General features: G+C 37.2%; 3 non-coding genes across 3 annotated transcripts; 2 read left to right on the forward strand and 1 right to left on the reverse strand.

Moving 5' to 3' along the window:
• Positions 1-10,780: 10,780 nt before the first annotated feature.
• Positions 10,781-10,887, forward strand: LOC128292473 (small nucleolar RNA R71). The gene has a single exon (XR_008282458.1). It is a non-coding gene; the product is annotated as a small nucleolar RNA R71 (small nucleolar RNA).
• A 21,515-nt stretch (positions 10,888-32,402) lies between these two features.
• Positions 32,403-32,508, reverse strand: LOC128292567 (small nucleolar RNA R71). The gene has a single exon (XR_008282552.1). It is a non-coding gene; the product is annotated as a small nucleolar RNA R71 (small nucleolar RNA).
• A 17,501-nt stretch (positions 32,509-50,009) lies between these two features.
• LOC128292341 (small nucleolar RNA R71) lies at positions 50,010-50,115 on the forward strand. Its single transcript, XR_008282325.1, has one exon. It is a non-coding gene; the product is annotated as a small nucleolar RNA R71 (small nucleolar RNA).
• The last annotated feature ends 21,974 nt before the right edge of the window (positions 50,116-72,089 follow it).

A 72,089-nucleotide genomic window follows, 5' to 3' on the forward strand; every position in this document is an offset into this window, starting at 1 on the left:
TGATGGTTATCTTCGGTCAAGAACGGATGAAAAGGTTTCAATCGTTTCCGCAGCACTAGGGAACTACTTCACTCTTCGCGAATTACAATCGATATTCAGCTAACAGAAACTATTGAGTGAAAGAGAAGAGTGGTTAGAATCGAGAGAGAAAAGAGATGGTAATCTACCACGGCTTGAGAGAGTTGGAGAATAGAAGAGAGAATCGACAATGAAGGACAATCAATATTCGGCTAACAAGAGAGGTAAATTTCGGCTACCCAAAACCAAAAATAAGTAAAGGCAAAGCACTAATTACTTTAAGTAGAAAAGTAAGGGAGAGAAAAGAGGTTGGTCAAGCAAAACACGATATTAGAGAGCAAAAACCCAATTACCCGAATGGACACTAATGGTATTCGGCTACCAACCACACAATAGGAAAACAAGTGATAAACGTTTCTAAAATGGAGAGCAAAATTTAAACCCTATTTCAGCACAAGAGTGAAGGTCCTATGACCAAATTTACACAACGGGGAAATCCCACTTTTGGCCAACTACTACTATCCCCACGTTCTACTCTCAAAATCTCTCCTACAATCTCTCAACCTACCAATTTGAATCTCTTTCAAACTCCTCCACAAATTCGGCTAGCCACAAACTTATTAAAACTTATTCAAACTCTTGGTGTTTCAGTCAAACACAAATTCCTCCCAAAGCCACTAGCAAAAATAAATCACTCCCTTGCACACTGTAGGATTCAAACTTCAGACCTCCTAGAACCACTCCACACGCCATTTCCCCTAGACAGTAGGCATTTTATGACATGTTTTACCCACATTTAATTAAAGCCCTACTGTCTAGAGACAATGCTTATTGCTTTAAAAACAAAACTTTTTGCACTTGCTTAGGCTTGAACCCAAGACTCCCAAACACTCCTAGAACACTTAACCATTGAAGCAGACATGCAGTTCGGTCACTTCCTTGCACAACTAAATATTTATGTGTAGTCTCCTAACTGCACCCACTCAAGACTTAAAACTTCTAGGCCCAAAATTCGGGGCGTTACAGAGTTGGTCTGAGTTTATTATGGGTGTATACATATTATGAGGTAGCTTTGGCTACGTACGTATATGTGGCACTTAGGTGCAAGTTTCCGCGTATCCAATAGTATTCCGAGTGTTTAACGGGTAATAAAATGAATGTGATAAAAGTCCCGATGAGGACATATGAAAGACGCATGGTTATCGATACTTTACGACGGGTACCGGTATGTATGCTAAACCTATGATAAAGATCGATTTACAATAAACAAGTATATATGTACGTATGATGAATAAGCAAAAAGGTTTGAATGATAAAAACACTTATGTATATTTTGCTATGTATTGCATGCTGAATCTTTACTATTATATTATTTCTATGTGGACTTACTAAGCTTTAATGCTTACTCCCCTCTCTTTCAATCCTTTATACTTTCTCCAAGCTAGATCGGGGATCGAAGCTGTCAGAGTATTTGATCACACTATCAAAAGACTATTGGGTATAGTGAAATTATTATTTTGAGTATGGCATGTATAGGAAACTTGGTTATTTTGTGGTATGTGTCATGCTATTTGGCCAAATTGTGAAGGCATATGATAACGATGATTCATTTTGTAATGGCCATGTGATATGGCTCATATTTGATCATTTGGATTGTAATCTAATTACCCATGCATGCATGTACCAGTGTTTTGATGGTAGGATATATTATTGCTTGACGAGTGCATGATAATGATGTGATATGTTGTTGATCTATGAATGTATGGTAAAGTATGAATTGGGTAATAAAGGATAAGAGATGACTTAATGGCTTAAAATGACTATAAGTATGAATGCACAATTTGAAGTCATGATAACAAGTTTAATAATGCAAGAGATTGGTGTGGAATGCCTTTAAATGATGCAACAAATGAATGTGGAATAGGATGATATTATAAAGATGTGAAAGTGCCATGGTGAGGAATAATTGAGTGCCTAAATATATCATGTTGCATGTTATAAAGTATGTTTGAATGTATGAGTGATTATGGGTGACTATTGGTTTGGAAAATAGCCTTTAAATGGTCCACACGGGTAGACACACGGGCGTGTGTCTAGACCGTGTACCCGAATGTGACACACAATCTGCCCCATGGGAGCGTTGAATGGTTGTGTGTCCCTTGCACCTAAAATTTCTAAGTTATTATGCATGGTAGTAAACACACGAGTAGAGACACATCCGTGTGTCTCAGCCGTGTGGAGGACAATGCCCAGCGCACGAGCGTGTACCTTGGCCGTGTGCCCCTAAATGAGCGATGACGTCATAAACAGAATGTCCAGGTTTTTTGACATGGGCGATGACACAGGCGTGTCTAGGCCGTGTGAGAGACACGGGCCAGGGACACAGGTGTGTGCTCGGTCCTGTGAAAACCCCTGTAGGTTTGAAATGAAAAATAAATCTTAGTAATTCCACACGGGTAAGGGACACGGGCGTGTCCCACTACACACGGGTGTGTGCATTGCCTCCACACGGGCATGTGAGGCTTAAACCTAGAAAATTTCTTAGAATTTTCTTAAGTTCTCGGTTTAGTTCCAGATTACTTTTAATGTATGTTTTGGACCACGTAGGTCCATGATAAGGATAATATGATTTTGTTTAATCGATTTTAATTAGGAATGAAATTTTATGACCTGTATTTTTTTAGAAATACCCTGTTTATGTACAGTAATGCCTCGTACCTCGTTTCAATCTCGGGTACGAGTAAGGGGTGTTACCTTTAGTGGTATTAGAGCTATGGTTTAGTCGATTCTCAGACTAACCTAGTATATTTGAGTCTAGCTATACATGCCATACATATATATATACATAAGTAATGATAGTGCGACGACTCCTAACAATATTAAAATGTGTTTCCATATAGCAAATGGATCTTGACAGAACAGTGGCAGATGAAGTAGAATGTAACGCGCCTACACTAGTTGAAAGAGTAGTGCCATCTAAAAGTAGACACGAAACTGTCAGTAGAGGAGAAGGAGGCAGAGAGGTTTTTCTCCACATGATGAATGCATGGTATACGGAGTTCGTTCGAATAAACCCGAATGTTCAACGTCCCCCACCTCTCTCGAATCCTCAACCTGCACCTGTGATTCCTCAACATATAGATTTCATGAGATTTGCTAGAACACCTATTGATAGATTTCAGAAATAAGGTGCGGAGGAATTTAAGGCAAATGCCAATGATGACCTCGAAAGAGCAGAGTTCTGGTTAGAGAACTCGATACGAGTATTCAATGAATTGTCATGTACAATCGAGGAGTGTTTGAAATGTGCCATGTCCCTGTTGTGAGATGCGGCGTATCATTGGTGGAGAACATCGATATCTGTAGTACCCCTAGAGAGGGTTATGATCGCGTAATTTCATGATAGGTTTTAAATATTTATAATTAATCGTTCTTGAAACTAACTATTATCGCGATGTAGGCAAGTGTACCTATCGAACAGTAGTATAGTTTTAGCAAGACCAGATTGTCGAACCCAAGGGAACTAAAAGTACTAGTAATGACTGTCTTTTTATTATCTACCCTAAGAATAAAGAGGTTTTCGTTTTAACTAACTAATTATCCAAACTAAGAATTCTCAGAGAATGGAATTGGGGAATTGCTTTTGGGAAAATCGATTGAATTAAGACAATACCTAAGTAAGAATCCACCTAGACTGTACTTGTTATTCTGGCTCCGAATCGGACGATTTATTCATTTAACTTGTTCTGTAGAGATCCCTAAGTTATGTTATTATCCCTATTCAAGACTAATAACGTCTAATCCCTAGATTGAATAATTGAGACCTTTCCCTAATTAACACCCTAGGGTTGTATTAACTCAATCTATGGATCCCCTTATTAGGTTTCACCCTAATCCGGCAAAATCCTGTCACCCTATGTCTAGTCACGCAATCAACTCTGCTTAATTAAGACAAATGTACTCTTAGACAGGGTCTATTCCTCCTCTGAATAAGAGCTTATCTTGAATCAGTATCTTGGGATATCAAAACAAGAATTAAGAACACATAATTAAGAACAAGTTAAATATTTATCATACAATTCATAAAATAATAACAAGATTCGTCTTAGGTTTCATTCCCATTAGGTATTTAGGGGATTTAGTTCATAACTAAATAAGAAAACATCTCAGAAAAATAAAGAACACAAAACATAAAGAAAACCTAAAACTCCTGAAGGGGAAATTGAGGAGAGATCTTCAGTATTGATGATGAATCCAGCTTCTGAGATGGATCAATCGGCTTTCTTAGAGTAATTCCTTACTCCCTATTCTGTGTCTCTCTTTTCTTCCTCCTCTAGGGTGTATTTATAGGCTTTGGAATGCCTAAGAGCCCTCAAAATTAGTCTTTTCCAAATTAGACTCAACTTGGACTAGGCAGGAACATGCCCGTGTAACGCATCCCATGTGCGATTACTTCAGGCCGTGCTCGAGCCTGTCAAATTGACACGGCCGTGTGGTCTGCCCGTGTGAGGAGGTCCAGGCCGTGTTGATTTCGTACTTTGGCCCATTTTCTCCAGTTTTGGCTCGTTTCTCGTTTCTTTCGCTCTCCTATGCTCTCCAAAGTATAAAACATGAAATTAAAGCATTAGAAGCATCGAATTCACCAATTCTAATAGGAAATCATCCATAAAATAAGTTAAACATGGGGTAAAATTATGTATAAATTACGGTTTATCAAATACCCTCACACTTAAGCATTTGCTTATCCTCAAGTAAAATTCTCAACTCATAATCAGAATAAATTCTTCTCAATTTATAATTTCTATCGATAATATCTCAAAATAATTCATAGGTAATCATACTTTGAGAATTCAACTAAAAGGACATAAAAGTTTCAAACATTCCAAGTTGAGTATTTTCTCCTGAAAACACAGGTGTCTCTCCTCATTTAAGTAATTACCTTTGATTCGGAATATCACAGAGTTTCACATCCTCACTAAAGATTCACTCAAATCACTCGAGGTGTTTTAAGGATAATAAATGAAGCACTCAATAGTCAATAATGAAAATTCATTACCATAGGCTTGCATGAAAATCAAATCTCCACCACTGATAAATTGAGATGAAACATCAATCAAAAGGTCTTTAGAGGGTTGTAATGAGGCTTGGTTAGGGGGTGTGGTCACAAGTTGAAAGAAAGGGTTAGAATCGAGATTGAATTGAAAAATTGCCTAACTAGAAAAAGAGTTAATCATCACTTGCGTACAATAGAGCTTCTTCTCAGAATATGGAATTACTAATATGTATACATAGTTTTTTTTTTTTTAAGAACAAGTTAAATAACATAGACTAACTATTAAGTACAAGACATAGCTAAACAATTTATTCAACTCAAATCTCGAAAAAAATAGGGATTAATTTAGGGGATTTCAACAATAATGGGTTAAGGGTAAATATTAAGGGTAATACAAGAAATGGCTTGTTAGGCTCAAGGGGGTTTACTAGGGGTTAATCACGGAGGTAGGCTTTTCATGGCATGAGTGGGTTAATCCTAAGTGCCTTAATCATTTTGACATACCAAATCAAATGGTGTGGTCTCGACATGCATAATCAAGCACGTTCTAGAATAACAGTTCAATATTGACGCACTCAAAACAATAATAAAAGTGAGCATGAAAGAATTAATAGATGCTCAAAAGGCTCAAAAATCTCACAAAAATTATGGCTTTTTGATGTTTAAAACTTGTGAATTCCAACTCAAAGTAATACCTAAACTTTGGGGAAACAACCTAAGATTTTAAATTCTTAAAAATCAACTTATCATGCTTGATTCTCTAATGTCTTGAGGTTTAAACAATCAATGCATAAATGCCTATGTTTTAATTCAAGATATATCAACAACAATCAAAAATCAATCAAAATTTATCCTAAATATGATATGAGAGCTTTTCAAGAGAACAAGGTAGTCATTCAGGGATTTTTCTGATAATGAAATAAATACCTCCCCACACTTAAGATGTACATTGCCCTCAACGTACAAAGATAGATATTAGAGTATAAAAATAAGATAGAGAGAGAAGTGAAACTTCCTGTATGATGAATTCCTCGAACTGGAGTTTTGGAGAGTAATCGGTTCGAGAGTGGAGGAGGAGACTCCTGCGGTCGTAGAGGTTCATTAGTCCATAAGTCCTGTGCCAAAAGAATATTATATTTAGTGGTAGCTATAGTCGTGGTCGATCAGGACATGACAATCGTGAAGAATCTTTCCCAGTGGAGTTGTTAGTTCCTATACGATGATGAGCTTAAGAGCTCTATATAACTGCGATAAAATCAAGAACTTTTTAGGGATATTAGGAAGAATAATTACTCATAAAGAAATAACTGAAATTGATAATTAAAAATAAAATTCTAAAATCTAATAAAAATAAAAAGTAGTTTTAATAAAAATTAAAAACATAAAATAATAAATAAATGTTTTTAAACATCTTTATCGTTGGATGGTTCGCGAGGTGGGTCTGGCAATGAGATGTGGAGGTGCTGACAAATCTGCTGTAGAGTAGCATCAATATTGTCAAATCGTTGAAAACACTACTGCTCGAATCTGGTGAGGCGCTCAGAGATGTCAGCATATGAAGCCGTCGCATGAACTGGACGAGAGGGTGGTGGTGGCTGAGTCGGTGGGTCCTCGTGTTGTGGAAGGACATCATCAGGAATGTCCTCGTAAGCTTTCTCTTCGGTAGATTGGGCAAAACAATATTGGGAAGGGTAGGTTCCTCGGCTCCTCTCGATCATCCTTATGCTAAGCATGCTCGAGATGCCTTGTGGAGACATCTGGCCAATGAGGGTAAGGAATGATTCTTGGGCCACAGTGCTGAGGAGCCCGAAGTTTCGAGCCAATCGAGTAACATAGGGGCCAATGGACATGACCCCCTTCCTATGCCGCTCCGTCTGGTGCTGAATCACGAGGCAATAAAATAGGTAAGGTCGATGACGTGCCCGTGTGACATACACCATAAGAAGTAGGCGTCGTGAGTGTTGACGACGCCAGTGCTCTTTCGCCTCCCTGTAATCATGTGAGCCAAAATGGCGTGTAGGTACCTCAAGGATGGTGGAAGAACTGATGCCTTAGAGCGGCTAGGATTGTAGGAGGCTGCGCTAGGGGCCAAAGTGTGCCAGCCCTTCGAGGGAGAGAAATGTATGTGGTGAGTGAGAGCATGTAGTTCATTCTCCTCCTTGAACTCCTCCGTATATAAGCCTAGTGCAGCACCAAACTTTGGGACGTTTAGCTGGCGGACTAACCCACCTAGGCGAAACTGGACCGTGCCGAGATCATCGTAATTCGTCATTACGGTCTGAAGATGGAACGTTGAGCATAGTTCCATCGTGAGCTCGAGGTATGTTGGTTCAATGATCCCAAAGAATAGCTCTCAAGGGTCGATGGTTAGGAGGCCCGAATCGCATCAGCCAACTAAACTTCTTCTACGGTAGCCCAGTTGATGCAGCGGCCCGCAATTAAAGGTTGCGCCCAAAGTATTTGGAAAAGCTCTTCTTGGGGCCATCGGGGGAACTGCAGGAGAGGGTGACGAACTTTCGTTGTTGGACCCACAGAAGATGACGCTTCCTTTCTCTTCTTCGAAGCAGGTACGGTGGTTTTCTTTCCTCGTGAAGACGACATGGTACCTACGATCAAAAACCATCAATTCATTTTGAGGAATGATCAAAGTAAAATGAAGATAATTTGTAGATAACAATCATAATTTCAGCAACTACTAAGACCAACAAGTTAATCAAAGCAATCAATTGTATGGCATAAAAAATGGCAACAAATTTCATGGAATGCAATATGTGTGACGGATGAAAAATGTTAACACTAAAGGCATGAGTATATATATTGTTCTAATCATGAATATTTACTTCTAACTAATCAAATAAGGTAGAGAAATCATATAATGAGTAAGAATATTAACATGAGAAAGATAATAACTATTCTAGATATAACATTTGTATGATAAAAATAAGAAAAGAACATGAAAAATTTCATATTATTATGATAAATAGCCCTAGAAATTAGTAAGAATAAACGAGAAAAGAGTGAATAAACGCTAGAAAGAGGAGAATGAAAGTCAAAAATAGAGTTGGAGGCGGCGCACGGGCGTGGCAAGAAGGCCGTGTAGAATTACAGCGGCTAGGGTTAGGGTTTTTGAGTGGGGAAGACAATGAATAGTGTAGGGTATTTATAGATTTTGGGGCACACGACCAGGTAACATGCTCGTGTTCCTCAATTTTAGCCCGTGTGATTCGCGAATTTTGAATTTGGGCGCGTTTGACATTTAGTACACACCCGTGTTCATTGGGCGTGTGGGTGTACATGGCCATGTCTGATGTTGTTCGTTTCTCCCACGCCCATGTATTCAAAACCACGCCCGTGACAATCTAACAGGTTCAAACACAGGTGCTAAACACGGGCATGTCGCACGCCCTTGCTATTTTAACAGGTTCACCCACGGTTCTTCCACACGGGCGTGTCTTACCCCCGTGTTGTTTTGACAAGTTTGACCACGGCCATGTTGCACGGCCATGGCATTTTATCGTAGCCCGTGTTTGGGAAAAATTGTTGTCCTATTTTCACACGGCCCTAAGTATGCCCGTGCTCTTGGTCGTGTCCTTGTGGAAAACCTGTATTCAAGTGCTCAGTTAGTAAGTTAGATGTTGAAGACTAAATTTTAAAGAAGTTGATACAGTTAGTGCTCGGGTTGCCTCCCGAGAAGTGCTTATTTATAGTCTAAGCTCGACTTACCTCTCCGTTGAATGATCATGGTGGTTTGAGGAGTTTATACTCCTCATTCCTGCTATTAATATCATCAAAATAAAGTTTTAAACGAGTGTTGTTTACCTTAAAAGTTCCGAACTTGGGATGACTCAACTCGACAGTACCGAATGGGAAAATGCTGAGTACCGTAAGAGGGATTTCTTCATTCGATGTGGTAGTGACAATGTGGGGATCTGTGGCATCTAATAAGACTCTATCTCCAACTTTAAGTTGATTTGGAAAGGGAGTGAGCTTGTTCTGTCGTAGATTCAATTTGTTAGGTGTTCTCGATTTATGCGTCAGTCATTCATCTAGCTCCTTGATTTGTAGCTTTCGATCTTCATGAATGGGTCCTCTGCTATTGCTTGAGAATGACTCATGTGCTTCCTTCAAACTCATTTCCTGCAAAGTAGGCTGCACCATATTGTTAGTTTTAGTAGAATGGGTTAGACGATCACCTTCAATTTCCATTGTGTTGCCAGAATTGCGAGCTTGAAGGGTGATTGTTTCGTCTCCCGCACGGAGTGTGAGTTCACCTGTGCCAACATCAATAATTGTTTTAGCAGTTGCTAAAAAGGGCCTTCCTAGAATTAAAGGAGTGTTACTATCCTCCTCTATGTCTAGAACAATGAAGTCAACGGGAAATATAAATTTATCGATTTTAACTAGCACATCTTCAATAATAATCCTAGGAAATCTTACAGTTTTACCTGCTAATTGAATGCTCATCCTAGTCTGTTTGGGTTTCCTGAGACTTAATTGTTTGAACATTTTGTAAGGCATGATGTTAATATTGGCCCCCAAATCAGCTAATGCATTATTAACATCCAAACTACCAATTAAGCAAGGAATTGTAAAACTCCCTAGATCTTTAAGTTTGTTGGGTAGTTTATTCTGGAGAATAGCTGAACAGACTGCGTTTAGCTCCACATGCGATCCCTCGTCCATCTTACACTTATTTGCTAAAAGCTCCTTTAAAAATTTCATTGCGTTTGGCATCTGTGATAGAGCTTTAATAAACGGTAAGTTCATATGTAAATTTTTTAAATGTTTAAGGAATTTACCAAATTGTTCATCTGAGCGGTCTTTCCTTGTCGCATTGGGGTATGGGACACAAGGTTTATATTCGACATTCACCGATTTGTTTTTATTATGATCTACCTCACCTTGACCTTTGCTTACCACAGTTTCTTGCCTCGGTTCTGGCTCAGGCTCAACAAATCCTTCTTCATCTTGAACATTAATCGCGTTGAGCTATTCCCTTGGGTTAGGTTCAGTATTACTTGGCAAGCTCCCTTGTGGTCGTTCAGAGATTAGTTTGGAAAGTTGGCCTATCTGAGTTTCGAGCCCTTAGATCGACACTTGTTGATTTTTAAGTGTTGTCTCGGTGTTCTGAAAAAGGGTTTCTAACACCGAGATAAACTTTGTGAGCATCTCTTCAAGGTTCGGCTTCTTTTCCTGTTGATAGGGTGGTTGTTGGTAGCCCGGAGGTGTTCGCTGATTTCCTTGGCCTCCCCATAAGAAATTTGGGTGGTTCCTCCAACCTGCATTATAAGTGTTACTATATGGATTGTTTTGAGGTTGAGGATTATTACCCATGTAATTTAATTGCTCATTATCCATGTTGTAGCCATAAGGTTGGTATTCCGAATGGTTTGTTCCACCTCCACTTGCTTCGCACTACATTACTGGGTGAACCTCTGAAGAACTTTGAAAACCATCAATTTTCTTATTCAAGAGTTCTACCTGATTAGAGACAATGGTGACCGAATCGACATTATAAACACCGGTTGTTTCTTTGGTTTTGTCCTCATGACTTACCACTAATAGTTATTCAATGATATCTCCTCTATGAACTCATAAGCATCTTTAGGTGTTTTATTATTGATGGTTCCGCCAACAGCTGCGTCAACCATTTGCCGAGTCGAAGGATTCAGGCCATTATGGAATGTTTGAACCTGAAGCCAAAGCGGTAACCCATGGTGAGGGCACCTTCTCAGTAAGTCCTTGTATCTCTCCCATGCATCGTAAAGAGTTTCTAAGTCCATCTGTACAAACGAAAAGATATCATTACGTAATTTGGCTGTTTTAGCCGGCGGGAAATATTTTAATAGAAATTTTTCGGCCATTTGTTCCCAAGTAGTGATTGACCCTCGTGGTAATGAGTTCAAAGACTGTTTAGCTTTGTTCCTCAACGAAAAAGGGAATAATGGAAGACGAATGGCATCATTAGAAACACCATTAATTTTAAATGTATCGCATAGTTCTAAGAAGTTGGCTAAATGAGCGTTGGGATCTTCATCTTGCAAACCATCAAACTGAACAAATTGCTGTATAATTTGAATAATGTTAGGTTTTAGTTCAAAAGTATTTTCAGCTACAGCAAGTCTAACTATGCTCGATTCAGTTCCTGTTAAAGAAGGTTTAGCATAATCATACATAGTGCGTGGAGCAGGATTTTGATTGGCCGCAATTGCAAGAGGTAGCTAATTGTCTTGGTTTCAACCATCTCTTCGGTTAGGGGTTGAGTATCGTCTTCTTGCTCATTCTCTGTGTATATTAGGCTTCGCCTTATTTCTCTTTTGTTTCTGCGGACTGTGCGATCGATTTCTTCATCAAAAGATCGATTTCTTCGTCAAAAAGTAGTGGTCCTGACTGGTTTCTTCTAGTCATAAACTATAAAAACCTGTTAGAAGAAAGAAAAATAAAATTAGTAAATTATAATAAAATTAAAAATAAAATTAGATTGAAAGAAAAATAAATGGCTAAAGTAATAAAAATTGAGTGTTCCTAATATTTTAGTTCCCCAGCAACGGTGCCAAAAACTTGATCGCGTGGTTTCATGATAGGTTTTAAATATTTACAATTAATCGTTCTTGAAACTAACTATTATTACGATGTAAGCAAGTGTACCTATCGAACAGTAGTATAGTTTTAGCAAGTCAGAATTGTCGAACCCAAGGGAACTAAAAGTACTAGTAGTGACTGTCTTTTTATTATCTAGCCTAAGAATAAAGAGGTTTTTATTTTAACTGACTAATTATCTAAACTAAGAATTCACAGAGAATGGAATTGGGGAATCGCTTTTGGGAAAATCGATTGAATTTAGACAATACCTAAGGAAAAATCCACCTAGACTGTACTTGTTATTCTGGCTCCGAATCGGACGATTTATTCATTTAACTAGTTCCGTAGAGATCCCTCAGTTATGTTATTATCCTTATTCAAGACTAATAACGTCTAATCCCTAGATTGAATAATTGAGACCTTTCTCTAATTAACACCCTAGGGTTGCATTAACTCGATCTATGGATCCCCTTATTAGGTTTCACCCTAATCCAGCAAAATCTAGTCACCCTATGTCTAGGCGCGCAATCAACTCCACTTAATTATGACAACTGTACTCCTAGACAGGGTCTATTCCTCCTCTGAATAAGAGCTTATCTTGAATCAGTATCCTGTGATATCAAAACAAGAATTAAAAATACATAATTAAGAACAAGTTAAATATTTATCATACAGTTCAGAAAATAATAACAAGATTCGTCTTAGGTTTCATTCCCATTAGGTATTTAGGGGATTTAGTTCATAACTAAATAAAAAACATCTCAGAATAATAAAGAATACAAAACATAAAGAAAACCCAAAACTCCTGAAGGGGAAATTAAGCAGAGATCTTCAGTCTTGATGATGAATCTGGCTTTTGAGATGGATCAATTGGCTTTCTTGGAGTAATTCCTTACTCCCTATTCTGTGTCTCTCTTTTCTTCCTCCTCTAGGGTGTATTTATAGGCTTTGGAATACCTAAGAGCCTTCAAAATTAGCCTTTTCCGAATTGGACTCAACTTGGGCTCAGCAGGGACACGCTCGTGTAATGTGTCATGTTTGCGATTACTTCAGACCGTGCTCGAGCCTACCAAATTGACACGGCCGTGTGGTCTGCCAGTGTGAGAAGGTCCAGGCCGTGTTGATTTCATACTTTGGCCCATTTTTTCCAATTTTGGCCCGTTTCTCATTCCTTTCGCTCTCCTATGCTCTCCTAAGTATAAAACATGAAATTAAAGCATTAGGAGCATCGAATTCACCAATTCTAATAGGAAATCATTCATAAAATCTGTTAAACATGGGGTAAAAATATGTATAAATTACAGTTTATCAGGTTACTTGGGAATTCTTTCAGGAGGAATTTCGAAAGAAATACATTAGTGAAAGATTCATCAAACAGAAGCATAAGGAATTCCTAGAATTGAAACAGGGTCGAATGACAGTCAGTGAATATGAGAGGGAATTTGTCAAACTTAGAAATATGCTTGGGAGTGTGTATCCTCTGAAGCTAAGATGTGTAGAATACTTGAAGATGGGCTCAATGAGGATATTAAGACATTATTAGGTATTCTTGAGTTCAAATAATTTGTGGTACTTGTTGAACGGGTTGGGAAAGCCGAAGACTTGGTTAAAGAGAGGAAGAAGCCGAGTCTGATGCAAGATATACAAGAAAGAGGTACATGAGTAAGTCATTGCCATCCTAGTCTAAGAAATCTAGAGAGATGTATTCTCGTTCACATATGCCAGCTGGATATTCATACAGGAATCGTAGAAAGCAAAATTCGAGTTTTAGATCTTAGGCTACATCTGTGGCAAGTGTAGGTAACGTTAAACCTTCCAACCCCGAGTGCCCATAATGTGGTAGATTTCATTTTGGCACCTGTAGCGTGAGTGAAGGATCTTGTTTCAAGTGTGGTTCTCAAGACCACTACTATCTCGAGATGGTAGAGAAAGAAAGATTTCAGAACTCGAGGCCGAGTGGCACAGCTTCTTTGGGAAGGCCCTCGAGAAATACTGGGAAAGGGTCTGATAGTAAGAATGTAACGCGAGACACAGCAATGAAGTTTGAAGCTAAGGCTCCAGCTAGAGCCTATGCCATACGTGTACGCGAAGATGCAACTTCTCCTGATGTGATCACTGGTAAATTTTCTCTCTATGATATTAATGTTGTTGCTTTTATAGACCCTGGCTTACTCATTCATATGTGTGTATGAAATTGGCATCTAGTATGAATATACCTATTTAGTCTACAGAATTTGTAATTAAAGTGTCTAACTAGTTAGGAAAGCATGCGATAGTTGATAAAGTATGTAAGAAATATCCTTTGATAATTAAAGATTATTATTTTCCGGCTGACTTGATGTTGTTACCGTTTGACGAATTTGATGTCATACTGGGTATGGATTGGTTGACACTACATGAGGCTATAGTGAATTGTAGACAGAAAGTTATGGAACTAAAATGTGAAAATGGTGAAATTCTTCGGGTTGAATCAGATGATGCAGATAAGTCACCAATGATGATATCTTTGAGGGTTGCTCAAAGATATATGAGAAAATGGTATGAAGCTTATTTGGCATATATATTGAATACAAAGGAGTCTGAATTGAAAATCAAATCAGTGCTGGTTGTATGTGAGTATGTAGACATATTTCCGGAGGAATTGCTGGGTTTACCTCCAGTTAGAAAAGTTGAATTTAGTATTAAGCTAATGCCAGGGACGGCACCTATCTCTATTACCCCTATATAGGATGGCCCTAACTGAACTAAAAGAATTGAAGTCACAGTTACAAAAACTGACCGACAAGGGTTTTACAAGACAAGGCTTTTCGCCGTGGAGTGCTCTCGTACTATTTGTGAAAAAGAAGGACAGCTCTATGAGATTATGCATTAACTATCAGTAGCTCAATAAGGTGACAATAAAAAATAAAAATCCTCTTCCAAGAATTGATGACTTGTTCGATCAACTGAAGGGAGCGACATGGTTCCCTAAGATAGACTTGAGGTCCGGATACTACCAGTTATGAGTGAAAGAGGCTGATGTGCCTAAAACTGCCTTTAGCACGAGGTATGGCCACTATGAGTTTCTTGTTATACCATTTGGGCTAACGAATGCTCCTGCCATGTTTATGGAATTAATGAACTGGATTTTTCAGCCATATTAAGATAAGTTTATTGTGGTGTTTATCGGTGATATTCTGATTTATTCTAGAGATGAGGCAGAGCATGCCGAGCATTTGAGAAATATTTTGCAGACTTTGAGGGATAAACAGTCATATGCCAAGTTTAGTAAAAGCGAGTTTTGGCTTTGAGAGGTTGGGTTCTTAGGTAAAATTGTTTCAGGAGATGGTATACGAGTTGATCCCAGTAAGATTTCTACTATTGTCGAATGGAAATTGCCAAAGAATGTAACTGAAGTTAGGAGCTTTTTGGGTTTAGCTGGTTATTACAGACGGTTTGTGAAAGGATTTTCAATGATAGCCACCCAAATGATGAGGTTATTGTGAAAGGATGTTAAGTTCAAATGGATAGAGAAGTGCCAACAGAGCTTTGAGAAACTGAAAGCGTTGTTAACTGAGGCACCAGTGTTAGTACAACTGGAATCAAGGAAAGAATTTGTGGTTTATAGTGATGCATCCTTGAATGGACTAGGTTGTGTCCTTATGCAAGAAGGTAAGGAAGTAGCTTATGCTTCGAAGCAACTAAAGCCCCATGAGAAGAACTATCCTACTCATGATTTAAAATTAGCCGCTATTGTATTTGTTTTGAAGATTTGACGGCATTATCTATTCGGGGAGAAATGCCATGTCTATTCAGACCATAAAAGTCTTAAATATTTGATGATTCAAAAGGACTTGAACTTGAGACAACGAAGGTGGCTTGAATTGTTAAAGGATTATGAGCTTGTGATAGATTATCACCCCGGTAAGGCAAATGTGGTTGTCGATGCTTTAAACAGAAAGTCTTTATTTGTTTTGAGAGCTATGAACGCTCGGCTAGCCCTATCTCATGATGGTGCTATTCTAGCAGAGTTAAATGCTAGACTGACTTTTCTTCAACAGATTTGTGATGCTCAGAAAGCCGATAAAGAGTTGCAAGCTAAGAAAGCTAGGAGTGAGTCGAGTTGTGAATCAGATTTCCAGAGAGATCCTGATGGTTGTCTGAGGTTCCGTAGAAGGATTTATGTTCTTAAGAATGCTGAGTTGATCCAGGATATTTTGCTTGAGGCTCATAATGGAGGAATGTCAGTTCACCCGGGTAGCATAAAGATGTACAATGATTTAAAGAAAATGTATTGGTGGAATGGCATTAAAAAAGATATATCTGAATTTATATCGAGATGCTTGATTTGCCAACAAATAAAGGCTGAACACCTGGTACTTTCAAGTTTACTTCAACTTATCTTAGTTCCCGAATGGAAATGGTATAGAATTGCTATGGACTTTGTGACAGGCTTGCCGTTGACACCAAGAGAGAAAGATGCCGTATGGGTAGTGGTTGACAGATTGACTAAGTCGGCTCATTTTATACCTATACGCGTTGATTATTCACTTGATATATTTCTAAGATTGTGAGACTTCATGGAGTACATTTATCGATTATTTCAGATAGGGATTGTGACAGTCGTAAATTGACCCTAGTCGAGAAGTGGTTTCGGGACCACAAAACCTAGTCAAAAATTTTGTAAAATATTAATTTCAGTGTTTTTGTTATGTGAATTATCTATTGTGAAAGTTGGGTGGTCTAATTTAGTTAATTGGATGCTAAATTATTTAGTTGGGATTTGATTGTATAAAGGAAAATTTTAGAAGTCTTTTTCTTAAAGTGGCCAATTGTTAACATGGCTAAAATGTGGGGCTTGCATGTCAATTAGACCCCTTTTATTTTAGTGGACGGCAATGATGAAGGGAAATTTGTATCTTTGTGCTTTTTATATTAGTAAAATATTGATAATTGGTTTTATAATATGAAATGAATGAAACATAAAAACTGGTCTCATCTTCCACTTTCTTTATTTTTCTTCACCGTTTGGAAAGAAAGGAGGAATGGAGTTTTAGTTTTCTTCCATATTTGTTCTGCTAGAAAACCGATTGGAAGAAGGCTTGGTGTCGCATGCATGCAGGAAAAACTATGATTTTAGCTAGTTAGGTAGCTGAAATTTCAAGTAACTCGGTAATCCATCGAAGAAGAAAAAGAGGGCTGCAACAAAAAGAAAAATGGAGACGGTAGAAGGTAGGAGAAGCGGGAAAATCTTGGTAAGCTTGTTGGTTCTCTAAATTTTTCTTTATGATATTAACTGTGAAAATTTTCAAGTTTGATTTGTTGTGGTTTTATTTAAGACTACTAATGTCCAAATTAGGACACTTGATATTGATTGAATTGATGAGGATTAAATTCGTTCTTTGATGTCCGAATGTTAAATAATGCTTGTTGTCAGATTGAAATTATGCTAGAAGGTTGAACAATTGTTGTTCAAATGGAATTTTGGAGTGTTTAATGGACTCCATGTTGCTAAAATTCACATGAATAGAAATTTCTAAGCTTAAATTGTAAGAATTTGAGTTGTGTGGTTTAAATTGTCAAAGATGCATTTGGCAATTGATTATAATTTGTTAAAGGGTGTAAAGTATTGATAGTTCTAAATGGTACATAGTTAAATGAAGATGGAAGCTTGATAAAATTTTATTTAGAATGGAAGTAGGAGAAATGTGTATTCGGCCATGTTGTGATGAGTTGAATTTGAATGATTGATGCTTTAGTTTATAAATGGTCATTAGATGAGTTTTAAACTTGTTATAAGTTTGATAATTTGGGGGTGTTAAATTGGAGAAAACGTGTAATAAAAAAAAATGGGTTGATAATGTTTGTTTGTTAATTGATGTTTGCACCATTGTCGAATGTGCTTAACATTAAGGCATGATTTAGTTAAATGCAAACTAATGGAAGAATGGAATTTAGCTTTGCCATACCTATGTTAAAATGATGGAATTAGTAGGAAATGGGTATGAGCTTGTCAAATTTTTGAAATTAGGACCTTGTGAACTAAATGATATTCGGCAATGGTACTTTTTACATGAGGAATTCGGTGTTAATTGTATTAAATAAGGTTGAGGTAGTTGCCGAATGTGTTTATAATTAAGTAAGGTTAATAATAGAGCAATGAGTGGCTAGTAGAATCTAGTTAGTCTTCTTGTTGTATTCGGCCATGAGTTTGTATAATTGGTTTGTAATAGATTAAATTTGTTTATTCAAGCTCAAGAGCTTAGGGAGTCTAATTCGGATAAGAGAAAAAGCTACCTAAAGGAATAGTCGATCTGTAATCGTTCGACAACTTCCGAGGTAAGTTCTTAAGTATTTGAGTTTGATTCATTTGTAAGTTTTAAGTTTTTAAATGGGATGAATATGAATTAAGCATATACGTTAAGGTCAATAACTTTTCTAAATGATGGCATATATGATATTATGTTTTAAATATGTGAATAAGAGCTTTCTGAGTAAATTTGTATAAATCTGCTTTCGGGACAGCAGCGATGAGCGTGTTTTGGAAAAATTACCATAAATTGTGGGAATTGAGTTAAAGGCTGAATAGATTATGTAATTAAAGTTTGATGCGTCTAGTTTCGTATAAAAGAAATCGTGTAAGTAAAGGGGTTGCCGATAATGAGATTTTTTTTTTAAAGTTGTGTGAGACAGAGTCAGAATGGCTCCGAAATCCCCTGTTTAGTATTTGGAAAATCATTATAAATCGTACAAAAATGATTATAAGATAAGATTTATATTCTTAGACTCCTTAATGAGTCTAGTTTCAAACAAAATAAACGAAAACATATTTTGAATTCTGTACAATGAGAAATTCAGTTCTTAGTAAAGAGTAGTCAGAATAGTCAAGCAGTAAAATAGGGGAAACTTTAAGAAAAATCTGGTATTGATTAGCCAAACCAAAAATTCTGAAAATTTTGTGGATAGAAGATATACGAGTCTATTTTCATGGAAAATTAACGGCACATCATTTGGAGTTTCGTAGCTCCAGTTACAAATAATTTAACGACTATTGCTCAGGAAAACAGCTTGTAGAGAATTTGTGATTATGTTGTAAACATTGATAAAACTTGTTTTAGGTGCTCATAAGCTATTGATTAAACCCATACGTGAATTCTAATTTGTGACATTATAAAATGATATATGAGTGTTAGATGGATCTTTGATATTAAAATTGTGAAATTGTAAGTTTATAAGTATTCAAATATGAAATGATAGTATGGCTTGAAATTGAATTATTCATTGGAAAATGATAGATGTAGATTCACCAAGACAAAGTGTATACATGAAAGTATATGTGGGATATGAAGTATATTTGGATAATTGTGATGTGAATATATGAAAATTTATATTTTGATTCAGGATTTTATGTGATGAATGTGAATGTGTATATATGAGATAATTTGAATGGCCAATGTGATGAACGTGAAAGTGTATATATATATTGTGGCCAAATGACAAACTGTGGAAGGTGTGTTTTATTAGATATTTGATGAGGCAAATGAATTACAAATATGATAGTCGATGTGAATGCTATAACATGTGAATAAATATGCATGAAATTCTGTGATGTAAATCCGGGATTTAAGACCCGATGACTATATGTGGTGACTATATCCGGGTTAAGACTCGCTGACTTCGTGTGGAGATTTCATCGGAGCTAAAGGTCTCGTCGATAATCCGAGTAGAGTTTAAAGCTATAAGACTTTGCAATAAGAATTGCTTATAAATATATTCAATGCGAAAGGTTAAACAGGTATGTACTCCGAGTCTATATGTGAGCTTGATTTGATCTAAATCATAAGGTAGTTATGTGACGCATACGTGAGCAATCTATGAGACTATTCCTATAATTATGTGGCATCGGATCAGTGTGAAAGGTTATGTGAAATTATACAATATATCTATGTTACATGAGCTTACTTTTAGGTGAAAGTCTATCTGCCTATTGTATATGATGAGATGTGCATATTCGGTAAAGGGATGATATACCCAAAGGAAGAGTGAAATAAAAAAATACGAACAACCATATTATAATTTGATTGTTATCTGTTGACACTGCTTAAAACTTACTAAGCATTGTAATGCTTACTCCGTTTACTTTGTTTCCTCTGTTTTATAGATCTCATTTGGAAGCTACAGACTCGGGGATCGTCAGCAACTTGTTACACTATCACTATCCACTGCTTGGTATTGTTATGTTTTGGGTTATTTTATGGCATGTGTAGAATAGACTAGTGGCAAAAGAATATTTTGGTTAATGTATATAAGCCATGCGAAAATGGCATCTTTTGAATGTGTACTTATAGAAGTTTAAATTGTATCCCTGGTTGTCTTTAGTATTTATCTAAAGGAATGTTCTTTATTTCTAAAAAAAAAAAAAATTCAAAATTTTTACTGTTCTGATATGAGTTTCAAGTCCAGTAATGCCCCTTTACCTATTCCGGCGACGGATACGGGATAGGGGTGTTACAGGGATCCAAGGTTCACTTCGCGGTTTTGAAAAAAGTTACAAGAAGATTTGGGTACAAAGTTGAATTTTAGTACCGCTTTTCATCCACAGACTGTTCGACAATCTGAGAGAGTAATCCAGACACTTGAGGATATGCTTAGATGTTGTATTCTTGAATTTCAAGGTAGTTGGGAAAAGTACCTACCTTTGGTTGAATTTGCCTATAACAATAGCTACCAGATGAGTTTGAAGATGGCACCTTATGAAGCTTTGTATGGCCGTAAATGTCGTACACTATTGTATTAGACTGATCTTAAGGAGAATAAGATTCATGGGATAGATTTGATTAAGGAAACCAAAGAAAAAGTGAAAGTAATTCGTGACTGTTTGAAAGTAGTGTTGGATTGACAAAAGTCGTATGCAGATTTGAAAAGGAAAGAAATTGAATATCAGGTTGGTGATAAGGTATTCTTGAAAGTATCCCCATGGAAGAAGGTTTTAAGATTCGGTAGAAAAGGCAAGTTTAGGTTACCGAAAGGATAAGGCTTGTTGCTTATCGATTGGCTTTGCTGACTGAATTAGAAAAGATTCACGATGTGTTTCATGTGTCCATGTTGCACCGCTATAAATCTGACCCTTCACATGTGATTGTACCGACTGAAGTTGAAATCAGACCAGACATGACTTATAGTGAGGAACCTGTTAAGATCATGGCTTGGGAAGTCAAGCAATTGTGAAACAAAAGTGTTGCTCTTGTGAAAGTTTTATCGCAAAGACATAGGGTTAAAGAGGCTACATGGGAGCCCGAGGAGAGCATGAGAAAACAATACCCAAACCTTTTTACCAGTAATATTTTCGTAGACAAAAATCCCTAGAAGGGGGAGAGTTGTAATATCCCGAAGTAGAGCCTAGCCGGAACAGTGGTTTTGAGACCACAAATTTGAGATAGAAATGATTATTTTATGATTCTTATGAGGGTTGTGTTATGAATGCATGCATGTGTGAAAGTTTCATGAAAAAATTCTATGCATAAAATGTCTAATTGCATTTTAGGCACAAAATTGAATAAAGTGCAAAACTTGCATTCTAGAAGCTTTAAGCATGAAATTGCTTTAGATTATGAATTTGAGGGTCCTAATTAGCAATTTGACCAATTTCTATAATTTTGGACAAAAACGGACATGCATAGGAAAAATGTAAAAGAGAAACCTTAGGGGTATTTTGGTTATTTGGTAATTAAAAGAATAAAAAGGGAAAAATAAGTCAAAATTGGTGTCCATCTTCTTCCTTCATTGCTGAAAATTGCAAGACACTATATCTAGGGTTTGTTCAACATTTCCAATCTTGATTGTAAGTGTATCCTAGCCCTGTTTTTAATGTTCTTTGTATTTTTTAAGTCCTCGAAGCATGATCTACCCATTTTTAGCTATATTTTAAGCTAGGGTTCATGTATGAAATTTGACCCATGTACGACATGCAAGTATTTTGATGATTAATGGAGGAATATGAATGTTTGAGGCATGATAAACATCTTTTACTAGGTGATTTTTAATGAAAACACCTAAACAAGGGACTTGTTTGTAAAAGTGTTAAGGTGAGTAGTAATATGTGAAATAAAAGAAAATATGAGCTAATATGAGCATTATAAAGGTTCGGCTAGGCTTGGGTAACCAAGAAAATGCATGCATTCCATTTTATGAGCCTAGGGACTAAATCGTAAATATGTGAGAGTTTAGGGGTGAAAATGTAAATTTGCAAATGTATGATTTATGGACCCATTTGAATAATGTGAATAATAAATAAGTTAAATTTGGCATTATAGACCAAGAAAAATGTGAACCGGGACTTGATCGAGGAAAGAATAAAGTATACGACAATTAGGCTCGATTATTATCATTTTGTATCGAGGTAAGTACATATGCAAATAATATGGCATTGTAATATGATTTTAATGCTTTAATATATTATGATAAATATTGTATTGTGAATATGATTTATATGTTTTTATGGCCATTACATACGATGTCACGAGTAAGTGCAATAAAGATATTATATGCAAGTGTGGAAAATCCCGTTTGAACCTTAGGAATAGTTTAGGATACAAGTGACATGTCACTAGGAATTTAGAAATCTGAGTTTGTGATATATGTGAGAAATCCGAACTTGTTGAGTTGGTATCAGTTCGTGATATATGTGAAGCATCCAAGCTCGTTGAGTTGGTCCGAGTTCATTATAGATGCGAGCATTCGAGCTCGTTGAGTTGGTCTGAGTTCATTATAGATGCGATGCATGTGACATTCTAGCTTGTTGAGTTGGTCCGAGTTCATTATCGATGTATACATATTATAAGGTAGCTTTGGCTATGTATGTATATGTGGCACTTAGGTGCAAGTTTCTGCGTATTCAATAGTTTTATGAGTGTTCAACGGGTAATGAAATAAATGTGATGAAAGCCCCAATGAGGACATATGAAAGAGGTATGGTTATCAATACTTTACGACGGGTATAGGTATGTATACTAAACCTATGAGTAATGCCTTGATAAAGTTCGGTTTACAATGAGCAAGTATATATGTGTGTATGATGAATAAGCAAAAAGGTCTGAATTATGAATACTCTTATGCATAATTTGCTATGTATTGCATGCTAAATCTTTAGTATCATTTCATATTATTTGTATGTGGACTTACTAAGCTTTAATGCTTACTCCCCTCTCTTTCAATCCTTTGTAGTTTCGTCAAGTAGCTTAGGGATCAGAAGCTGTCGGAGTATTTGATCACACTATCAAAAGACTATTGGGTATAGAGAAATTATTATTTTGAGTATGGCATGTATAGGAAACTTGGTCATTTTATGGTATGTGTCATGCTATTTGGCCAAATTGTGAAGGCCTATGTTAATGATGATTCATTTTGTAATGGCCATGTGATATGGCTCATATTTGATCATTTGGGTTGTAATCTAATTACCATGCATGCATGTGATAGTGTTTTGATGGTAGGATATATTATTGCTTAACGAGTGCATGATAATGATGTGATATGTTGTTGATCTATGAATGTATCGTAAAGTATGAATTGGGTGCTAAAGGATAAGAGATGACCTAATGGCTTAAAAAGACTATAACTATGAATGCAAAATTTGAAGTCATGATAACAAGTTTAATAATGCAAGAGATTGGTGTGGAATGCCTTTAAATGATGCAACAAATGAATGTGCAATAGGATGATATTATAAAGATGTGAAAGTGCCATGGTGGGGAATAATTGAGTGCCTAAATATGTCATGTTGCATGTTATAAAGTATGTTTGAATGTATGAGTGACTATGGGTGACTATTGGCTTGGAAAATAACCTTTAAATATTCCATATGGGTAGACACATGGGTGTGTGTCTAGACCGTGTGTAACACACGGTCTGCCCCATGGGCATGTTGAATGGCCGTGTGTCCCCTGCACCTAAAATTTCTAAGCTAGTATGCATGGTAGTAAACACACAGGTAGAGACACGGCCGTGTGGAGGACACGGCTTAGCGCATAGGTGTGTGCTTTGGTCATGTGCCCCTAAATGAGTGATGACGTCATAAACAGAATGTCCAGGTTTTTGGCCACGGGCGTGTGCTCGGCCGTGTAAAAACACCTGTAGGTTCGAAATGAAAAATAAATTTTAGTAATTTCACACGGGTAGGGGACACAGGCGTGTCCCAATGCACACGGGTGTGTGCATTGCCTCCATACGGGCATGTGAGGCTTAAACCTAGAAAATTTCTTAGAATTTTCTAAAGTTCTTGGTTAGTTCTGGATTACTTTTAATGTATGTTTTGGGCCTCGTAGGTCCATGATAAGGACAATATGATTTTGTTTGATCGGTTTTAATTTGAAATTGAATTTTATGACTCGTATTTTCTGGAAATACCCTGTTTATGTCAGGTAATGCCTCGTACCTCGTCCTGGTCTCGGGTACGAGTAAGGGGTGTTACACGTGTGAAAAGAGACACACGACCGTTTGACTAAGGCATGCACTAGTGTGGACCAGGGACATGGCCTTGGGGACAAGCCGTATTACTCTCTGTCTATTTGTACAAAATTTGAGTACAAGGCTGACACAGCAGTGTGAGGGTCTCACACGCCTGTGTGCGCACCAGACACGGCTTTGTATCTAAAACACATGCTCGTGTGGAAACTCTAAATCTTTGAATGAGCCACACGACTGTGTGGTCGGGCCATGTAGCATCAAATCACTCAAACCCTAACCCCAAACTCACATGCTCGTTTGCTTAAGAGGCACGACCGTGTGAGTAATGATGAAATCCCCAAATCGAACACACGTCCGTCTAGCACCTAGATCAACACAAAAACCCTGATTCCCAATCCCACACGGCCGTGTGCACAGGCACACGCCTATGTGGCCGCCCCTGTAGTCACGAAACCACCCTTAAACACCCTGAAAACCCAAGTTTTCTGGTCACTAAAACGACCTCCAGTCACGCCACTTCTAAAACCAACCATAACGCACTACCCTCCAGACGACTTCAATCAACACGAGCCTAACATGCCCAAATACCAACACGCTAAAAGATTGCCAAAATTCCATAGCAAATCAACAGTTTTGCAAATAAAATAAACAAGTTTTGAATCCCATACCTATTTTAATGACGGCAGAGCAAAATTTTTCGTTTTACGTGCAGCAAAACCTGCTTCCCAGAGGAACGAGAAGAAAAACCACAACCACTGTAAAAAAGAAAATAGAAACCCAAAGAGAAAAGCTAAAAGCACGTTCCAGACCAAAAATTAAAAATAAAATAAAACCAAAAATAAAATAAATAGTTATAGATATTAACTAAAAAAACATGTTTCTCCAAAATACGCTCCTAAAGACTCGAACCCAGAACCTTGAGGTATACTAACATTCACTCAACCACCAGACCAACAGGCCTATTCTAACACTTAAATGTGCCACTAAACTCAATGGCACCACCAACTCCTTGACCCTAACCACAAAACCCAAAACTTCTAGCCCTAAAATTTAAGGTGTTACACACTTATCGAAATTGTGGTCTCGAAACCACTGTTTCTAACATCACTGAAACCAGGTTTTTACAAGTTTGACCAAACTTGTTAAGACAATAATAACCTTTATTCTATGAAGAATACCACAGATAGATATAAAGACTAGACTAAAATTTCACATTCTATCTATTAAACATTCTCAAATGTTGAAAACATAAATAGTCGAAAGTCCTTATTACCTTGTAATCTGATACAACCCCAAATACTTTCTCATGAGGAGTCAAGCCACTGACAACTTTAGAAGGAATTCAATTCATGAGAAAGACTGCATTGTTGAAAGCATTAATTCAGTAAGAAAAAAATAATTTAGCTCGAGCCAGCAAAGTCAAGCCAATCTTTGCAACTTATCGATGTCACCGTTCAACAATTCCATTTTTCTCTGACATTTGATGACACAAAAACCAGTGAAGAATAACTCGAGCCTTTAAATATGCTTCAAACACTCCAACTTTCTTAGCTCATTCTGTTGGTAGCTGTAATGCCCTAAATAATTTAAGTCTACTTTTGGTGAAATTTGACGCAAGTGAGTATCTGCTTCAGTGGCTAAGTGTGCTAGGTGTGTGTGAGAGGTCTTGGGTTCAAGTCCCATTTAGGGAAAATTTTGTTTTTTTATCCTAGCCTTATCCCTACTAGGTAGGCTTATGTGACATTGTTTGTAAACTTATATCAGAATGAGCCTGCTAGTCTGAATGGTAAGGTGTTAGCTTGCCTTGAGGTCTTGTGTTCAAATCCCTATGCGAGCGTTGATGTTAATTTTTGCTCCTAGGAGTGTTTCGGTGGTATAGTAGAAGTTCAGTGGAAGTGGAAGTCTGTGGTAGTGGATGAGAGTAGTGCGTCAGTTTTAGGGGGATTTGTTAATTAGTGGGATAATATGGAGTTGCGATAATCTTTTTGATTATTTCCTTAATAATCAGTTCTTTTCACGTTTCTTCTCTGGGTTTTCTTTCTTTCTTTTTTCTTCATCTACTTTCTTATTCAAGAATTTCAAGTTTGGTTTAGGGAAATCTTTGTTGTGCGATTGCTATTTTTTTGGGGAGAATTACGAGTCAATAGGTGTTTCTCCAGTAGAATGATTGTTGTGAGTCGCTATCTTCAAGGGTACTAGATCATCACCTTTGGAACTTCTCTAAAATTAAACTCGGTGTGTACCCTAAACACAAAAAATTGAGGTTCAGTGAAAGCTGAAAAAGGGCACTGTCGATGCCACACGGGCATGTACCTGGCCATGTGGTTGGCCGTGTGCGAGACACGACTGTGTGAATGTCATAGATGTGGCCGTGCGCGAGACACGGTCGTGTGACGGTGTGAGTGTGGCCATGTGGGCCACATGGGATGGGCCAGATTGGGTGTGTGGGCCACACGGGTGTGTAGGTTTTGGGTAGGCCGTGTGGGCCACACGGGTAAGGCCAAGCTAGATGTGTGGGCCCACACGAGCATATAGGCCTAGGATTCTAAAATTTTCCCTAGGTTCGCACAGATCGTTTCGATCAACTGTGGGCCTACCGTAGGGTCGGTAAGGGCTAACCAAACCCTAACTCATGTGATATGATATTCTGATAGTCTGATCTAAGTAGGACACTGATAGGTATGTCTGACTGTTCTATTTTGAGAATATATGATATTTGTATACGAGCATGTTAAGTCTGTTAATTCTGTATTCTGTATCTGTGTTTGGGGTGGGATTTACATATGTGGAGGAAGTGATCTGTATGACGACCTTTTGTCTATATTTGGCAGCTTAACTGCATATAATTCTGTCATGTGTCGTATAGACACTATATGGTGTGTTGGCATGAGTGGGTGTTTTTTAACCCCAAATGGTGGGATGGGACGATCAGAGATCGTGTGTAGAGGATAGGGGTAGGATTCTGTATATCTATTCAATTTATCTGATTCTGATATCTGTATCTGTTATGAACTTAGGTCCAAATCTGTATCTGACTGTACATGAAATTTTGTGTATGTTGCATGACTATTTCTATTGGGTTACTCACTGAGTTTACGAAAACTCACATATATTTTTCTATTTTGTTTAGGTAATCCACAAACTTAGGCGGGTTGGTGCTACGTAGGCTCAGCGATGGCCACTCGACAGAGAATTGTTTTTATTTAGTAGTAATGATTTTATTTTAAAATTTGGTTTTTCTTGAGAGTTTGTAATTTTTGGGACTCTCTAGACTGTGTAGTTTACAATTTTGGATTTGGACTCTATTTTGCTTTCTTTTTCGCAACATTGACAAAAACACTTTACGCTAACAAATGGTTTTAACAAATAGTAACACGAGCTTGCTTTTGTTTTAAATGATTTTTAAATTTTCGCTATGAAATAAATGGTTAATTTTAAAGGACAACATGGAACGGTTTCAGTAGTATATAAATATAAATGAATCTGTTTTATAAAACTTGGACGTTTTATCAAAATAACTAAACAAGAATTTATCAAAGTATCTCCAGTTTCAAAACCCTTTTTCGTAACACACCCGGATTTGGCCATAACATCTAAGTCGTGTTCGGGGTGTTACAGTAGAACTTTAAAACTGCAACCAATTTGTTTCCCAGTCTTTTTATGAAAATAAAAAAGGCCATAATACTTCAAACTTCTTTTTGAGAAAATAAATCCAAAAAAATTGAGAAAAAATCAACAAATGCCACATAATATAAAAAATCATTTGAACTCACAAGAGCAGGCCCCCCAACATCTACAACCACAAGCTCCAAAAGTGTATGATACACTGTAGTGGACTTAAAAAAAAGGTAATTTATGAAATTTACCAAGTTTACTAGCTTCATAATGCAAGCTACTTTTATTCTCTAAGACAAAAGAAAGATTAGAAATAGAAAACACTTTAGAAAAAATTTCACTAGATGGATGTCTGAGTCTCCTATGTCGGGTGACAAATGACACTCCTTTACTTGTAATATAACAAGAGAAAATATCATACTTAACATATGATATTTTCTGCAAACAATGAGTTTTCAGACCAATGTACTGTCTTGCTACTCATAAGCTTCAAACTCAGGATCCAAAGAATGTTTACCAGTACTATCCACCAAATGTTGAACTAGTGGAACTAATAATGGATCAATATACTTCTGCAAAGAATGAGTTTTCGAAGCAAGTAAGATTTTTTACTTCCAAAGAAGATAATTCCTTCCAATTAAATAATTTTTTCAACATAATTCTAATCCCGTTAAAGTCATGACAACTTTACAGTAAAAAAATCTATGAGAAAATATATTTAATTTTCATATTCAACGAATCACAATGACTAATTAATTGAATTTTATGTTTAAACTTCAATTATTTTTTAAATAATATTTTGAGAAACTTAAATTAATTCTCAATTCATTTCCACACTTAATGAGAAAACACATTCATTTTCAAATGAGACCCATTTCTCTAACTTCATCATTTCCATTCATTCCTATTCATTTGATTCTATACGTAATTTATTTATGGTTTTAACGAGCTAGAAGAAGGACCGATTGAATATATATAATTAAGGCTCAAATTATTTATAATTAAATTCCAACTTTTCGCATATTAATTATAAACTCATTTAGTAATGAAGTCATTCCATTATAGTATCGTGACTAAGCTTTCCCTAATTACATACCATTATAAAAGCTACTCATTAGTGCTCGTCCAATGACCTTGTCGTAAGTGTGTTACTCTCATAGGATATTCTTAATCTCTTTGGGATAAAACTGGTCTTCCAATATTATCCTATTTTATCTAATGGTAACCATTACATCTTCTTTCATGAAAAGTAAATTACTATCAAATAGTAATTAAGTCATTTATCACAACGACAAACAACTTGTAGCCACGTTTATTTTTCATCTATCATGTAATTCCAACGAGACAATATCATTTACCCATTCCTTGGGTTATGAATTTCACTATTGTGAGTGATGTTACGTATTGTAGAAGTCGTATACCCATCACACTAACTATTGATTCCTTTTCGATTTAAACTCAAACTTTTACTTGCATTAAATTATATGAGCTACACGTACATAGTTCATCCACTCAGGATTAAGGTATGTCAAACTACGAATGTCACAACTGAAAAAAATCCATAAGCAAATTTAGGATCTATTCTACTTGAGTCATGTCCGATCTACTGTCAGTGTAGTTAGTCTAGTTAGTCACATCTATGTCTCTATTTTCTGGGAGTCATTTGCTTCGATGTTCAAGACAAAACATCTCTTCAACTGGACTTGACAGGCGTCATATTAATCTTTCAATCGATTTACTCATTTCCAATTAGACAAAGGACATGTTTAGGTTTGTAACAACCCATTTTTAATGGTATCAGAAATAGTGGTTTCGAGACCACAAATTTGACCAACAAGACAGTATTTTATTATTTAATTAATTTTTATAGAGTTATTAAAAGGTCGATTAAAATTTGGTTAAGTATTAAAATTTGGTTAAGAAATTTTAACGTTTAGATAATTAATTAAGTAAAAAGGACAAAATTTTAAAAGCTATAAAAGTTAGTTTCTATTAGTTAATTGATTAGACTAAGAAACGTACAAGGGTTTATGTGGCAAATATACCATAATTAAATGATATATACGGTTAGTGCTTATTTTATTTTAAAATTATATGTTTTAATTAAATAAAATAAAAAGAAAAGTTAAGCTAAAATAAAGCTCAATCAAGGTCCGTTTTTGTTCAGTTTTTGATAATTTCTACATTTTTGAGATGTTGCTTAGTAATTTTCAAGACCCAAGCTTTAATTTTTTATTTTGATAAATATTTTGAGTTATGCCATTGTTGATAGTTTGTGATTTTGTTGTTTGATGATGATATAGGAAATATATGTTTTAGATTAGCATATTTTGTATTGGAGTTTTTGATGATTTTGAGTAATTAGGACTAAATTACAAAAATAATAATTTGAGGAACTAAAATGTGAAATAAATGAAATATATGGGCTTGTATGAACACTAGGAATATTTGGCCAAACATGGGTATCTTGAAATTTTGAATATTTTGTGTTTTGTGCAATAGGGACTAAATTGTAAAAATTGTAAATGTCAGGGGTAAAATGGTAATTGACAAACCGTAATTTATACATATTTTTACCCCATGCTTAACACATTTTATGGGTGATTTTTCCTTAGAATCGGTGAATTCGATGCTCTTAATGCCTTAATTTCATGTTATATACTTAGGAGAGCATAGGAGAGCGAAAGGAACGAGAAACGGGCCAAAAACGGAGAAAATGGGCCAAAGTACGAAATCAACACGGCCTGGACCTCCTCACACGGGCAGACCACAAAGCCGTGTCACTTTGGCAGAATCAAAGCATGACTCACACGGGTAGAACACACGCCCGTGCCATTCTAATAGGTTCGAGCACGGCCTGAAGTAACCGCACACGGGCGTGTCACACGGGCGTCTCCCTGCCGAGCCCAAGTTAAGTCCAATTCGGAAAAGGCTAATTTTGAGGGTTCTTAGGCATTCCAAAGCCTATAAATACACCCTATAAGAGGAAGAAAGGGACACACAAAGAGAAGGAGGCAGGGAACTGCTCAAGAGAAGCCGATTGATCCATCTCAGAAGCCAGATTCACCATCAAGACTGAAGATCTCCCCTCAATTTCCCTTTAGGAGTTTTGGGTTTTCTTTATGTTTTGTATTCATTATTTTTTTGAGATGTTTCCTTTTTAGTTATGAACTAAATCCCCTAAATACCTAAGGGGAATGAAACCTAAGACGAATCTTGTTATTATTTTCTGAATCGTATGATAAATATTTAACTTGTTCTTAATTATGTGTTCTTAATTCTTGTTTTGATATCCCTGGATAATGATTCAAGATAAGCTCTTATTTAGAGGAGGAATAGACCCTGTCTAAAGAGTACAATTGTCATAATTAAGCGAAGTTGATTGCGCACCTAGAGATAGGGTGACAAGATTTTGCCGAATTAGGGTGAAACCTAATAAGAGGATCCATAGATCGAATTAATGCAACCCTAAGGTGTTAATTAGAGAAAAGTCTCAATTATTCAATCTAGGGATTAGACGTTATTAGTCTTGAACAAGGATAATAACATAACTTAGGGATCTCTACGTAACAAGTTAAATGGATAAATCGTCCAATTCGGAGTCAGAATAACAAGTGAAGTCTAGGTAGATTTTTCCCTAGGTATTGTCTTAATTCAATCGTTTTTCAAAAAGTAATTCCCCAATTCTATTTTTTGTGAATTCTTAGTTTAGATAATTAGTTAGTTAAAACAAAAACCTCTTTATTCTAAACAAAAACCTCTTTATTCTTAGGCTAGATAATAAAAAGACAGTCATTACTAGTACTTTTAGTTCCTTTGGGTTCGACAATCCGGTCCTGCTAAAACTATACTACTGTTCGATAGGTACACTTGCCTACATCGTGATAATAGTTAGTTTCAAGAACGATTCATTATAAATATTTAACACCTGTCACGAAAATCACGATCAAGTTTTTGGCGCCGTTGCTGGGGAACTAAGATATTAGGAATGCTCAATTTTTATTACTTTAGCCATTTATTTTTCTTGAAATTTAGTTTAATTTAATTTTATATTTATTTATTAATTAACTTTTTCTTTTGCTTTCTCTTGGCAGGTTTTTATAGTTTATGACTAGAAGAAACCCGTCAGGACCACTACTTTTTTACAAAGAAATCGATCGCACAGCTCGCAGAAACCGAAGAGAAATAAGGCAAAGCCTAAGATACACAGAGGAAGAGCAAGAGGATGATATCTCAACTACGACTGAGGAGATGGCTAAAAATCAAGACAATCAGCTACCTCCTGCAATGCCCACTAAGCTAGCAAATCAGAATCCTACTCTTCGTACTATGTATGATTATGCTAGACCTATTTTAACAGGAACTGAGTCAAGTATTGTTAGGCCTGCTATTGCTGCGAATAATTTTGAACTAAAACCTAACACTATTCAAATGATACAGCAAGTTGTTCAGTTTGATGGTTTGCAGGATGAGGATCCAAACACTCACTTGGCAAATTTCTTGGAATTCTGCGATACATTTAAAATTAATGGCGTTTCTGAAAATGCCATTCGTCTTCGGTTATTCCCTTTTTCATTGAGAAACAAAGCTAAACAGTGGTTGAACTCGTTACGACGAGAGTCAATTACTACTTGGGAACAAATGACCAAAAAATTTTTATTAAAATATTTTCCGTCGGCTAAAACAGCCAAATTACGTAATGATATCTCTTCATTTGTGCAGATGGACTTAGAAACTCTTTACGATGCATGGGAGAGATACAAGGACCTACTGCGAAGGTGCCCTCACCATGGACTACCTCTATGGTTGCAAGTTCAAACATTCTACAATGGTGTGAACCCTTCGACAAGAAAAATGATTGATGCAGCAGCAGGGGGAACCATCAACAACAAAACACCTGAAGAGGCTTATGAATTTATTGAAGAGATGTCACTGAATAAATATCAGTGGCAAGTCATGAGGACTAAGCCAACTAAAACAGCATGCATTTATAACGTCGATTTGGTTACTATGTTGTCAAACCAGGTAGAACTTCTAAATAAAAAGATTGATGGTTTACTTGGTTCTACTCAGGTACATCAAGGAATGAGGTGCGAGACGAATGGAGGAGGAGCATGCACAGAGTATCAGCCCTTCAACCCTAGCATCGAGGAGGAACAAGTCCAATATATGGGTAACAATAACTCTAGATCCCAAAATAACCCATATAGTAACACTTATAATGCAGGTTGGAGGAACCATTCCAATTTCTCGTGGGGCGGTTAAGGAAATCAAAGACCACAACATCTTCTGGGTTTTTAACAACCACCCTATCAATAGGAAAAGAAATTGAACCTTGAAGAGATGCTGTCTAAATTTATCTCGATGTCAGAAACCCATTTTCAGAACACCGAGACAGACTGAAAAATGAACAAGCGTCGATCCAAGGGCTCGAAACTCAGATAGGCCAGCTTTCCAAACTAATCTCTGAACGACCACATGGTAGCTTGCCAAGTAATACTGAACCCAACCCAAGGGAACAGCTCAACGCGATTAATGTTCAAGATGAAGAAGGATTCGTTGAGCCTGAGCCAGAACTGAGGCAAGAAACTGTGGTGAGCAGAGGTCAAGGTGAGGTAGGTCACAATAAAAACAAATCAATGAATGTCGAATATAAACCTCGTGTACCATACCCCAACACAAAAAGGAAAGACCGCTCAGATGAACAATTTGGTAAATTCCTTAAACTCTTAAAAATTTACATATTAACTTATCGTTTATTGAAGCTCTATCGCAGATGCCAAACGCAATGAAATTTTTAAATGAGCTTTTAGCAAATAATCGAAAGTTGGACGAGGCATCGCATGTGGAGCTAAACGCAGTTTGCTCAACTATTCTACAAAATAAACTACCCAAGAAACTAAAAGATCCAGGGAGTTTTACGATTCCTTGCTTAATTGGTAGTTTAGATGTTAATAATGCATTAGCTGATTTAGGGGCTAGTATTAATGTCATGCCCTACAAAATGTTCAAACAATTAGGTCTTGGGAAACCCAAACAGACTCGGATGAGCATTCAATTAACAGATAAAACTATAAGATTTCCTAGGGTATTATTGAAGATGTCCTAGTTAAAATCGATAAATTTATATTTCCCGTTAACTTCATTGTTCTAGACATAGAGGAGGATAGCAACACTCCTTTGATTTTAGGACGGCCCTTTTTAGCAACTGCTAAAATGATTATTGATGTTGGCACAGGTGAGCTCACACTCCGTGTGGGAGATGAAACAATCACCCTTCAAGCTCGCAATTTTGGCAACACATCGGACATTAACGGTGATCGTCTAAACCATTCTACTAAAACTGACAGTATGGTGCAACCTACTTTGCAGGAAATAGGTCTGAAGGAAGTACATGAGCCATTCTCAAGCAGTAGTAAAGGACCTATTCATGAAGATCGAAGGCTACAAATTGAATAGCTAGATGAATGGCGGACGCATAAACTGAGAACACATGATAAACCAAAACTATGCCAGAACAAGCTCAATACCTTCCCAAATCAACTTAAGGTTGGAAATAAAGTATTATTAGATGCCTCAGATCCTTACATTGTCACTACCAAACCAAATGAAGAAATCCCTCTTATGGTACTTAGCATTTTCCCATTCGGTACAATCGAGGTAACTCATCCCAAGTTTGACACTTTTAAGGTAAACAACACCCGTTTAAAACCTTATTTTGATGAGAATGATAGCAGGAATGAAGAGTATAAACTTCTCAAACCACCATGACCATTCAATGGAGAGGTAAGTCGAGCTTAGACTATAAATAAGCGTTTCTCGGGAGGCAACCCGAGCAGTAACTCTATTAACTTCTTTAAATTTTAGTGTTTAACACCTAACTTACTAACAGAGCTTTTGAATATAGGTTTCCCACACAGACACTGCCTATCACACGGGCGTGCTTAGGACCGTGTGGAAATAGGGTAAAGATTTGCCCTAAACACGGGCTATTATAAATCGCCACGGCCGTGCGACATGGCCGTGGGCGAACCTAACAAAATAACACGGGCTTTCGACACACCCGTGCTGTAGAACTGTGGTTGAACCTGAGAGAATAGCACGGGCGTGTGACACGCCCATGTATAGCACCCGTAGTCGAACCTGTTAAATTAACACGAGCGTGGGCCTACATACATGGGCGTGGGAGAAGCGAACGAAGCCAGGCACGGTCGTGCGACACGGATGTGTACAGCCACATGCCCAAGGAACACGGGCATGGACTAAATGTCAGACGCACCTAAATTCAAAATTCGCGAATCACACGGGCTGAAATTGGGGAACACGGGCGTGTTACCTGGCCATGTGCCCCAAAATCTATAAATAGGTTGCACTATTCATTGTCTTCTTCACCCAAAAACCCTAACCCTAGCTGCTGCAAGTCCACACGCCTTCCCCGCCACGCTCATGCGTACCCTCCAACTCCATTTTTGACGCTCATTCTCCCCTTTCTAGCGTTTGTTTACTCTTTTCCCTTTAATTGCACTCATTTTTCATGTTAAGTTATCATAGCACTATGCATTTTTTATGTTTTTTTCATCTCTTTATCACTCACATTTCATATCTAGAGTAGTTATTATCTTTTCATGTTGAAGTTCTTCCTCGTTGCATGATTTATCTACTACATTTTATTAGTTTAAAGTGAAAATACTCATGACTTTTGGGTTGATATTCTCCATCAATAAAATGTACTAACATAGAATTATTTGCCATTTTTTTAAGAAACTCATACTATTGTCATTCTAATGATACACCATAAAGTTATTTTTGATTAAGTTTGCTAGTAGTTGTGACTGAGATTATTAGTTCTAATTTATGACTTCTGCCTTTTTGGATTTGCTTTTGTATTACCTTGAACATTCCTCACGACGAAATAATGGTTTTGCTTGCAGGTATACAATGTCTTCTTCACGAGGAAAGAAAACTGCTGTCCCTACTTCAAAGAAAAGGAAGGGAGCGTCATTTTCTTCGGGTCCCACCGCGAAAATTCGCCACCCTTTCCTGCGATTCCCCATCAGGCCCCAAGAAGAACTTTTCCAAATACTCTGGGCCCGACCTTTAATTTCGTGTCACTGCATCAACTGGGCTACAGTAGAACAAGTTCAGTTGGCTGATGCGATTCGGGCCCTCCTAACCACCGACCCTTGAGAGATTGTCTTTGGGATTATCGAGCCAACATATCTTGAGCTCACGATGGAACTATGCTTAACGTTTCATCTTCAAACCGTAATGACAAACTACGATGATCCCTGCATGGTCCAATTTTGCCTAGGCGGATTAGTCCGCCAGCTAAGCGTCCTAGAATTTGATATTGCACTGGGCTTATATATGGAAGAGTTCAAGGAGGAGAATGACTTAAATGCTCTCAACCACCACATCCATCGTTCTCCTTCACGGTGCTGGGATGCACTAGTACTGGGTTCAGCCACCTATAATCCTAGCCACTCCAAGGCATCGTCTCTCCCTCCATCTTTGAGGTACCTACACGCTATTTTGGCTCACATGTTAACAGGAAGGCGAGAGAGCACTTGTAACATCCTGAAATAGGGCATAGTCAGAATAGTGGTTTCGAGACCACAAATCTGACATCAAAATATTTATTTTATGGTTATTATGAGGTCTAAAATATGAGTATATGCATATGTTAAAGTTTCATGAAGAAATTTTAAGTATAAGGTGTCCAATTGGAAATCAGGGACTAGAATAAATTGCAAAACTTGGTTTCTAGAAGCAATCCATATGAAATTGCTTTAGATTATGAATTAGAAGGTCTTGGAGAGCAATTTTCCTAAATTTTAAATTTTTGGACAAAAATAGGCTTGCATGGATGAAATTTTAAAGAAAGGGCATAAGGGCATTTTGGTCATTAGGTTTTTTAATGAAATAAAATGGGAAAAATAAACCAAAATCAGCTTATTTTCTCCTTCATCCAGCCGAATTTCAACAGTCACCATAGCTAGGGTTTTCAAGCTTTCCAAGGTAAATAGTAAGTGCTCCCAAGCCCCGTTTTTCATGTTCTTTGTATTTTTGAAATCCTGGTAGCTTGTTCTCTTCATTTCTACCCATATTTCATGCTAGGGTTCATGTTCAAAAATTTACCCATGCATGAGTTATTGGTATTTTGATGGATTATGGAAGAATATGAAACATAAATGTGTGTTAAACATCTTTTCCAAGTTGGTTTTCATGAGAAACCCTTATAAGGACCATTTTGCAAAAGATGTAAATGTGTGGTAGAGATGAGGAAAATAATGGAGAATGTGGGTTGAGATAAGAGAGAAAAATTTTCGGTTAGGTTTGGGTAAGATAGAAATTGCATGTGTTTCATTATACGAACCTAGGGACTAAATCGTAAAAATGTCAAAGGTTAGGGGCAAAACGATCATTTGGATCGGGGTAGATATTAAACCTGAAATGTATAATGAGGGCTATTAATGAGTTAATTTTTCTGTTATAGACCCCGAGGAACAAATTTCGGAGGTCGATCGTGGTAAACGCAAAGTTTCGGAATAACCGAAACACAATCCCGAAAAGAATACCAGGTAAGTTCGGATAACTTAAAGTAAACCCCTAATATGTATAATTGCATGATTTATGTATGCATGATAATTGCATTTATATATGGCATGAAAATGCATCTTTGATAGTGAATTGTTCATAACCGTCTCGGTTGAGGTTAAAAAGGGAAATCTATGGAAAACTCCTCATTGACATGTGAACTGAGATCCTGCGTGTGTTGCAGTAAGGATTTAGCCTGGAAGGGTAATCCGTGATCTCAAGTATGAAAAGGAATCTAGCCCGGATGGGTGTTCCTTGAATGATCAAGCCTCTCGAAGAATATGTGTGCAATATGGATTTAGCCCGGACGGGTAATCCGATTAGGGTCTGAATTTAGCCTGGATTGGTAATTCAGATCCGAGATCATTAAAGGTGTTTGTCACTATAAATAATTTAGCCTAGACTGGTAATCCTGACATCACCTTACGAGTTCATGATATGAGGAATTTAGCCTGGACTGGTAATTCCGCCATGAAATGTTAGGTTCACGGGAGTGCATATATGTAAAATGATCATTCGTGAGAATTGACGGATAATGGGTATTCCATCGAGATTCCCTAAAAACTCAACGAGATTTACGCGGAATACATCTATGAATGAAATGTTAAATGATGAGCTCATCTAGTTAAATTACAAGATACATGATTATATGACTAACTCATTGATTAAGTGCATGTGATAGGAAATCATTTCATAAATGGATGATTTCATGAATTTAGTATCGATGTATGCTAATTACCCAGTAAGTTTACTTTCCGGTTATTTGAGCTTACTAAGCATGAAAATGCTTACCGCCACTCTTTTCCCTGTTTTACAGAGCTCGAGGACTCATAAGGATTGGAAGACGATTGGAGAGCCAACACACTATCAACTAGTCAAGCTTTGGTATAAAGACACTTCTATTTTGTTAATGGCATGTATACGGCTTTGAGTATTTTGTCATATGTGTCACTTGAATTGCCCAAAAGAAGGCATGTAAAGATGCATTCATTTTTTTGTATAAGGGCATGGAAAATGGAATATTTGAAAGTAGGCTATGACCTCCCTTTATATGCATGTTTATGCTTCATTATGTTTGGTTGCTACAAGTGGCAATGAGTTCAAAAACGAGCCAAGTTTTGAATGTAATACAATAACGTAAGAACCCATGAATACTAAATGGGAAATAACCTTTTTGTGTGAAACCAATGATATGAGGTTTCCATACAATGAGTCTTATTAAGATTAATTACAAGTGTAAAGTCATGTTTTCTAGCAAACTCTGAAATTTTCTAAGCATAAGAGGTAGGAAAGGGTGATCTTCGGCTTGGAAAATAGCCCAACAGAGTCCACATGGTTAGACACACGGGCGTGTGTCTAGGCCGTGTGTGACACACGGTTCCCTCCCACAGGTGTGCGTTGTGACCGTGTGTCCCCTGCACCTAAAACTTTAATTCAAATTAGTACATGGGTAGGTCACACAGGCGTGTGCCTAGGCTGTGTTAATTTAATAGAATGCTCAAGTTTTGGACACGGGGTGAGACCACGAGCGTGTGACTTGGCCCTAAGATACACGGGCGTGTGAGCCCACATGGCCCACACACACGGGCGTGTGACACTCCTAAATAAGGAAAATTTTCTATAGTTATGGGATGTTCCCGGTCTTAAATTTTTAAATAAAAAGTTTCGGTAAGGCCTTGAACCCTATCCTGGTACCGGATACGGGTGAGGGGTGTTACAGCACTGGCGTCGTCAACACTCACGACGCCTACTTTCTATGGTGTATGTCACACGGGTACATCATCGACCTTGCCTATTTTATTGCCCTCGCCATTCAATAGCAGACGGAGCGGCATAAAAAGGGTGTAACACCCCGAACCCGAGACCATCGCCGGTGTCGGACACGAGGGGTTAACAAGCCAAATCCACATATTGCACCCACAAATTTGACATTTCCAGACAGGCTGGAAATCTGCGTCACTGTCGCCTTAAAAATCATATCTCGAGTTTCAAAACTCGGAAACTGATTCCGTAAATTTTCCCTGAATTTAGACTCATATATACATCCATGGATTTATTTTTAGAATTTTTGGTCGGGCCAATTGGTACAGTTTATTAGTAAAAGTCACCCATGTTACAGGGATCGACTGCTCTGACCTTCGCGCGTTACAACTTTAATATCTCCCTGTACAGGGATTTAATACTGGTGCCGTTTGTTTCTAATGAAACTAGACTCAAAATAGAATCTGCACATATAAGGCATGACTTCTAATTCTTTCTGGATAATTTATAGTAAATTTTTAAAGTCGCGACAGGGGACCCAGAAACCGTTCTGGCCCTGTCTCACAATAGCTTTAATATCTCTTAACATGTAACTCCTATGACCGTTTCGTTTCTTCCATATGAAAGTAGACTCATCAAGGTTCATTTACATAACTTATTCACTATTTAATACCATTCCTACAAATTTTGGTGATTTTTCAAAACCACACCACTGCTGCTGCCAGCATCTGTTTTCAAGGTAACCATTACCTATTTCATGATTTCCACGATTCAATTGGCCCTTTTGCATACATAGCACAAAGTGTGATCACGATTAACCATTCCAATGGCTAATCTTTTCAAACAATTCCATACCCCATAATGATCATCATACAAACGATTATAGAATCATACTAAAACGTATATAAGCCATTTTCGCATGGCTATCCAAGCTTACACAAAACCGAAAGGTACATGACCTTCAACAATAGGGTAGTCCTATACATGCCATTTCAAAGTTCAACCAAAATTATACCAAAATGGAGGCTTTGATAGTGTAGATGACTTCGACTTTAATGATCCCGAATCCGATCACTAACGAGCAAAATCTATAAAGCAGAGAGCCAAAGCAACGGGTAAGCATTTTTTATGCTTAGTAAGTCTCAAGCAATAAAATCAGCTTTAACTAAAGCATTACATTCACATAGCCAAATGAATCATTTCATTAATACACATTCACATAATCATACTTACTTCACACTTCATCATTATACACTTTCACAAGATATCAACCAATTCAATAGCTGAAAACTCGTTAGTCGATTGAGCGAATGTTACTCAAACATATCGACTTTTCCAATGCACATATAAACATACCTTATTCTTTGGGCTTTTCGAGCTTACTAATTAAATTTATTACAGCAACCAACGCTCACCTCCAGCCCAAGCTTCTTGAATACAACCGGATATAACCACATGCACGAATGCCTTGGTCTTAGCCGGATAGAACGACTTGCACAAATGCCTTGGTATTAGCCCGGATTTAACAACTTGCACGAATGCCTTGGTCTTAGCCCGGATGTAGTCACTAGCACAATTGCCTTCGGTCTTAACCGGATATAATTACTAGCATAAATGTCTTGGGACTTAGCCGGATATCATTCAATTGCTCATGCACACATATACATCAATAATCATTACACATCCATATTTCATTTTCAGTTACTAAGGCTCAAACACAAACATACCACTAGCATAATCGCCCGGGACTTAGCCGGGTATCATTCAAATACTCATACACACATAAATCAATAATCATTACACATCCATATTTCATTTCACATAATTCGAGTAGGGTCATTTCTTGAGGACTTACCTCGGATGTCGTTGACGGCTTCAACGGCTATTCGACCACTTTTTCCTTCCCTTTATCGGATTTAGCTCCCTTTGCTCTTGAGCTTAATGAATACAAGTAGAAGTATTCAATATTTTTATCAATAATGTTTACTTGTCAATCACATTCGCATCTCATATCATCTCGCTTTATTATAATTTATCATTCAACCTTTAAACCAAAACGCCATTATATGACCACATATACATACATCCATATATTTAAGCTCAAGAATTTTAATATAACATCAAGTGCTCAAATTACTCATGTGGCCGATTATACATGGTCATAATACACAAAATCAAAAATAAATTCCAAGACTTTCACATCATATATGTACTAAGCGAATACGTTGGCCAAGTTCACATACATTCTTCAACAATTCCTTCTTTAAACAAACACATCTAAGCCTTCCTTTCATATTATCAACTCCAACCATATACATTATTCAAGTATAACATTTTCATATTCGCAATAGTATTACACATAATAGCCGACTCTTCTTACTTTGTATTTATGCATCTACTTGATCATTCGTTTAGTTCAAGCACCCATACACCAAGATTCATCAAGTTTAGCATGAAACATAACCTTAATCCTCAATAACCATTATGGCCGAAAGTTCTAGTCACCCCAAAATCACAATTTCTAACATGGGTCACCTAAAAAAAATACTTGGTAACTAGCTCAATTTCATCTAAAATTTCAAGGATTCATATGAATTTCTCACCTTATTTATGGCTTAGAAACCAAATGGTTGCTCTCTTTTCTCCCTTAGAATCGGCCAAGAAGAATCAAGAACAAAGACTTGTTTCTTTCACCCATTTCTAATTATTCCTTAAATCATAAAGGCAACAACCATTTCCCTAAACATCTTCCATGGCGAACACTTGTATTACTACCACCTTCAAAATTTTGACATGGGCAAGTAAAGGACTTAGTAACTAGCTTCATATATGCAAAGATTTCAAAGACTAACATGGATTCCATACCTTAGTTCAAGCTCAAGTGACCGAATGCTAACTCTTCCTTTTCTTCTTGAAGGATCGGCTAAGCTAGGAGGAAGATGAACCAAACTTTTTTTTCTCTCGCTCAATACACGGCAATGGGGAGGGGCAACCACACATACCCATTTTTTTTTCTTTTCTTCCTACTAACACCAATATAATAACCATTCTAACATCAACCATTAGCAAAACATGTTGGAAACATGTTCCCTTTGCCCATAATTTGTCATGGTGGCCACTAACCTTAGGAAATGGGATAATTGACATGCAACTCCATTTATTTCACTTCATGCATTATTAGGCCACTTAAAAATTCACCTATCACATTTTCAAGTCCTAACACATGGGTCCTTTCTTATAAATTAGCACCTAATTAATAAAAATCAAGACACGAAATATTTACGCATACAAATTCCACATACAATAAGCACAGAATATAACACCTAATTATTCTTGTGACTCGGTTTTGTGGTCCCGAAACCACTCTCCGACTAGGGTCACATTAGGGGTGTCACAAAGGGGGTCGTCTCCATTAACCCCTATGTTACTCGGTTGGCTCGACACTTCGAGCTCCTCAACACTGCGGCCAGGAATCATCCTTGACCCTCATTGGCCAGATGTCTCCACAGGTATCTCGACCATGCCAAGCATGAGGATGATCGAAAAGTACCGAGGAACCTACCTAATCACGAGGTTTCATGATAGGCTTTAAATATTTATAATTACTCATTCTTGAACTAACTATTATCGCGATGTAGGCAAGTGTACCTATCGAAAAGTAGTATAGTTTTAGAAAGACCGGATTGTCGAACCTAAAGGAACTAAAAGTACTAGTAATGACTGTCTTTTTATTGTCTAGCCTAAGAATAAAGAGGTTTTGTTTTAACTAACTAATTATCTAAACTAAGAACGCAAAGAGAATGGAATTGGGGAATTGCTTTTGGAAAAATCGATTGAATGAAGACAATACTTAAGGAAAAATCCACCTAGACTGTACTTGTTATTCTGGCTCTGAATCGGACGATTTATTCATTTAACTTGTTCCGTAGAGATCCCTAAGTTATGTTATTATCCCTATTCAAGACTAATAATGTCTAATCCCTAGATTGAATAACTGAGACTTTTCTCTAATTAACACTCTAGGGTTGATTAACTCGATCTATGGATCCCCTTATTAGGTTTCACCCTAATCCGACAAAATCTTGTCACCCTATGTCTAGGCGCGCAATCAAATCCACTTAATTATGACAAATGTACTCTTAGACAAGGTCTATTCCTCCTCTGAATAAGAGCTTATCTTGAATCGGTATCTTGAGATATCAAAACAAGAATTAAAAACACACAATTAAGAACAAGTCAAATATTTATCATACAATTCAGAAACTAATAACAAGATTCGTCTTAGGTTTCATTCCCCTTAGCTATTTGGGGGATTTAGTTCATAACTAAATAAGAAAACATCTCAGAATAATAAAGAATACAAAACATAAAGAAAACCCAAAACTCCTGAAGGGGAATTGAGGAGAGATCTTCAGTCTTGATGATGAATCCGACTTCTGAGATGAATCAATCGGCTTTCTTGGAGTAATTGCTTATGCCCTACTCTGTCCTCCTTTTCTTGCTTCTCTAGGGTGTATTTACAGGCTTTGGAAAGCCTAAAAGCCCTCAAAATTAGCCTTTTTCGAATTAGACTCAACTTGGGCTCGGCAGGGACACCCCCGTGTGCGATTACTTTAGGCCGTGCTCGAGCCTGCCAAATTAACACGGTTGTGTGGTCTGCCCATGTGAGGAGGTCCAGGCCGTGTTGATTTCGTACTTTGGCCCATTTTCTCCGTTTTTGGCCCGTTTCTCGTTCCTTTCGCTCTCCTATGCTCTCCTAAGTGTAAAACATGAAATTAAAGCATTAGGAGCATCGAATTCACCAATTCTAATGGAAAATCATCCATAAAATGTGTTAAACATGGGGTAAAAATATGTATAAATTATGGTTTATCAAATACCCCCACACTTAAGCATTTGCTTGTCCTAAAGCAAAATTCTCAACTCATAATCAAAATAAATTCTTCTCAACTTATAATTTCTATCGATAATATCTCATAATAATCCATAGGTAATCATACATTGAGAATTCAACTAAAAGTACATAAAAGTTTCAAACATTCCAAGTTGAGTATTTAATCATGCAAACATAGGTGTCTCTCCTCATTTAAGTAATTACCTTTGATTCAGAATATCACAGAGTTTCACATCCTCACTACAGATTCACTTAAATCACTCGAGGTGTTTAAAGACAAAAAATAAAGCACTCAATAGTCAATAATGAAAAGTCATTACCATATGCTTGCATGAAAATCAAATCCCCACCACTATAATTTAATATGATACATCAATTAAAAAGGTCTTTAGAGGGTTGTAATGAGGTTTGGTTAAGGGGTATGGTCACAAGCTGAAAGAAAGGGTTAGAATCGAGATTGAATTGAAAAATTACCTAACTAGAAAAAGAGTTAATCATCACTTGCATACAACAGAGCTTCTTCTCAGACTAAGGAATTTAACTTCTGAAGCATACAAACAGAAGATCACTACTAATATGTATACATGTTTTTTTTAAGAACACATTAAATTACAGAGTAGAATAAAACATAGCTAAGCAACTATTTCAATTCAAATCTCGATAAAAATAGGGCTTAAATTAATTTAAGGGATTTCAACAATAATGGTTTAAAGGTTAATATTAAGGGTAATACAAGAAATGGCTTGTTAGGCTCAATAGGGTTTACTAAGGGTTAATCGTGGAGGTAGGCTTTTCATGGCATGAGTGGGTTAATCCTAAGTGCCTTAATCATTTTGACATATCAAATCAAATGGTGTGGTCTCGACATGCATAATTAAGCAAGTTCTAGAATAACGGTTCAATACTGACGCACTCAAAGCAATAATAAAACTGAGCATGAAAAGAATTAATAGATGCTCAAAAGGCTAAAAAATCTCACAAAAATTATGGTTTTTTGATGTTTAACAACTTGTGAATTCCAACTCAAAGTAATACCTAAACTTTGGGGAAACAGCCTAAGATTTTAAATTCTTAAAAATCAACTGATCATGCTTGATTCTCTAATGTCTTAAAGTTTAAACAATCAATGCATAATTGCCTATGTTTTAATTCAAGATATATCAATCAAAATCATAAATCAATTAAAATTTATCCTAAATATGATATGAAAGCTTTTTCAAGAGAACAAGGAAATCCTTCAGGGATTTTTCTGATAATGAAATAAATACCCCCCCACACTTAAGATGTACATTGCCCTCAATGTACAAAAATAGACATTAGAGTATAAAAATAAGATAGGGAGAGAAGTGGAACTTCCTGTATGATGAATTCCTCGAACTGGAGTTCTGGAGAGTAATCGGTTCAAGAGTGGAGGAGGATACTCCGATGATCGTAGAGGTTCATTAGGCCATAAGTCCTACGCCAAAAGGATATTATCTCTAGCGGTAGCTATGGTCGTGGGCGAGCAGGACATGGCAATCATGGAAAACCTTTCCCGGTGGAGCTTTAGTTCCTATGTGATAATGAGCTTAAGAGCTCTATATAACTGTGATAAAATCAGGAACTTTTTAGGGGATATTAGGAGGAATAATTACTCAAAAAGAAATAACTAAAATTAATAATTAAAAATAAATTTTCTAAAATCTAATAAAAATAAAAAGTAGTTTTAATAAAAATTAAAAACATAAAATTATAAATAAATGTTTTTCAACATCTTCATCGCTGGATGGTTCGCGAGGTGGGACTGGCAATGAGATGTGGAGGTGCTGACAAATCTACTGTAGAGTAGCATCAATATTGTCAAATCGTTGAAAACATTGCTACTCGAATCGCGTGAGGCGCTCAGAGATGTCAGCATATAAAGCCGCCACATGAACTAGACAAGAGGGTACTGGTGGCTGAGGCGGTGGGTCCTCGTGCTATGGGGGGACATCATCATGAATGTCCTTGTAGGCCTCCCCCTCAGTAGATTGGGCAAGACGATACTGGGGAGGGTAGGTTCCTCGGCGCCTCTCGATCATCCTCATGCTAAGCATACTCGAGATGCCGTGTGGAGACATCTAGCTGATGAGGGTGAGGGATGATTCTTGGGCCGCGGTGTTGAGGAGCCCGAAGTGTCGCGCCAGTCAAGTCATGTAGGGGCCAATGGAGATGACCCCCTTCCAATGCCACTCCGTCTAGTGCTGAATTTTGATGGCGATGAAATTGGCAAGGCCAATGACGTGTCCGTGCGACATGCACCATAAAAAGTAGGTGTCGTGAGTGTTGACGACGCCAGTGCTCTCTCGCCTCCTTTTAATCGTGTGAGCCAAAATGGCGTGTAGGTACCTCAGGGATGGTGGGAGAACTGATGCCTTGGAGTGGCTAGGATTGTAGGAGGCTGCGCCAGGGGCCAATGTGTGCCAGCACTTCGAGGGGAGAGAAATGTATGTGGTGAGTGAGAGCATCTAAGTCATTCTCTTCCTTAAACTCCTCCGTATATAAACCCAATGCCGTACCAAATTCTGGGACACTGTGCTGGCAGACTAATCCACCTAAGCGAAATTGCACCATACCGTGATCATCGTAGTTCGTCATTACGGTCTAGAGATAGAACGTTGAGCATAGTTCCATCGTGAGCTCAAGGTATATTGGTTCGATGATCCCAAAAAATAGCTCCCAAGGGTCGGTGGTTAAGAGGGCCCGAATCGCATCAGCCAACTGAACTTATTCTACGGTGGCCCAGTCAATGTAGCGGCCCGCAATTAAAACTCGGGCTCGAAGTATCTAAAAAAATTCTTCCTGAGGCCCACAGAGAAACTGTAGGAGGGGGTGACGGATTTTCGCTGTTGGACCCGCAGAAGATGATGCTCTCTTCCATTTTTTGGAAGCAGGGACAGTGGCCTTCTTTCCTCGTGAAGACGACATTAAAAGCCTGTAATATAAAGAATAATAATAATAGGTAAACAAATTCGAAGAAGTAAAAAGTCATGAATTTGAACTAACTATTTTAGCCAAGACTACTAATATGAAGCAAACTCAACCAAAATAACAATGAGAATGAGAATAGAAATGTAATGGGTATGAGGTTTTCCTAATCTCAATTTAACATGGAATGTATGATAACTAACCTAGGAATACATATTAAATAATAGACATTGGCATGGTAATAGCATGAGAAGAAGCATAGTAATGTCATGGCTAACCTAACAATGCAAATTAAATGATAGAATAATGAGAAAAATGAAGAATAGTTCAAAAGATATGAAGATTATGTTGATACTAAGCATTAGAAATAAGTAAAATAGAAGTGAAATGAGTAAACAAATGCTAGGGGAAAGAGATTAAGCGTCAAAAATGGAGTGGGAACCGGCGCACGAGCGTAGTAGGGAGGCCGTGTGGAGTTGCAGCGGCTAGGGTTAGGGTTTTTGAATGGGGAAGAAAGTGAACAGTGCAGGGTATTTATAGATTTTGGGCCACACGGCCATGGCACACGCCCGTGTTCCCCAATTTTTGCCTGTGTGTTTCGCATTTTTCCTATTTGGGCACATCTGGAATTTGTCCCACGCTTGTGTACCTCGGGCATGTGGGTTCACATGGCCGTGTTGCACGACCATGTCTAGCTTCGTTCACTTCTCCCATGCCCGTGTGGGAAATCCCCACGCCCGTGTCAATCTAACAGGTTCGACCACGGGTATGAGACACGGGCGTGTCGCACGCCCGTGCTAGTTTCTCAGTTTCAACCACGGGTTTTCCACACAGGCGTGTGGCATGCCTGTGTTGTTTTGGCAGGCTCAACCACGGCCATGTCGCACGATCGTGGCGTTTTATCGTAGCCCGTGTTTGGGGAAATCCTTGCCCTGTTTTTACACGGCCATAAGCACACCCGTGTGCTTGGCCGTGTCTCTGTGGAAAACCTGTGTTCGAGAGCTCCGTTAGTAAGTTAGATGTTGAAGACTAAATTTTTAAAGAAGTTAATACAGTTAGTGCTCGGGTTACCTCTCGAGAAGCGCTTATTTATAGTTTAAGCTCGACTTACCTCTCTGTTGAATGATCATGGTGGTTCAAGGAGTTTATACTCCTCATTCCTACTATCAATCTTAAAATAAAGTTTTAAACGAGTGTTGTTTACCTTAAAAGTGCCAAACTTGGGATGACTCACCTCCACCGTACTGAATGGAAAAATGCTGAGTACCGTAAGAGGGATTTCTTCATTTGGTGTGGTAGTGACAATGTGGGGATCTGTGGCATCTAATGAGACTTTATCTCTAACTGTTAGTTGATTTAGAGAGGTATCAAGCTCATCTTGGCGTAGTTTCATTTTATCGTGTGTTCTCAATTTATGTGTTCGCCATTCATCTAGCTCCTCTATTTGCAGCCTTCGTTCTTCATGAATAGATCCTTTACTATTGTTTGAGAGTGGCTTATGTACTTTCTTCAGACTTATCTCCTGCAAAGTGGGTTGTATCATGTGGTCAGTTTTAATAGAATGGTTTAGACGATCACCTTCAATTTTCGATGTGTTGTCCGAATTGCGAGCTTGAAGGGTGAGTGTTTCGTTTCCTATGTGAAGCGTGAGTTCACCTGTGCCAACATCAATAATTGCTTTAGCAGTTGCTAGAAAGGGCCTTCCTAGAATTAAAGGAGTGTTGCTATCCTCCTCTATGTCTGAAACAATGAAGTCAACGGGAAATATAAATTTATCGATTTTTACTAGCACATCTTCAATAATACCCTAAGAAATCTTATAGTTTTATCTTCTAGTTGAATGTTCATCCTAGTCAGTTTGGGTTTCCCGAGACCTAGTTACTTAAACATTTTATAAGGCATGACGTTCATACTAGCCTCTAAATCAACTAATGCATTATTAATATCTAAACTACCAATTAAGCAAGAAATCATAAAACTTGCTGGATCTTTTAGTTTGTTCGGTAGCTTATTTTTCAGAATAGCTGAGCACACTGCATTTAGCTCCACATGCGATGCCTCGTCCAACTTCCGCTTATTTGCTAAAAGCTCTTTTAAGAATTTCATTGCATTTGGCATCTGCGATAGAGCTTCAATAAACGATAAGTTAATATGTAATTTTTTTAAGAGTTTAAGGAATTTACCAAATTGTTCATCTGAGAGATCTTTCCTTGTCGCGTTGGGGTATGGCACACGAGGTTTATATTCGACATTCACTGTTTTGTTTTTATTGTAATCTACCTCACCATGACCTTTGCTTACCACAATTTCTTGCCTCGGTTCTGGTTCAAGCTCAACAACTCCTTCTTTATCTTGAATATTAATTGCGTTTAGCTGTTCCCTTGGGTTGGGTTCATATTACTTGGCAAGCTACCTTGTGGTCATTCGGAAATTAGTTTGGAAAGCTAGCCTATCTAAGTTTCGAGCCCTTGGATTGACGCTTGTTGATTTTTAAGTGTTGCCTCGGTGTTCTGGAAACGAGTTTCTGACACCGAAATAAACTTTGAAAGCATCTCTTCAAGGTTCGGCTTTTTTTCCTGTTGGTAGAGTGGTTGTTGGTAGCCTAGAGCTGGTTGTGGTCTTTGATTTCCTTGACCGCTCCATGAGAAATTGGGGTGGTTCCTCCAACCTGCGTTGTAAGTGTTACTATATGGATTGTTTTGAGGTCGAGGATTATTACCCATGTAATTTAATTGCTCGTTATCCATGTTGTGGCCATAAAGTTGGTATTCCGAATGGCTTGTTCCACCTTCACTTGCTTCGCACTGCATTACTGGGTGAACCTGCGAAGAACTAAGAAAACCATCAATCTTTTTATTTAAGAGTTCAACCTGATTAGAGAGCATGGTGACCGAATTGACATTATAAACGCAGGCTTTTTTCATTGACTTTGTCCTCATGACTTGCCATTGATAGTTATTCAGTGACATCTCCTCTATAAACTCATAGCCATCTTCAGGTGTTTTATTACTGATGGTTCTGCCAGCAGCTGCGTCAATCATTTGTCGAGTCGAAAGATTCAGGCCATTATGGAACGTTTGAACCTGTAGCCAAAGCGGTAACCCATGGTGAGGCCACCTTCTCAAAAGGTCCTTGTATCTCTCCCATGCATCGTAGAGTGTTTCTAAATCCATCTGCACAAAAAAAGAGATATCATTATGCAATTTAGCCGTTTTAGCCAGTGGAAAATATTTTAGTAAAAATTTTTCGATCATTTGTTCCCATGTAGTAATTGACCCTTGTGGTAACGAGTTTAACCACTGTTTAGCTTTGTTCCTCAATGAAAAAGGGAATAACCAAAGACGAATAGCATCATCAGAGACACCATTAATTTTAAATGTATCGCATAGTTTTAAGAAGTTGGCTAAATGAGCGTTGGGATCCTCGTCCTGCAAACCATCAAACTGAACAAATTGTTATATCGTTTGAATAGTGTTAGGTTTTAATTCAAAAGTATTTGCAGCTACAGCAGGTCTAACTATGCTCAATTCATTTCCTGTTAAAGAAGGTTTAGCAAAATCATACATGGTGCGCGGAGTAGGATTTTGATTAACCGCAATTGCAGGAGGTAGCTGATTGCCTTGGTTTTCAGCCATCTCTTTGGTTGAGGGTTGAATATCATCTTCTTGCTCGTTCTCTGTGTATCTTAAGCTTCACCTTATTTATCTTTGATTTCTGCGAACTATACGATCTTTTTTTTCGTCAAACAGTAATGGTCCTAACGAGTTTCTTCTAGTCATAAACTATAAAAACCTGCCAAGAGAATGAAAAAGTAAATTAATAAATAATAATAACAATAAAATTCAATTCAATTGCAAGAAAATAAATGGCTAAAGTAATAAAAAATAAGCGTTCCTAATATCTTAGTTCCCCGGCAACAGAGCCAAAAACTTGATTGCGAGGTTTCATGATAGGTTTTAAATATTTATAATTACTCATTCTTGAACTAACTATTATCGCGATGTAGGCAAGTGTACCTATCAAACAGTAGTATAGTTTTTGCAAGACCGGATTGTCGAACCCAAAGGAACTAAAAGTACTAGTAATGACTATCTTTTTATTATCTAGCCTAAGAATAAAGAGGTTTTTGTTTTAAATAACTAATTATCTAAACTAAGAATGCATAGAGAATAGAATTGGGGAATTACTTTTGGAAAAATCGATTGAATGAAGACAATACCTAAGGAAAAATCCACCTAGACTGTACTTGTTATTCTAACTCCGAATCGGACGATTTATTCATTTAAATTGTTCCGTAGAGATCCCTAAGTTATGTTATTATCCCTATTCAAGACTAATAACGTCTAATCCCTAGATTCAATAACCGAGACTTTTCTCTAATTAACACTCTAGGGTTGCATTAACTCGATCTATGGATCCTCTTATTAGGTTTCACTCTAATCCGGAAAAATCTTGTCACCCTATGTCTAGGCGCACAATCAACTCCGCTTTATTATGACAAATGTACTCTTAGACAGGGTCTATTCCTCCTCTGAATAAGAGCTTATCTTGAATCGGTATCCTTGGATATCAAAACAAGAATTAAGAACACATAATTAAGAACAAGTCAAATATTTATCATACAATTCAGAAAATAATAACAAGATTCGTCTTAGGTTTCATTCCCCTTATCTATTTAGGGGATTTAGTTCAAAACTAAATAAGAAAACATCTCAGAATAATAAAGAATACAAAACATAAAGATAACCTAAAACTTCTGAAGGGGAATTGAGGAGAAATCTTCAGTCTTGATGATGAATCCGACTTCTGAGATGAATCAATCGGCTTTCTTGGAGTAATTCCTTACCCCCTACTCTGTCCTCCTTTTCTTCCTTCTCTAGGGTGTATTTATAGGCTTTGGAATGCCTAAAAGCCCTCAAAATTAGCCTTTTCTGTAACAACCCTATTTAGGGCCAAAACAGAATAGTGGTTTCGAAACCACGAATCCGAGGTTGAAAAAAAATTAAAATTATTTTGATTAAGTTTTAGTGTTTATATTATGATTTCATAATCGTGTGAAAATTTCGTTGCGAAATTTTATCGATTGGGTGTTTAATTTAACGTTTAGGACTAAATTGAAATAGGTGAAAAATGTGTGTGTTCTAGTTCATAAAGTACTTGATTGAAATGGGGGTTTAAGTAGAGGTACTTAAATGGCAATTAGACCATTATACTTTATATGGACAAAAATTTGGACATGGATGGAATTTTTAGAAAGTTTAGTAGTAAGGGCATTTTGGTCATTTGCATAATAAATGAAATAAAATGGGAAAAATAACACAAAATGTGTTCATCTTCATTTAGCTTGGCCGAAACTTGCATGTTCTCCATAGCTAAGGTTTTTTTCAAGCTTTCAAGCTCAATAGCAAGTGCATTCAAGCCCCGTTTTTAATGTTCTTTACATTTTTAAAATCCTCGTAGCTCGGTTTACCTACTTCTACCATTATTTCCAGTTAGGGTTTATGTTTAAAAATTTACCCATGAATGATATGCATGTATTTTGATGTTTGATGGTAGAATATGAATGTTTGAGGTTAGGAGAACGATCTTTTCTAAGCGATTTTTTAAAACGAGCAAAACAAGATAATTGGTAAAAATACCTAATGCTCATAAGTGCATGTTAGAGTGAGAATTTGATGTTGTCATAGAAGAGAAAAATGATCAGCATGTCATAAAACATAAGAATAAAGGCTGAAATTAAATTTCCGAGCCTAAGGGAAAAATTGTAATTTTGTAAAAGTTAGGGGGCAAAAATGTAATTTTTCCATAATGTGATTTTTGGATTGAAATAAATAGTATGAGTATTAAATGAGCTAAATGTGTTGTTATAGATCAAGAAAGGTGTGGAATCGACCTCGAACGGGGGAAGGAAAAGGTTTTGGACTAAATTGCAAAATTTTCATATTTTGCACCGAGGTAAGTTTGTATGTAAATAATACAATAACTTTATTTACATTTTTATATTTCAGCCTATTATATATATTTTAGCTGATTTTGAAGCATAAATCGACTATTGGAAGAATGGAAATAAGTAATAGAGAGAAAAATCCCGGTTGAACATTCGGAAAGATTGAATAATATAGATGGAGCGTAGCTAGGTCACATGTATGGTGCTGAGTGCACATCATGTGTACAAGAGAGCTATGAGACACTATGTAGTAGCTAGGTCACATGTGTGACATGGGATGTATCCCATGTAGACAAGAGAGCTACGGGAGAGATAAATGTAGCTAGGTCACATGTGTGATTCCAAGTGAAGGACACCATGTAGACAAGAGAGCTACGAGATAAATTGGATAGGTCACATGGGTGGTACTAAGTGTTCACCATGTGTACAAGAGAGCCGAATTATATGAAATATGATGGTGGGGGTTGTGTGCTGAAACCGTCAAGTACCGAGGATTGATTCGAATTGTTCAACGGGATGGTTTTAAGGTGACACTGTAATCATGGACCTATACTTGTGATGTATGAAATGTGGTGAAAATGAATTGTGATATGCATGTTAAAATGAGGTTAATACAAAGAAAGTGTGAAAGAGTGTATTAGCAATGATACTATTTTGGAATGTCACAGTGACGTGAATTTGAAAAATCACCAAAAACAGTAGGAATTTAATTAGAGGCTGAATGAGATATGAAATTAAAGCTTAATGAGCCTATTCCCATGTAAAAAAAACATAGCAAGTAAAGGAACTCTATATTTTGAGATATTTATATTTGTGTGTGACTAGCTCAGAATGACTATGTGATCCCCTATTCTAACTTTGAAAAATCAGTAAAAATTGTACAAAACAAATTAAGAAATATAGTTTATATGTATATATTCCTTATTGAGTCTAGTTTTAAATGAAATTATTTCATGGATATTTGAATTGTTTACTGGGAGCAATTCAGTTCGTAGTGAAGAGAGGTCAGATCAGTCGAGCTGTATAATAGGGGAAACTTTAACTAATAAACTGTACTAATTATCTGGACCAAAAATTATAGAAAAATTTTAGTAAGAAGTAATATGAGTCTAGTTTCAGGAAACTTTTACGGAATTGAATTTCGAGTTTTTTAACTCAAGATATGATTTATTTAGTGAATATGATGCAGGAGAGACTGCTTGACCAAAGTGGAGTAAATAGTAAAATTAAAAAGTAGATACACTTGAGTTATTGTGTAAACATATTAAATTCTTTATTCATTATTTATATACTTGCTTACTAAGCTATGAGCTTACTTTCTTTTCTCTCTTTTGTCTTATAGTGTCGTCCACTTGCACAGAGTCAAGGATCGTTGAAGATCTCGCCTACACTATCAATACTTTTGGGTATTTGAACCTGAACATTTTGAATTATGGCATGTATAGTAGACTTAGTTATTTTGTTACGTGTCATAATTGTCTAGGTTTAAAATATTAATTATAGTATTTGACCGATTATTTTGTACGAAGCCTTTGAAATTGGCTAGTATTGTTAAAGGCATATGTTATAATGATTCATGATCTAATTGCACGCCATATTTTTATCTCAGTTTTATTAAATAGTATGTAATATGATTTGTTAATACCTCGTACCCTGTTCCGGCGACGGATACGGGTAAGGGGTGTTACATTTTCCAAATTAGACTTAACTTAGGCTCGGCAGGGACACACCCGTGTAACACGCCCGTGTGCGATTACTTCAGGCTATGCTCGAGCCTGCCAAATTGACACAGGCGTGTGGTCTGCCCGTGTGAGGAGGTCCAGGCCGTGTTGATTTTGTACATTGGCCCATTTTCTCTGTTTTTGGCTCGTTTCTCATTCCTTTCACTCTCCTATGCTCTCTTAAGTGTAAAACATGAAATTAAAGCATTAGGAGCATCGAATTCACCAATTCTAATGGAAAATCATCCATAAAATGCATTAAACATAGGGTAAAAATATGTTTAAATTACGGTTTATCTCTACCCTCCTCAATATCGTCTCGCCCAATCTACCGAGGAGGAGGCCCCCGAGGACATTACTGATGATGTCCCCCCACAACACGAGGACCCACCATCTCAGCCACCACCACCATCTCATCCAGTTCATGCGGCAGCTTCATATGCTAACATTTCTGAGCGCCTCACTCGATTCAAGCAGCAGTGTTTTCAACGATTTAACAACATTGATGCTACTCTACAGCAGATCTTTCAACACCTCCACATCTCATCGCCACCCCCACCTTGCGAACCATCTAGCAATGAAGATGTTTAAAAACTTTTATTTATTATTTTATGTTTTTACTTTTATTTTATTTTAAGACTACTTTTTATTTTTCTTTCATCTTATTTTTATTAGGATTTATAATTTTTATTTAACAATTTTGAATTCCGGCTATTTCCTACCGAGTAATCATTCTTCCTTATATACTTTCTAAAAGAGTTCCTAATGCTATCACAGTTATAAAAAGCTCCAAAGCTAACTATTACTTAGGGACTCGAAACTCCACTGGGAAAGGTTCTCCATGACTGTCATGTCCTACTCGACCACGATCATAACCAATTTCAGATATAATATTCTTTTGGCACAGGACTTATGGACTAATAAACGTCTACCACCGCCGGAGTATCCTCCTCCACCCTCACGTCGATTATTCTCCGAAACTCCAGTTCAAGGAAATTCATTCATCACTCAGGAAGTTTCACTTCTCTCCCTATCTTATTTTGACATTCTTTTCTATATATCTATCTTTGTACATTAAGGGCAATGTACATCGTAAGTGTTGGGGGGTATTCATTTCATTATTAGAAAAATCTCTAAATGACTAGCTTATTCTCTTGAAAAGCTCTCATATCATATTTTGAATAAATTTTGATTGATTTATGATTTTGATTGATATATCTTGAATTAAAACATAGGCATTTATGCATTGATTGTTTAAACTTTAAGACATTAGAGAATCAAGAATGATAAGTTGATTTTTAAGAATTTAAAAATTTAGGTTGTTTCCCCAAAGTTTAGGTATTACATTGAGTTGGAATTCAAAAGTTTTAAACATCAAAAAGCCATAAAACTTGTGAGATTTTTGAGCCTTTTGAGCATCTATTAATTCTTTCATGCTCACTTTTATTATTGCTTTGAGTGCGTCAATATTGAACTGTTATTCTAGAACTTGCTTGATTATGCGTGTCAAGACCACACTATTTGATTTGATATGTCAAAATGAGAAAGACACTTAGGATTAACCCACTCATGTCATGAAATGCCTACCTCCACGATTAACCCTTAATAGACCCCGTTGAGCTAACAAGCCATTTCTTGTATTACCCTTAATATTAACCCTCAACCCATTATTTTTGAAATCCCCTAAATTAAATTTGATCCCTATTTTTGTCGAGATTTGAATTGAAATAGTTGCTCAGCTATGTCTTGTTCTTAATAGTTAGTCTATGTTATTTGACTTGTTCTTAAAAAAAAATTTGTGTATACACTTTAGTAGTAATCTTTTGTTTTTGAGCTTAAGTATTTAAATTCCATATTCTGAGAAGAAGCTCTGTTGTACACAAGTGATGATTAAATCTTTTTCTAGTTAAGTGATTTTTTAATTCAATCTCGATTCTAACCGTTTCTTTTAGCTTGTGACCACACCCCCTAACCAAAGCCACGTTACAAGCCTCTAAGGACCTTTTGATTGATGAATCATCTCAATTTCTAGTGGTGGAGATGTGATTTTCATGCAAGCCTATGGTAATAACTTTTCATATTAACTGATGAGTGCTACTTTCATTGTCCTTAAACATTTTGAGTGATTTGAGTAAATCTTTAGTGAGGATGTTAAACTCCATGAGATTTCAAATTGAGTTAACCACTTAGATAATAGGAGATGCCTAAGTTTTGCATGATTAAATACTCAACTTGGAATGTTTGAAGCTCTAATGTTATTTTAGTTGAATTCTCAATGTACGACTGCCTATGGATTATTTTGAGATATTATCGATAGAAATTATAAGTTGAGAAGAATTTATTTTGATTATGAGTTGAGGATTTTGCTTGAGGACAAGCAAATGCTTAAGTATAGGGGTATTTGATAAACCATAATTTATACATATTTCTACCTCATGCTTAACACATTTTATGGATGATTTTTCCTTATAATTGGTGAATTCGATGCACCTAATGTCTTAATTTCATGTTTTATACTTAGAAGAGCATAGAAGAGCGAAAGGAACAAGAACAGGTCAAAAACGAAGAAAATGGGCCAAAGTGCAAAATCAACACGGCTAGACTTCCTCACACGGGCAGACCACACGGCCGTGTCCCTTTAGTAGAATCGAAGCACGATTCACACAAGTAGAACACACGCCCCTGCGACTCTAACAGGTTCGAGCACGGCCTGAAGTAATCGCACACGGGCGTGTCCCTGCCGAGCCTAAATTGAGTCCAATTCAAAAAAGGCTAATTTCTTAGGCATTCCAAAGCCTATAAATACACCGTAGAGGAGGAAAAAAGGGACACATAGAGAGAAGGAGGCAGGGAACTGCTCAATGGAAGCCGATTGATCCATCTCAGAAGCCAGATTCACCATCAAGACTAAAGATCTCCCCTCAATTTCCCTTCAGGAGTTTTGGGTTTTCTTTATGTTTTGTATTCATTATTCTTCTGAGAAGTTTCCTTTTTAGTTATGAATTAAATCCCCTAAATACTTAAAGGGAATGAAACCTAAGATGAATCTTGTTATTATTTTCTGAATCGTATGATAAATATTTAACTTGTTCTTAATTATGTGTTCTTAATTCTTATTTTGATATCCCAGGATATTGATTCAAGATAAGCTCTTATTCAGAGGAGGAATAGACCCTTTCTAAAGAGTACAATTATCATAATTAAGCGGAGTTGATTGCACGCCTAGAGATAGGGTGACAAGATTTTGCCGGATTAGGGTGAAACCTAATAAGGGGATCTATAGATCGAGTTAATGCAGCCCTAGGGTGTTAATTAGAGAAAAGTTTCAATTATTCAATCTAGGGATTAGACGTTATTAGTCTTGAACAAGGATAATAACATAACTTAGGGATCTCTACGGAACAAGTTAAATGAATAAATTATCCGATTCGGAGTCAGAATAACAAGTGAAGTCTAGGTGGATATTTCCTTAGGTATTGTCTTAATTCAATCGTTATTCTATTTTCAGAATAACAAATGATAGACGCTATATGTGTTAGTAATGGTTTGATAATGGTTGGTAAATTTAGAAATGGATGATGTAATGATCATGATCGCGTGATTCGTAACAAGTAATAAATATTTATAATGAAGATCAAACCTAGACAAACTATTATAATGACGAAAAGGCAACCTCACCTATTGAAAAATAGTAATGGCAAGACCGGGATATCGTACCCAAGGGAACCAAAAGTACTAGTAATAACTATCTTTCTATTATCTAGCCTAAGAATAAAAGGGGTTTTATTTGTTTTAATTAACTAATTATCTAAACTAAGAACGCACAGAGAAAAGAATTGGGGAATTGCTTTTGGGAAAATCGATTGACTTGAGACAATACCTAAGGAAAAATCCACCTAGACTTTACTTGTTATTCTGACTCCGAATCGGACGATTTATTCATTCAACTTGTTCCGTAAAGATCTCTAAGTTATGTTATTATCCCTATTCAAGACTAATAACGTCTAATCCCTAGATTGAATAACTGAGACTTTTCTCTAATTAACACTCTATGGTTGCATTAACTCGATCTATGGATCCCCTTATTAGCTTTCACCCTAACCCGACAAAATCTTGTCACCCTATTTCTAGGCGTGCAATAAACTCCGCTTAATTATGACAAAAGTACTCTTAGACAGGGTCTATTCCTCCTCTGAATAAGAGCATGTCTTGAATCACTATCCTGGGATATCAAAATAAGAATTAAGAACACATAATTAAGAACAAGTTAAATATTGATCATACAATTCAGAAAATAATAACAAGATTGGTCTTAGGTTTCATTCCCCTTAGGTATTTAGGGGATTTAGTTCGTAACTAAAGAAGAAAATATCTCAGAAGAATAAAGAATACAAAACATAAGGAAAACCCAAAACTCTTGAAGGGAAATTGAGGAGAGATCTTCAGTCTTGATGATGAATCTGACTTCTAAGATGGATCAATCGGTTTTTTTGGGGTAATTCCTTACCCCCTATTCTCCATCTCTTTTTTCTCCTCTTCTAGGATGTATTTATAGGCTTTTGAATACCTAGAAGCTCTCCAAAGTGGCCTTTTCCGAATTGGACTTAACTTGGGCTCGGCAGGAACACGCCCGTGTGACACGGCCGTGTGACATGATTGCCAGGCTGTGTTCGATCTGTTAAATTGCACACGGCCGTGTGGGTCAATGGCCAGGCCGTGTGAATCGTGAAAGCCTTGGTCGACACCCTTGAAAGACATGGGCGTGTGAGCTTCCCGTGTGGCAAGGCTTAAGCCATCTCATCTTCTCGATTTGGTCCGTTTTGTCCCTTTTTTGCTCGTTTTTGGCTCCTTTTGCTCTCCTATACTCTCTTAAGTATAAAACATGAAATTAAAGAATTAGGAGCATCGAATTCACCAATTCTAATAGGAAATCATCCATAAAATGCGTTAAACATGGGGTAAAATTATGTATAAATTACGGTTTATTAAATACCCCCACACTTAAGCATTTGCTTGTCCTCAAGCAAAATTCTCAACTCATAATCAGAATATATTCTTCTCAATTTATAATTTCTATCGATAATATCTCAAAATAATTCATATGTAATCATACTTTGAGAATTTAACTAAAAGAACATAAAGTTTCAAACATTCCAAGTTGAGCATTTTCTCCTGAAAACATAGGTGTCTCTCCTTATTTAAGTAATTACCTTTGATTCGGAATATCACAGAGTTTCACATCCTCACTAAAGATTACTCAAGTCACTCGAGGTGTTTTAAGGATAATAAATGAAGCACTTAATAGTCAATAATGAAAAGACATTACCATAGGCTTGCATGAAAATCAAATCTCCACCACTTCAATTTAAGATGATACATCAATCAAAAGGTCTTTAGAAGGTTGTAATGAGGCTTAGTTAGGGGGTGTGGTCACAAGCTGAATGTAACACCCCAAACCCGGCCCAGACATTATGGCCGAATCTGAGGTGCCACGTTGGAGTTGAAAACCCACGTTCCATTTTAGTGTTTAAAAACCATATATTTTGTTGAGTTAACAAAGTGTATGGAAGCTGGGCACCAGGTAGGTATCCGAGACAGAGGAGGTGAGCCATGAAGGCTGCTTAAGTACCAAGCTCTTTGATTGGATCCAATCCTAGACATGCCCACAACCATAGCCACACTTTGTTATATCGAGTTTAAATTTGTTTAAGTGGATATCTTTGATAAATTAATTAATCATGGTGTTGAGATATTTTGAAAACAAGTATCGCATTGAAAACACGTCCTAAGTCTAGCCCATTTGAACAATTATCAACCAGGTTTGAAGTTATTAAAAATAAAACAATCCTGAGAAGAAATAAAAGAAAAGTTAAAAATGGCCTTATTACAACCCAAAAATAAATAATAATTAAAGGAAATTAAATGAAAACCAATGCTTATTTAAAGGTCCAAAGGCGATCACCGTGGCCACTCTGAATCCCCTCCAGCCCAAGTCCCCACATCAAGGCTCACCTGCAAGGTTAAGGAAAGGGGGTGAGTTTGGAAACTCAGTGTGCAACAAGCCCCTTTCAGAGCCCAAAACAATAACAGCCTGTTGGGTCTAAGCCAAAATCCAACCTCAAACATGTACTGGGCCATAACCCTTTTCATATTTCATATTTCATAACACCGGGTCAAGCCTTTTCAAATTTCATATTCTTGGGTCAAGCCTTTATCAGAAACGATATGGCCCATAGGCCCATTTCAATATCACATATAATGTCAATGAAAGAATGCAAACCCATTTGGGGAGACTACTCAACCCACCATCCGCTACTCTCCACCCCTACCAACCAACACACCATGTGGGGATTAACTCGACCCACCCCGCCATAACTCTCCACTGGCAGCTTAGCTGATTTATCATATAACTGGAGGCCTAGCCTCTTTTAATAACTGGGGCAAAAGCCCTTTTTATAACTGGGGCATAAGCCCTTTAATAACTGGGGCGTAAGCCCTTTTGATAACTGGGGCATAAGCCCTTTTGATAACTAGGGCATAAGCCCTTTAATAACTGGGGCATAAGCCCTTTTTCACTTCCTCCATTCATATAAAAATCCAACCCAATGCAATTATGAATACATCAAGTGCATATCATACGTATCATGTGCATATCATACATGTCATGTGCATATCATACATACCATGTTTATCAAAATCCCATGTATTAAAAGCATACATAAACCCTAGGGGTATAATGGTCATTTTTACCTAGGGGCAAAACGGTTATTTTCATGTTATAAGGGTAATCTTATAATTTTACCAAAAATTAGGGTTTCCATTTTCATTAACGGTTACTAACAATTCATAGGTGCAAACAGTGATTCTGGCCCATGTTTTAGAGAAATCGAGTTATTGGGCCTAAAATCCCTAATGGCCCTACTTAGCTGATTTTGTCATCTATGCCTATTCAGCCTATATTCCATAATAGTATTAATAGTCTTAACAGGAAATTTAACAGATTTTCGTTTTCTACCAATTTTACCCAAATGGGCCCGAAAGCCTATTGGGCCTTATTTCAGCCCCTCGAGGCCCAACTTACCGTGAATGCCAGAAATCACGTTCTTACCGTTTCCATTGTTCCCGATCATCATCTCATCGATTCTAACTAACTAGTGAGCGTTCGCTTGCTCACGAGTCCTCGAAATGCCAGAATTTCGGCATTTTGGCTTTTCGGCATTTATCGCTTTAAGCTTATGAAAAGGGTTCGTTACACACCTGATTTGTGATATTCCTTGACGAGATCTCCTATGCGATTTCTCCTATAATCAACCACTTATATATTAGACCATGTTAATATTAAACCAAATCGAAAACTACCTATTATCATCACTTACATAGTCGGCCACCATCCACAATGGCCCTTGGGTTCATACCTTTGCCGAAGTTGATGACTAGATTTAGTCACTCTGATGATCCAAGCTTTTCACACACTCCTCGATCGGTAGCCTTTAATCCTCACTATCACCAACAAACCAAATAACACCAAAACCCTTTCAAATTTTAGTCGACGAGAGGGTTTTCACTTTTCTTAAACCACAAGATACAAATGGAAAGAAGGTTCGAATACTTACCAAGAGATCTACTCGTTGAAGAACGTTCCAAATACCTTCCTACCCCATATCCATTGTGAATCCAACTTAAACGCGAGAAAGCAGATCTAAATATTAATTCCCGAATCACTAAAATATGAAGCTTTCGCTTTTCAAAGAAATATTAATCTAAGCTATTACGAGGGTTAGTACACACCTATTACGGGTTGAAGTTGAAACGTTTCCAAAATCAATCGCCTACGATAACCACCACCTGTCACTTAAACTTAACTAATCCAATATCAATATATGTAAATCCTAAGCACATCAGTCATACGGAACATAAGGGCATATTCGTCATTTTACCATACAGGGGTATTGCGGTCACTTTACCCTACAAGGGCTTTACGATCACTTTACCCTACAGGGGCTTTACGGTCTTTTTACCTAATAGGGGTATTTTAGTCATTTCATCCTACAAGGGTGTTTTGGTAAATCTACCAACCAAAGGTATTTCAATAATTTTGTAAACCAATGGTATTTCTATAATTTTAGAAAGTCAAGGGTATTTACGTAACTTTGTAAATCGAGGGTATTTTGGTAATTTTACAAATTGAGGTATTTGGTAATTTCACAAACCAAATTGGTATTTTAGTAATTTTACAAGCTAGGGGTATTTTGGTAATTTTACAAATTGAGGGTATTTTTGTAATTTTACAAACCAAGGGTATTTTAGCAATTTTACAGACTAGGGTTTTTTAGTAATTTTGTAAATCGAGGGTCAAACAATAATTCTATAAATCAAGGGTAAAACAGTAATTCTACAAATCAAGGGTAAAACGGTACTTCTATAAATCGAGGGTAAAACGATAATTCTGTAAGTCGAAGGTAAAATGGTAATTATGTAAATCGGGGGTAAAATGGTAATTATGTAAATCAGGGGTAAAATGGTAATTCTGTAAATCGAGGGTACTTTGGTAATTTTACAAGTCGAAGGTATTTCAGTAATTTTACAAATCGAGGGTATTTCAGTATTTTTACAAACTAAGCGTATTTCGGTAATTTTAGTAAACTAAAGTATTCTAAACAGGGATAACAATACGAATGGGCCTAAAGCCTATTCTCGGCCCAAATGGGCCCACACGCTCGTGTGGCCCTTTTAGCCCAAATCTAGCCACAGATATGAGACTCACCTAGCCTAGTCTAATATTTACTACACAATCAAACAACTTATCCAATTGGGCCCGTAGGCCCATTGGGCCCACATGACCCATTTCAGCCCATCGCGGCCCGAAGTAGCCATCCTACAGCTAGAGTAGTAAAAAATACACACCTGATAGGAGACTGGAGTTAATCCACACTCCAAGCACTCTTAGTCGACGCCCAACCCAAATGAGCACGCCATACAGCGAAAGGGATCAGCCAAGAAAGGTACATTTACTCTCCTCATGGTTCTCTCTATTTAAAGCCGACCAGCATCCACTCTTATATTAGCTTCGATGTGGGATCCTCCAACATTAGAGTTTAAATTCAACACCAACTCTTGCCGCCCCCTGTTAGCAAAATAAATGCTCCTTGCTTGCCATGGGATTTGAACCCATGCCTCCCCTCAGATGCTCCACACGCTACTTGCCACTAAGCCACAAGGCTTTTTGTGTCATATTTTATCCCCAATTAATTATAAGGTCTAAAGGCCAAAGTCCAGGTTCCCTTTAAAAAACTCAAAATAAATTGCAAGAGCCAAGACTTGAACCCAGGCTCCCATACAACCTTAATGACGCCACAACCACTAGACTACAAGCTTCCTTGTGTCATTTATTTAACACAATAATTTAAAAACCCTCATCCAAGCATCTAGGTTTTTTTTCACTTAATACCAAAATTTTTGCTAGAGCCCAAGTTTGAACCCAAGATTTCTCTAACACTTCTCAGGGCCATTAACCACCAAAGCGGACATTTAATTGTGCCATTTCATTGCACAATTAAATACCTATATAAAACCTCCTTACGGACCCACACTCAAGGCCCAATACTTCTAGGCCCAAATTCGGGGTGTTACAATTCTACTCCCCTTAAAGAAATTTCGTCCTCGAAATTTCCAACTATCAACTAACCGTATTACTCAAGTCAAACCTCTATGCTTCCGCTACGCACTCTAATTAAAAATAATTCTTAGTACAACCCAGAACATCTAATTACCAAAGTAAAGAAACATTTATCAAGCACGCATACAATTCGTAACACATATTTAAATAAAATGAACTTGGCGATCCCGAGCTCGATGCTCCTTGGACCCACATCTAAGACATGCTCCTGTCTTCCTATGGCATTCACCCGGATGACGTCCGTTGCAGTCTTTGCAGATTGGATAGTTTGGTCGTGCCTTAACATGTTTCACAGAATGAGGCTTGGTTTTCTAAGAACTAGAATCCTTCCTTTTCTTACACTCCAAGCACCCTGCTTGAAGCGTTTCCCTAATTTCCTTAATTTTGGTATCCAATACTTCCTCTACCACTTTCCTTACTAACTCGGCCAGTGCCTCAGTACCAAGCTCCGAGTTACCGCTACCCGAAGTTGGTAGACTTTGCTTACCCTCAGAATCCATATCAATACTCTACATTACCAGTACACATATCAATTAACTACAAAGATCTCAAAAATTTTACTATTTATTCATATGTCTTATGCAGAGATAGTATTTTAAAGTTTCTATTTTCACAGAATCATAGCCTAGCTACAGTCTCGGTATTCTAGAGTTTTTAGGGTTGCCCTAGTTATAATGTCATGATATGGTCTCAGTTCTATCTACAATAATATCTTAATACAGTGTAATATGAGGTACAGAAATACTTACAGACTTGGTGCCAGAGATTCAGTGTGCCACTTCTTCGGTTACCAAATTTCAAAAACCCAAAAAAATTTAAACCATTTTAACATGTATACTCTGTAAAACATTTTTGAAATGAACTTTCCAAAAACTATTTCCAAAAATACCCTTCTTAGGCCTAAATTTTTGAAAAATTTTCGGGCCTGATCCACAGCCGAGTTGTTGCAACTTGGCTCCGATACCACTAAATGTAACACCCCAAACCCGGCCCAGACATTATGGCCGAATCTGAGGTGCCACGTTGGAGTTGAAAACCCACGTTCCATTTTAGTGTTTAAAACCATATATTTTGTTAAGTTAACAAAGTGTATGGAAGTCGGGCACCGTAGGTATCCGAGAGAGGAGGTGAGCCATGAAGGTCGCTTAAGTACCAAGCTCTTTGATTGGATCCAATCCTAGACATGCCCACAACCATAGCCACACTTTGTTATATCGAGTTTAAATTTGTTTAAGTGGATGTCTTTGATAAATCGATTAATCATGGTGTTGAGATATTTTGAAAATAAGTATCGCTTTGAAAACACGTCCTAAGTCTAGCCCATTTGAACAATTATCAACCAGGTTTGAAGTTATTAAAATAAAATAATCCCGAGAAGAAATAAAAGAAAAGTTAAAATGGCCTTATTACAACCCAAAAATAAATAATAATTAAAGGAAATTAAATGAAAACCAATGCTTATTTAAAGGTCCAAAGCGATCACCGTGGCCACTCTGAATCCCTCCACCCAAGTCCCACATCAAGGCTCACTGCAAGGTTAAGGAAAGGGGTGAGTTTGGAAACTCAGTGTGCAACAAGCCCTTTCAGAGCCCAAAACAATAACGACTGTTGGGTCTAAGCCAAAATCCAACCTCAAACATGTCTTGGGCCATAACCCTTTTATATTTCATATTTCATAACACTTGGGCGAAGCCTTTTCAAATTTCATATTCTTGGGTGAAGTTTTATCAGTAAATGATATGGCCCATAGGCCCATTTCAATATCACATATAATGTCAATGAAAGAATGCAAACCCATTTGGGGAGACTACTCAACCTACCATCCGCTACTCTCCACCCCTACCAACCAACACACCATGTGGGGATTAACTCGACCCACCCCGCCAAAACTCTCCTTTGGCGACTTAGTAGCTTTATCATATAACCGAGGCCTAGCCTCTTTTAATAATCAGGGCAAAAGCCCTTTTTATAATCGGGGCATAAGCCCTTTAATAAGCTGGGCGTAAGCCCTTTTGATAACTGGGGCATAAGCCCTTTTGATAACTGGGGCATAAGCCCTTTAATAACTGGGGCATAAGCCCTTTTTCACTTCCTCCATTCATATAAAAATCCAACCCAATGCATTTATGAATACATCAAGTGCATATCATACGTATCATGTGCATATCATACATGTCATGTGCATATCATACATACCATGTTTATCAAAATCCCATGTATTAAAATCATACATAAACCCTAGGGGTATAATGGTCATTTTTACCTAGGGGCAAAACGGTTATTTTCATGTTATAAGGGTAATCTTGTAATTTTACCAAAAATTAAGGTTTCCATTTTCATTAACGGTTACTAACAATTCATAGGTGCAAACAGTGATTCTGGCCCATTTTTTAGAGAAATCGAGTTATTGGGCCTAAAACCCCTAATGGCCCTACTTAGCTGATTTTGTCATCTATGCCTATTCAGCCAATATTCCATAATAGTATTAATAGTCTTAACAGGCAATTTAACAGATTTTCGTTTTCTACCAATTTTACCCAAATGGGCCCGAAAGCCTATTGGGCCTTATTTCAGCCCCTCGAGGCCCAACTTACTGTGAATGCCAGAAATCACGTTCTTACCGTTTCCATTGTTCTCGATCATCATCTCATCGATTCTAACTAACTAGTGAGTGTTCGCTTGCTCACGAGTCCTCGAAATGCCAGAATTTCGGCATTTTGGCTTTTCGGCATTTATCGCTTTAAGCTTATGAAAAAGGTTCGTTACACACCTGATTTGTGATATTCCTTGACGAGATCTCCTATGCGATTTCTCCTATAATCAACCACTTATATATTAGACCATGTTAATATTAAACCAAATCGAAAACTACCTATTATCATCACTTACATAGTCGGCCACCATCCACAATGGCCCTTGGGTTCATACCTTTGCCGAAGTTGATGACTAGATTTAGTCACTCTGATGATCCAAGCTTTTCACACACTCCTCGATCGGTAGCCTTTAATCCTCACTAGCATCAACAAACGAAATAACACCAAAAACCCTTTCAGCCTTAGTCGACAGAGGGGTTTTCAGCTTTTCTTAAACCACAAGATACAAATGGAAAGAAGGTTCGAATACTTACCAAGAGATCTACTCGTTGAAGAATGTTCCAAATACCTTCCTACCCCATATCCGTTGTGAATCCAACTTAAACGTGCGTAGAAAACAGATCTAAATATTAATTCCCGAATCACTAAAATATGAAGCTTTCGACTTTTCAGCAAATATTAATCTAAGCTATTACGAGGGTTAGTACACACCTGTTACGGGTTGAAGTTGAAACGTTTCCAAAATCAATCGCCTACGATAACCACCACCTGTCACTCAAACTTAACTAATCCAATATCAATATATGTAAATCCTAAGCACATCAGTCATACGGAACATAAGGGCATATTCGTCATTTTACCATACAGGGGTATTACGGTCACTTTACCCTACAGGGGCTTCACGATCACTTTACCTTACAGGGGCTTTACGGTCTTTTTACCTAATAGGGGTATTTTAGTCATTTCATCCTACAAGGGTGTTTTGGTAAATCTACCAACCAAAGGTATTTCAGTAATTTTGTAAACCAATGGTATTTCTATAATTTTTAGAAAGTCAAGGGTATTTCTGTAACTTTGTAAATCAGGGGTATTTTGGAAATTTTACAAATTGAGGGTATTTCTGTAATTTCACAAACCAGTGGTATTTTAGTAATTTTACAAGCTAGGGGTATTTTGGTAATTTTACAAATTGAGGGTATTTTTGTAATTTTACAAACCAAGGGTATTTTAGCAATTTTACAGACTAGGGTTTTTTAGTAATTTTGTAAATCGAGGGTCAAACAATAATTCTATAAATCAAGGGTAAAACAGTAATTCTACAAATCAAGGGTAAAACGGTACTTCTATAAATCGAGGGTAAAACGGTAATTCTGTAAGTCGAAGGTAAAATGGTAATTATGTAAATCGGGGGTAAAATGGTAATTATGTAAATCGGGGGTAAAATGGTAATTATGTAAATTGGGGGTAAAATGGTAATTCTGTAAATCGAGGGTACTTTGGTAATTTTACAAGTCGAAGGTATTTCAATAATTTTACAAATCGAGGGTATTTCAATTATTTTTACAAACTAAGCGTATTTGGTAATTTTAGTAAACTAAAGTATTCTAAACAGGATAACAATACGAATGGGCCTAAAGCCTATTCTCGGCCCAAATGGGCCCACACGCTCGTGTGGCCCTTTTAGCCCAAATCTAGCCACGATATGAGACTCACCTAGCCTAGTCTAATATTTACTACACAATCAAACAACTTATCCAATTGGGCTCAGAGGCCCATTGGGCCCACATGACCCATTTCACCCATCATGGCCAAGTAGCCATCCCACTGACTAGAGTAGTAAAAATACACACGATAGGAGGTGGAGTTAATCCACACTCCAAGCACTCTTAGCCGACGCCCAACCCAAATGAGCACGCCATACAGCGAAAGGGATCAGCCAAGAAAGGTACATTTACTCTCCTCATGGTTCTCTCTATTTAAAGCTAACAGATCCACTCTTATATTAGCTTCACGATGTGGGATCCCTCCAACATTAGAGTTTAAATTCAACACCAACTCTTGCCCCCCGTTAGCAAAATAAATGCTCCTTGCTTGCCATGGGATTGAACCCATGCCTCCCTCAGATGCTCCACACGCTACTTGCCACTAAGCCACAAGGCTTTTTGTGTCATATTTTATCCCCAATTAATTATAAGGTCTAAAGGCCAAAGTCCAGTTCCTTTAAAAACTCAAAATAAATTGCAAGAGCCAAGACTTGAACCCGTGCTCCCATACAACCTTAATAACGCCACAACCACTAGACTACAAGCTTCCTTGTGTCATTTATTTAACACAATAATTTAAAACCCTCATCCAAGCATCTAGGTTTTTTTTCACTTAATACCAAAATTTTTGCTAGAGCCCAAGTTTGAACCCAAGATTTCTCTAACACTTCTCAGGGCCATTAACCACCAAAGCGGACATTTAATTGTGCCATTTCATTACACAATTAAATACCTATATAAAACCTCCTTACGGACCCACACTCAAGGCCCAATACTTTTAGGCCCAAATTCGGGGTGTTACACTAAAAGAAAGGGTTAGAATCGAGATTGAATTGAAAAGTTTCCTAACTAGAAAAAGAGTTAATCTTTACTTGCGTACAACAGAGCTTCTCTCAGAATATGAAATTACAGATATGCATACATAGTTTTTTTTTTTAAGAACAAGTTAAATAATAGAGACTAAATATCAAGAACTAAACATCGCTAGGAAATCCATTCAACTCAAATCTCGACAAAAATAGAGATTAATTAGGGGATTTCAACAATAATGGGTTAAAGGTTAATATTAAGGGTAATACAATAAATGGTTTGTTAGGCTCAAGGGGGTTTACTAGGGGTTAATCGTGGAGGTAGGCTTTTCATGGCATGAGTGGGTTAATACTAAGTGCCTTAATCATTTTGATATGTCAAATCAAATGGTGTGGTCTCGACATGCATAATCAAGCAAGTTCTAGAATAATAGTTCAATACTGACTCACTCAAAGCAATAATGAGAGTGAGCATGAAAGAATTAATAGATGCTCAAAAGGCTCAAAAATCTCACAAAAATTATGGCTTTTTGATGTTTAACTCGTGAATTCCAATTCAAAGTAATACCAAGACTTGGGGAAACAACCTATAATTTTAAATTCTTAAAAAAAATCAACTTATCTTGTTTGATTCTCTAATGTCTTAAAGTTTAAACAATCAATACATAAATCCCTATGTTTTAATTCAAGATATATCAATCAAAATCATAAATCAATTAAAATTTATCCTAAATATGATATGAGAGCTTTTCAAGAGAACCAGGCAATCATTAATAAATACCTCCCACACTTAAGATGTCAATGTACAAAGATAGATATTAGAGTATAAAAATAAGATAGGGGGAGGAGCGAAACTTCCTGTATTAAGAACAGATGATATCCCTAGATTGGCGAGATCGAGTATTGGAGATAACTCTGGATGGCAAGCTTGACTCTGAAAGTAAGCTGTTTGTTTTGAAAAGGGAAACAAATGAATCTTAAAAACGATTGAGTCTTAAAAATTTAATAAAAGAAAAATAAAATAAGAAAATTATTTTAATTTTTTAAGTGGCACACGACCGTGTGCTCCGTGGCTCGGTCGTGTTTGTGACGAATTAAGATGTTGCCACACGGTCTTATCGTACGCCCGTGTGTATAGGCCATATCGCTACGTGATCGTATCGTACGGCCATGTCTGGCGTGATTCGCTTCTTCCACAGTCGTTTGGGTTTTCACACGCCCGTGTTATTTCGATAGTGTTGTCCACGGGTGCTAGACACGGACGTGTATCATGCACGTGTTTATTCGGTAGATTTGACGACGACCATGTCACACGGCCTTGGCGTTTTATCGCAGCCCGTGTTTGGGGAAATCTTTTACCCTGTTTTCACATGGCCGTGCTTCCCTCCGTGGCGTTTCACATCGGCCGTGTAGAGTTGGGAACCTGTGCTTCAAAAACCCTGTGAGTGACTTAAATGTTTAAAACTTGAATTTAAAATAAGTTAAAATAGCTAGTACTTGGGTTGCCTCTCGAGAAGCGCTTGTTTATAGTCTAAGCTCGACTTACATCTCCAGTGAATGGTTAGGGTGGTTCGAGGAGTTTATACTTCTCATTCCTGCTATCAGTCTCATCAAAATAAGGTTTTAATTGGGTATTGTTTACCTTAAAAGTGCCGAACTTGGAATGACTCACCTCCACCGTACTGAATGGAAAAATACTGAGTACCGTAAGAGGGATTTCCTCATTCGGTGTGGTAGTGACAATGTGGGGATCTACGGCATCTAGTAAGACTTTATCATCAACCTTAAGTTGCTTTAGAAAGGTATCGGGCTCGTTTTGGCATAGTTTCAGTTTATCATGTGTTCTCAGTTTATGTGCTCGCCATTTGTCTAGCTCCTCTATCCATAGCCTTCGTTCTTCATGAATGTGTCCTCTATCATTTCTAGAACATGGCTCGTGAACTTTTTTGAAGCTTAATTTCTGCAAAGTCATATTATCAGTTTTAGTAGATTGGTGTGGACCATTACCTTCAATGTTCGATGTGATGCTAGAATTGCGAGCTTGAAGGGCAATTGTTTCGTCTCCAACATGAAGTGTAAGCTCACCTGTGCCAACATCAATAACTGTTTTAGCAGTTGCTAAAAAGGGCCTCTTTAAAATCAAAGGGGTGTTATTATCCTCCTCTATGTCTAAAACAACAAAATGAATGGGGAATATGAACTTATCTACTTTCACGAGTACATTTTCAATAATACCCCTAGGGAATCTTATAGTTTTATCTGCCAATTGAATGCTCATCCTAGTTTGTTTAGGTTTTCCAAGACGTAGTTGCTTAAACATTTTGTAAGGCATGACGTTAATACTAGCCCCTAACTCAGCTAATGCATGACTTATATCTAAACTACCGATTAAGCAAGGGATTGTAAAACTCCCTGGATCTTTCAATTTATGGGGTAGCTTATTCTGTAGAATAGCTGAGCAGACTGCGTTTAGCTCCACATGTAACGCTTCATCCAACTTCCGCTTATTTACTAAAAGCTCTTTTAAAAATTTCATTGTATTCAGCATCTGTGACAAAGCTTCAATAAACGGTAAGTTAATATGTAATTTTTTCAAAAGTTTGAGAAATTTACCAAATTATTCATCTGAACAGTCTTTCCTTGTCGCGTTAGGGTATGGGACACGAGGT

Source organism: Gossypium arboreum, chromosome 4 (genome assembly GCF_025698485.1).
Source record: "Gossypium arboreum isolate Shixiya-1 chromosome 4, ASM2569848v2, whole genome shotgun sequence".
Taxonomy (NCBI): Eukaryota; Viridiplantae; Streptophyta; class Magnoliopsida; order Malvales; family Malvaceae; genus Gossypium; species Gossypium arboreum.